Source organism: Watersipora subatra, chromosome 9 (genome assembly GCF_963576615.1).
Source record: "Watersipora subatra chromosome 9, tzWatSuba1.1, whole genome shotgun sequence".
Classification (NCBI taxonomy): Eukaryota; Metazoa; Bryozoa; class Gymnolaemata; order Cheilostomatida; family Watersiporidae; genus Watersipora; species Watersipora subatra.
In genome coordinates this window covers 55966532-56027479 of record NC_088716.1, presented here as the reverse complement: position 1 = coordinate 56027479, position 60948 = coordinate 55966532, and the positions used below count along the sequence as shown (strand labels likewise).

Genomic DNA, 60948 nt, shown 5'->3' with positions numbered 1-60948 from the left:
TTATGTATCACTCTGTGCCACTATGCACAGCTATGTATCACTATGTATCACTACTTATGGTTATGAGCTAGTATGTATTATTATATATCAGTTATGTACAGTTATGTACAGTTATGTACGGTTATGTACAGTTATGTACAGTTATGTACAGCTATGTACGGTTATGTACAGTTATGTACGGTTATGTACAGTTATGTGCAGTTATGTACGGTTATGTACAGTTATGTGCAGTTATGTACAGTTATGTACAGTTATGTGCAGTTATGTACGGTTATGTACGGTTATGTACAGTTATGTGCAGCTATGGTTATGTACAGTTTTGTAAAGTTATCTAACTCTCACAATCGTTATAGTTCTCAACTGGTCAATTTTTTACATCATTGATATTCCATCTTTGAAATTATCATACATGCTTATTGAGGTCTTCCGCTACTTAGGATTTGCTTCAAATAATTATGTAGATAGATTGTGAGAGAAGACAACCTTACCTTTCACAGAGTAAGTCAAAGCATTTTTAAATTTGTCTTACAAGTTATATTGAGTGTAGTAGACTTAATTAGACAGAATTGTTAAGAAACTCAGTTTGTTTGCGAATTCTAGTTTATGTTAGAACTCTTCTGAGGATATAAAATGTTTTACATATGCAAAATAACAAGTGAAGAATTTACACTTCTTGTTGTCAGAGCTTAACTGATTTTAATGAGATAATTTCAACAATATTTGAACATAACAATATGACAGAAATGTAGTTTTTATTTGTGCTAAATTTCATAGCCATCGCAACATACTTTTAACAAAGCAGTTTTAACAAATACTATTATATAGAATTAGAAGCCCTGAATGGCACTCAGTTATACAGCTTTAGAAAAGCATAGAAACCCAGCAACAGTTGAGTAATTACCAAGGTATGCAGACTTTGTAAAATTGGTATTTTCTTGTTAATTGCACTGATGCAATTATATAACCAAGCAAACTTGCAACGTGTCTTCATTTAAACTGATTGCTAAAGTTAAAAGGCAGCCATTTTGATCAGCTAGGTTAATATCTTTGGCGGGCCATCAAACCCCCCCCCCCGTTACTGTATGTACAGATCTGCCAGGCTGTGTTTCCGCATTTGCAAATTTTTTGCTGACCAAGAGGTCTGCATTCTTTTTAAAGCAAGTTGATGTGCTTTAAAATGAGTGCAGACGTTGTTAACGCCAGTAGATAAATAGCGTGTAGTTGCCTTCTCATGTAATGTCGCATTAAATCTATGTTAATCATCTAAGGTTTTGTAACAACTACTCAAGATATGAAAGAAATGCCTATAACTGTCTATATATGATTGCACTCTATCATTAGCAAAACTAAACTTTGTAGAGGAGTTTTAAAAGAGATTTGACCTCGTATGTTTACATCTGTTGCCAGGCTACTAGGAAGGAGGGAGTCGGTGGCTCAACTCAGTACAGGCCTCAACCAGCTAAAAGGAAATTAGATCCATCTAGAACAAAGCTTCGTAAATCAGAGCATGTCAATAGACACAAAGAAAACAGTATCATAGGAAACCAAGGCGAAAAAACTCCACGCAAATTCAGAGCTAAGCGACCCACGGATCTGCCAGTGATACCACATGTCATCACTAAGGAATGTAAGTGTTCATCAATCCGCCAAAGGATCTGCTTAAATAGTGAAAAGATGAGCATTAGCTTTGGATGAGTTTCCTTGTAGGAGAAGATAGGCATTATTTTACTAGCCTACATATGACGATGGTTGCTGCAGTCCTATTACGCAATACTATTTCCTTGCCAAAATTATTTAAAGAATAATAACTTTATGATTATTGTTGGAAGTTATAGCACACCAAAAAGGTATACTTGATATATACAGCTGGGACCTGGACAAAAAAGACACACATGGAAGATTGGATGTGACTCTGGGCAGCTTTGATGCAGTAGTACTAATGTGTACTAGTACTAGTACACATTAGTACTAGTACTAGTACATATTAGTACTAGTACACATTAGTACTAGTACTAGTACTAGTGTGTACTAGTACTAGTAGGGACCTACATACATTATTTACTACCAGAAATGCTAAAAAGCAATGCAGGATTATACTGTGAATTAAATATAGAATATACCTATATATCATAGGTTTAGTTTTAGATTAATACCTATTTTAGTTATAGAACCAGAGTGTTTGTAGCGACTGAAAAATTTATTACACTTCATAAGGCTATGAGCAAAAGTAACCAACATCTCAACCATATTACAGAAAGAGGTAAAAAAGAACCGCATGGGTTTATAGAAGATCTGAACTAGGTCTACCGGTGAATCACAGTTTCTGAAAACATGTTTATCTTATTGCATGTTCAATATATTAACATGCAAACAGATTAACTTGTACAACTTTGTGTACAGATCAGAGAGTTGTTATAAAGCTACAAAACCTTTTCATGAGTTGTAGTAGGTTTATGGATAACTGTATCAATTAGGTTTGACCAGCACAGACATTGCACACATGGACGTTGTATGCACGGACATCGTACACGCGAACATTGTACACATAGATGTTGCATGCACAGACATTGTACACACGCACAATTTGTATGCTCGGATGTTGTACACAGTCACTGAACACTCTGTTACTATAAGGACATAATTAGCTTTTAAAACCAAACAATATTGCTATAAATTGTGTTTGTTTAAAATGAATTACAGTTCTAGGTGACAAGACAACTTAGGAGTTTATTAAAATCAAACCTAAAAAAGTGTAATGTACAAGAATCAGTAAAAAACTCAAAGAGTGAAGTAAAAAAGTTCAAGAACCAAAAAAGGTTTTCTTGTCATTCCAACTGTGTAAGTCTTTAGAACACTTACTCTTTAATAGATGACCAGAAGTGCAGGATAGCTTAGTGGTCTAACCAAAAAAGATTTGACCAATCTAAAAATATATTCATATGATTATGCACTCGGATTGGTCACATTCCCTTACCTATTTGTAATTACAATGCGTACCATAAATTTCTGTTTCTGTATTATGACAGAAGCGCTGCTGGCTTACTGACAACTGACTGCCTCTTTTATAGCTGATATCTTTGTATTTGATTTTTCAAATTAGTTAAACAGACATTGATAGAGGATAATGCATATTAAAGGTTATATCCTATTATTCCTTGGCATTCTTTTAAAATCATAGCAAATCTCTAGTACTACAAGGAGGCAACTATGGAGTGGAGATAAACACTTCAACTGAGACACCGTGTGACAACGTAGATGAATGAGTTGAAATCGATGATTGCACTCCCTCGACGATTTCCTTTATTGATTAGTAAACACTCTACTTACGTCTACTCCTTAGTTAACTAGATTATACACGACACATATTTTATTAGAAACTGTCTGACGCCATGTTGGCTACACTTGACGCGCAACTGAGTACACAAACCACACTTGTTCGACCCGAAAACAACTTCTCTGGCGCTTGCTAATTAACAGTAAAGAGTTTTAAACAAGATTATGTGGGAAGCAGAGAGAGGAAAGGTCTAGCTGTGGGTCAGTTGAGATTTTATAGGGCTCAAATGAGGGTAAGTTAGAGGATAGTAAGTTAGGTTTTCATTCATTCACTCAAAAAGAAACTGTAGTATTTCATCTGAAATTAAAATGACTTTATGTTAAAATAATAATATATGAAATCATATAATATACTGACACTTGTCTATATCTAAAATGAAGACAGTACTGCTTGACTTCTTCTTTTCAACTGTGCACTTGCACTAGTTTATTTATTGATGATAAAATAGCTTTAAATCCTTGGAGAACAATCGTATAGTTGTATACATATCAAATCTCAACCTCTGACTGACTCTACTACCAAAATTGTAGTCCTCTATAAAATTGAGGCTTCTATACATGATTACAAATATATGATAACAATGGCAGATATCAGCAGATGTAGGCTGACTCAACCGATGCAGTTGATTTGGCAGATATTACGATTCTAAAATAGGAGTCATAGCACTTACTGAACATTAATTAACAAATAGGAAGCTCAATTAAAGTACTAAATATGACTGACTAAAATCCTTGACAAGATGTATAAAAATTTGCCAAACAAAAATAAGTGTTAAATACATAAATATATGAAAAAAATAGTTGGGCACTATAATAATACAGAATTAGAACTAGTTAGCTATGGCCAATAATCCTTATTACTAGCTACTAGCTATACTTCCTGTCATATATCTTACAGTATTTCACACTGCAGGTTTTACTATTGCTATCATTGTATTACTGTAATTGTGTTGTCAAGTAGTAAAGGTCATAACCTTATGCGTGTTTAATACTCCGCTGTTACCAACTTTGTTACAATCATAGAAATCACTTATGATCTTGTAAGGTCTGTGTGATTAGGAAGGTTTGTTCAGAGCACCTGCATGCTCTGCCAAAGAGCACTCAGACTTAGTTGTCGGAAAGTTTTTGTTAGAGCATAACTGTCTTTGTTAACAGAATTCTGGTTCCATAAAGTTTAGTTGAAGTATCTCGAATGATTAATTTTCCCGCACCTCTATAACTCTTCGTGGTACATCTGCTTTTGCCTCATTTTCAGGTGTTATACCACAATGTTAACACATGACCATTCTTATTAATTTTACACATAAAATATTTTCTCAAAAAGCAATAAATTTACCTGTTTCATTCATTTTATTGGTTTTCTACCCCCACTTTCACGGTTTCATGAATTTTTGGTGTAAATTTAATTTAACTGTATAATTTTAATCAACACTTTATGATAAGAAGTAAAAAAGTACATAATCATACACACAAGTGCGTTTTATATTTGATGAAGCTCAAAGATTGCATGAGGCAAAGTGCTACACATAGTTAGAGTCAGTTGATCTAATGCCACGGTATCTGATGACAAGCTGTTCCTGTCATAATTTGTAATTGTCTTCTTCTCCTTAAGTCATGTTGCTCGTGTGTCATCACACTTCACCAGCCGTATCATTGCTTGACTGCCCATATTTTTGAAAAAATCTAGTTAATGTTTATGGTCAATCTTCAACATTCATTTTACTAGACTGCTGAATATTTGTTGTTTGATGCTTCTAAGAGACAAAATAATAATCTTTCGTTAAATTTATATGAGCGCCTGTATCTCACCGCTGCTTGCAATATGGAAATAAATTTAGCTCCCAAAATTAGAAAAACTTTCAATGTTTTGGGCTAAATTTGATTATAAAAAGCGTGGCTAGAGTATTTTATAGCTTAAAAAATCTCGGACATATTTTTAGATTAATAAATTTTTAGAGATATTTCATTTCCATTGCATTCTATTTAAGCATTATATTAAAAAACTCATGGCAATAGCTATTCCAGTGAAGTATATTATATACATGTATGTTGATTTTACAATATTGTGAATAACGAAGTAAATTGCTTGATTTTTAAGAGATTTTTAATTGTACAGTGATGGCCTACACATGTTTTACAATTAATATGTTGTGGTACTACAGAGCTTGAAAAAATGAGAGATTTGGCTGTTTTGCAAAAGTTTGTCATTATTATGAGATTATCAACAATTTCATCATATGTGGAAAGTGTAGAGGAAGCCAGTCCATGTATGCTCAACTTGGCTAGTTTCCTTATGCTACCTACTAGTAAGATCTCTTTGACCTGATCAGACATGGTATAGTAGGAATTGGTCTAAAAGGTTGAATCTCTGTCAGCACCAGAAACTAATGACAGTATAATAGGTCTTTGTCAGCCATCATAACTTACAGCAATGTCATTTATTAGTAAGAACATGTGGTCAAATATATTGACTCAAAGGTTGATACCTGTTATCTGGTCATATAAGCGGGGAGAAGCAGCCTTAGGTTGGTATTAGATCGGTGGATTGAATCATACAAGGTGGTGTGGAAAGAGGATTCAACCACAATTACTTCTGTACCAAATCTCATAAGCATATGGTCACAATAAGTCCTATACCAGGAAAAAGACCATTTGCGGTGGTGACTACCAACCTATAAGTACTAACTACTAACTAAACCATAACACCGAAAGTTGGTAGGTGAGTACCTAAATAAACTGTAACATCTTAGTGAGCACCCAGCCCTCAACATGATATATGACTGTAGCGGTTGCCTATTACCCAGCTATAGTTATTTGGTGGGCGCCTATCAACCAGTTGTACTTATTTGGTGGGTGTTCATCAACCAGTTGTACTATTTGGTTCCTTAACAAATTGTAAATCACTTTTGCATTAAATATTAGGTATGGAGTTGGCTGCTTCTATGAAGAGCCACATTGATAAAGTAACTCGAATGTTACCCTTCCTTTCACTAAAGAAAATATTTAACTAGAGTTCATTGTTGTACAGACCTAGAAGCTATGAAGACAAAAGGATACAGCAGCGCAGGGCCAGTGGTAAGGTCAAAGGATGAAATACAAGTGCATCCCAGGCTGACACAGTCATACCTGGAAGAATATCACAACAACTATGACGTTAAGCTCAGCCAAGCAGCAACCATACATGATTGGCAGTTCAACAAGTGTGAAAGGGAAGTTGAGGACTATGTCTGTCGCCCTAAAGGCAATCAGCCAGATGTTAGGTTTAGTGTCAACTACCTCCAGTCTCCATTAGATCAACAGCTAACAAACTGCAGAGCATCAAATGGCTTACTTGGAGCCTATTTGAGTCCTAGCCACACCTTCTTTAAGGAGCAATCACAGAAAGGCCCTTCTACCCCCTACCCACACAAGGACAGACTTGGTGAGTTCAAACCTTCTGCCACTTGTTTATCACTGCGTTTCCATGCTTTGAATGGGTACGGAGTTGCTTTCCCTTCGAATCACAAAACCGGTAAAACCAAACGCATTCGACGCCATTTTGCTTGCTACCATAGAAATGCTCACTGTTGATGGATCTGAATTGACACTGTTCTCGGCTAAGCTTTTCCCTGCGAAGGTAACAAAAAACCTCAGCACACAACCACGCGGGTCTCTGCTACGAAAACGTTCTACTGCTACTCGCTACTATTTCTACTTGACTTTTTGTCTTTACAATAACTTTAATATACCAGGGATGGGCTGCTCGTATGAGGATAGCGATATAATGTTGGCCAATAAAGTAATATATATACTGTATATACAATGACTTTTAGTGCAACTAGTTGCCTACACATGAATTGAAAAATGGTCTTGATCCAAAACAAGTCTATTTTAACAAGTTTTGTTTTGAGAGAAGCATCGCGAATCTTGAAAAGGTCTATAGTGCAACTATGAATCATTGAAACGGTGTGTACAAATTCGTCGGCAGCGGGCAACTCCAAACCCATTCAAAGCATAGGAACACAGTAATTAGCTATGAAACACATTACACAGTGTTTGAACTTCAACACAGGTACATTATTTGTAAAAATTATTTAAAAATGTTATTTAAAGCTGCATTTTGACTGTCTAAATCAAATTATACTTTATGTAATGTTTTTGTTTATAAAGGCTCCACATTGAGTAAAACGTTACAAGTCTCAAACAGCTTAAAAGTTAATGTATAACATTTTTACATAAAATTACTTATTTTTCAGGCAAAAGCCACTAAAATAGCTACAGCCTATTTTTACTGCTCATGTTCAAAATGTCTTCATTTGATAAATGATAACCAACAGCAGCATAATTGTTTTCAGTCTAACATTGCTATTATTATTATTATTATTATTATTATTATTATTATTATTATTATTATTATTGCAATCAGATAACTAAGAAGAAGTGGGGACTGAGGAATATTTTCATCAGAAAAAAAACATTACCAGCTCTCTGCAGAGCTTGTTTAGCAAAACTTGCTAAAACTGTTTTACAAAACAAATGCTTTTTTGCTCTCAAAGCCAAATTACTATCAAGCCTCTGATTATATAAGTGGAATATATTTTCATCATTTCAGTGTGCACTCAGTTCAGCATACTAATAAATACAATTATCTGAGAGAATACTGCCATTTTAGTATGTAAATCATTAGGATTATTGTGTTAACTGCTGTCAAAGAGTGCTTTTTGGTAAAATGGATTTCTCAGCTGCAATAAACAGAAATTTTGTGTCTCAAGAATTCACTGTTATTAATTTTTATAGTTAGGAATTCTGTCTCAGTTGATAAAGAATTTAATATTGTCATTATAAGGATATATTAATTTCCATAAAGCTCATTGCATTAAAGTGAACACAAAAAGAGATGAGACGCAGATAAAAGTAACGAACATTTTAGAAACCAAACATATCCATGGCAGCCCGGATGGAACAATAACAATATTTAATCAGAAGAGTTAATACAGATAGCATAAAGTCACCATAAAACAGGAAATTATAAATTATATTATGAAAATGTATGCAGTATTACTGGTATATACTAGCTATATAATAGATATATAATAGAGAATGATATAGATATATGTAGGCATGAAGATAGAGATCTAGATACAGCTGTAGAATGTGATGTAGGTAAATGCATGTATATAGATGTAGTGAGGTAGACAGAGGTATATATGCAGATATAAAAATGGAGGTCTAGATACAGGTGTAGAAGGTGATGTAGGTAAATGCATGTATATAGATGTAATGAGGTAGACAGAGGTATATATGCAGATATAAAAATGGAGGTCTAGATACAGGTGTAGAAGGTGATGTTTTTATCTGTAGATAGAGATATACAGTGCTGTGCAAAATTTTGACACCCACCTCAATGTTTTCTAAAATTATAAAATGTCGCTATTTTGGTCACTATTACAGCTTCAATTTTTAACTCAGTCCCTACAATATGCATATCAACAGACTCAGAATTTTGTGCCAAAGATAATGGTATAAGATCCAACTTTGTGCATTGCATATAAATGCAAATATTTTTAGCTACATAACTTATCATACTTTGTATTTTCAAATTGCCTGTTATTACCCATATTAACACTAACTTAAATGGTTGGTAAATTAATATTTTATTGTTATATTGTAATACCATAAACATTTGAGCACGTATATGTAGATATAAATAGGGATGTAAACCAAGATCTAGTCGCAATGATGTAGATAGAGATATAAATATAATGATTTAGATATATTGATAGATATATTACAGTCTTCTAGACCAGCTGTCTAACTCTTTTAGGTGCAACCCATAGAGGCACACACAGGTTTGTTCCAAGACACTCAGATGAGATGGTAGTTGAGATTGGTGACTCAATTCATGTACTAGATGAAGCAGAGGATGGCTGGTGCATGGGTAATTTAAAACTCTTAATCTCTGTAAAATTTAAAAATACTGACCAATTTCTATAAATCTTATTCATGTACAAGGTTTAGCATTTACCGTTTGATGGTAAGACAACTCTCATAGTTTTGATATTATCCCAATTGACTGAACTTCTGCTGCAAAAACTGCTGCATCAAACACAATAATTTTTTTGGGTGATTAATAAGTACCTAGCTTTCAAACAGTGTGCAAAATTTTAGCTCTCTATCTCCATTTTGAGCGAAAATAGGTTTTAAGATACAAAATGACCTTTCAATATCTCTTGCGTGTAAAGGAGAAAACTTGTCAGTAATGAAAATGTGTAAAGGCTTGTATTTTCTCTAGATTTTCAATGCATATAAAAAACTTTCACTGCAGACTTTCTATTTTTTATAAATCCTAGACGTTTATGCAATCACTGTTGAGATGTTATATAAAACAGTTGTTACTGAATACGACCAAAGAGTTCGTTGAATTGGCTACTTCATTCTTTAGGTTCATTTAATTCGCTTCATTGATTATATTACTGATAGCAGTAATACAAACAGGAAGTTGTTTAAATATTAAAAATTTTTAGCAAAATTTGAAACTATGTCAACTGAATAAAGCCTATAATGGTATTAACTGAACTAACTAGTTTGTAAGGAGTTGTCTTATCAGTTTCATTTTGTAAAGTTTCAATGTTTAAACTAGCCCATGAAAACTATTTACAACTATCAGCATGCATTCAATGTTTAACAGCCTGTAATAAAAAAATGGAATAATCTTCAGCAATTCTTTTCAAGAAATAAATATTTAAATATAGCTCTACGATTTACAGGAATAAACCTAACCTCACAAGTTCAAGGTCTGTTCCCATCAGTCTATGCTACAGATTTAAAGTTCTATGAAGTCAATGGTTCTGCTGAGAAACAACCATCTGCTAAATTATATAAGTTACATTTTCTTGGCTCAATGGAAGTGAACCACCACAAGGGCAGTGATGTTCTCGTAGACGCCATTGAGAAGGTTTGTCAATAAGATCGATTAACGTGTCATTATTTTATCTGGCTGTTTCTACTCTTTCATTGCGAATGATAGATAATCGTAACTGACTAACACCCCATTTTAAAGATGATAAATTGCCATCGTACAATGCTTGAAGTAAAAAATATGGCTACAGGCTATGCTGCTATGAATGGCTTGATATGATATATATCCATGGAAATGTACTAGCTACATCAGCGAATCACTGAAAACAGTTGTATAGCTTGTATATGCAACAAGAATTACTAACTACTAGTATAACTAGCTGTTAGTATAAAGTTTAGTACAAACTATTATGCATACCCTGAAGTTTTCTATTAGTGAGTATCATGAACAGCAGATGAGAAATGGTAATACTTTTATTAGTTTACCAGTTACCTAAACAGCAATTAAATAAACATGACGCTTGCTGTTAACTCAGCAACAGATATTAGCTTGTAAAACATTTTGCTTCTAAGTCTATTCTCATCCATGTTATAAATTATTTCATGGTGGCGTATGAAGTGCAAATTTCTTGCAAGAGAGCATCTATGGTATAATCATAACGCATGAGTTGTCTCCCCCATCGACTAGATGCTGAGCAGAGACAGATAAAATGCTGACCTTGGATCATGTGAACTTATTATAAGCTACTAGCTTGAGTCATGAGACATGAGTCATCCACTCGCCGTAGTGCCCCGTTTAATGCTTTGTCTGACAGTTTGGTAACGTTTACACATCTTTGCATTATTATACCAACTACATAAACTTAAAATATAACACAGTGCTTTATGTTTAAAAACAAATAAATACCTATTATAGTCATACAATATAATACATTTAAGAAAATTTGGAACAACTTACTAGTACTTCATTAAGGAAAAAATAAATATGTTCATTAACTTTTTTCAAATATTTTTATCACAATCCTCTATAGTCAGTGCCACGATGACAAACTGTAGGTAACTTTTAAATGAGTTTATCAAGTAATAATAAAGTTGGACATGAGAATGAGTATATTTCGAGATAATGACAATAGCTCTCAATGTATAATCACTTCACAGATATTGTAGCAGTTAAAAACTAGGCAGTCAGATGTTAATTGACCTATCTGTGCACAATAAACTAGTGTGCTACTATAAAGTGTGGTAAATATGATTTGCTGTGCTGGTCTAACTATCTGAAGTAAAGCATTTAATAGTGACAGGATAGTTGGAGAATAGTTGGAACTGTTGCTAGTTGTACTAGTGCCATAGAAAGCCAACAGTTTTTGTGCCATACATCGTCTACATACAGTCTAATAAGACATGCATCATTCCTCCAATACTTACGTATAGCATAAACATTGACCAAACTAGCAATGTTATGTTGTATGATGTTCAAATAAACATATGTGAATCCAGCTTAGATGGGAGCTAATCTGAAAATCCTTCTCAATGACTAACATACCAGTCATCATGCATTACAAACCAGACGAGGTACTCTAATGGCTGAGTGGTGCAGGTCTGAGGTCTGTTATAGATAATAATCAACAGGAGACTGAGCAAAGATACGACAACTCCACCCCTGTGCCAACTTGAGGTTTCTGATGCCGGAATCAAAATGATAGACTTGACACATAAGAAGGTATGTAGGCATCAATAAGTCTGTCTTTTTTTGTGATGCCATTCTTCTTATCTGGGTTCCTTAATTTTTTACAGCCTAGCAATAACCATTTTTACAAATGGACATACCATTGCGGGTGGAGGCCTGCTGAGCAGTCTAAATACTCCTCAATGCTTGTAAAAGCACGCACTAAGATACAGTGTTGTTATGCTATACACACTAAAGATAAAGTCAAAGAAGTTAGATGCTGAGATATGAAGGGGCTATAAAACAGCTGCGTATATATTACATGACCTCATAAGTACTTATTTGAAAAGGACAGTCAATCATTGTCTGTAGCAACATCGATACTTGTTGCTAAAAATAGATATTATTGCAAACTATAATCCTTTGTATTATTCTTTTACTTTTAATGCGTTTTCTTCACACATTAAATGTAACGAATAAATATGACAAGCTGTATCATTTGATTGTCACAGCGAACCAGGAAGCTTATTACAGACATCAATGTAGAGAGTGCAAGTGAGAGACTAAGTAAGCTCCTTGCATTCAGTAAGGTGAGTAACTCTATGCTTCTACTTTAAAGCTCTTGCTTATCACTTTTTTATTAGCTCAATATTTTTACTACAAACAACGACATCTACTAGTTAATTTCTGCGAGTGTTTACTGCACCTGATAAATCTGTATTTGTACTTGGCTAAAACCCTTATAATGAACAGTTTGTGGTTTTTGCTTTAGGAAACCAAAGCAATCTCTAATCATTTCTTCTCACTGAAGAATGTGTCTTTCTGTGGCTACCATCCAGACAGCCCTAGGTAGGTTCTCATAAAGAAACCGTGTGTTTATTTAAGCATATGTACTCAAATGAGGCTTGAATTCTGACATACAGTATATTTGCGTTTACATTATTCTTCCTTTTAAATTCAGCTCTGAAGAGTCTTCCTATGTCATTGAACTCATCATGCATAGAATTTTAAAAGCATCAAATCTCAGCATGTCACTTGTACTTAACATGCCAGTAACCTGACCCACCTATCCTTCCACTCAACTCTTATTTCAGGTATTTTGGGTTTATAACAAAGCATCCAACAGAAAGACGATTTGCCTGTCACTGCTATTCTAGTGTTGATGATAGCACACAAGAGATAGTGGATGCCGTTGGGTACGTGCACGGTCTAAGATATACCTGTAATTGCTATTTTAGTTTTGATGATAGCACACAAGAGATAGGGGATACCGTTGGGTAGGTACACAGTCTAAGATACACCTTTAACTGATATTTTAGTGTTGATGGTGGAACAGAAAAGATAGTGGATGTCGTTGGGTTGGTAAACAGTCTAAGAGAAGCAATATATTGCAAACTAACACTCTTTTGTAAACGTTTTAGTAGCATTCTCTAGACCGCATGAATGAATATTGACTATAGCTGCCGAGTACATGCTCATAAAACTCTAGAAAACCATTAAAAATTCCATTAAGGAGTAGTTACGGGTCAACATTTTGCATGTTGAAATAAAAGTCTTCAAGATGAAAACCTTAAGCTATGGTTTTTAAAGCTCGAACTATTGATTAGTAAAACTATACTGTAGTCTGTCTGTAGAACATTGAAAGTGATTTTAAAAGAGAAATAGTAATGTTCATAGCTACAAGCTTCCAGACTGGTAGGGTGATGCACCAGCCTAAGCAAGCCTTTCATTATACCAGCCAGTTATATTACTCAACTATATTCTATGGTTATTGGCTATGTAGATAGGTTCTAGTGTAGATTCTCCCCAATTGTCAGTCTGTGAGTAGTTGTAAAGATGGTGAGATGATTCTCTATGTGAAGAATATGCATGCGTAATATATTTTTGCAGAGATGCCTTCCAGAAATACTACTGTGGACACATCCCTCCTCTTAGCAATTCCAGCGAAGACTTTTATTTCGAGTAGTGGATTTGAGGCACTGCTGAAGACATGCATATCAACATACACAGCACAACATTTTCAAACAAAAACATGTCGCTGATACCCGTGCATTCAAGCGTGTTTGAGCCGCATATGTGATTCCAGTTATTTATTGTACAATCTTCCATTTTAAATTGTATTATAGGTTGTATATGTCTAGCTATCAACTCTAAGTTTGGCAAGACATGCAAGTGCTTGTCAAGACCGATGCATACTTGTCAAGAAAAGCAGATGCTTGTTAAGCCATACGTGAACCTGCCAATCCAAACATATGCTTGTCGAGGTAGTAATATGCTTTTTAAATCAAGCATTTTGTTGATGTTCAAGTGTTTTGTTATTTGCCTGTTTATTCAATACTCAACATACCAGTTGGTCAAGACCAAATCTACACAAGTTCTGCTGAAATGTCTGAGGTATGGAAATATTACTTAGCTAAAGAAATAGTTGCTGTTACAGTTTCTACATGTTTTCATGTTTTATTGGTAAGTCGAGAAGACGAGACTCAAAATAAAGAGCAGAATAGAGAATCAGAGACTATCAGAGAATATTTATAAAATTTGTGTCCCTTAGTTGCGCAGACCAAAAGACTAGCGCTAGACAAAAATACTACATAAAGCATGAGGCTGATTGAAAGTTTGGCAATAATACTATTCTAGAATATTTTATTTATAAAACCACATAACTATAGTAGCGTGTAGCTCTCACGAAGTTAATAAAATTACATAACAAAAATAAATATGACCGATACAAAGTTAGAACTCCAAGTTAGAATATATATCCTAACTAAATCACAACAATAAGAAAGTAGGTTGTAGGATGCATGATTCAGCATTGTAACATCCATAATATCACAAAATATTTTCTCAATAAAAAGAGCATAATGTCATATAAGAACTTCTCTATCACAGAAGAACAAGGTTATCACTATAAACATATTTGTTATGAAAACATACAATTCAGCTATCACCAAAGAGTGAACTCTCTCTATCAGTTATATGTTATATCGCTTGAGTTTATGCAAGTCTGATCAGTTATAAAGATGTCATAGCCTAAGGCCCAGACACTCAGTCAAATCTTCAGTTTATTGTCTGTAGAATTTATCTGCGCAATGAGATTATGTATACGACTCTTGAACAAATGGCATTCAAATAGTTGGCAGACAACAAGCAGCCAAAACCATTTCAAATCTAAAGTCTTGCATTCCATTATTTTAGCAGTTTATATATTATTATTGAAATGATTAAAATAATGCCTAAGCTGAACGCAGCTCTATTTATAAAAGCTGAAGAAAAAGAGAGAGAAAGCTATTAGTCATAGCCAAATTTCAATTTTTGAAAGGTGATAGAAAGCCAAAAAACCTGATTATAAAATAAATTTAGAATACCTTTAGCGAGGGTGCCTAAAATTATCACAACTCACCAATAGGAGGCAATTATAAACATCCATAGGAGACCGTGGGTGGACTTTAGCTATGTGGTTTTTTCAAAGTGTGTTATATGAATATGAACAGTTTATACCACTTTCAACACAGTGGAAGGGTACAGAGAATACATTTTACTAGTAGGAAAGCATTGGCCCATACGATCAGCATACTTTATGATAAAGTTCCATGCTGTACGCAGCAGATTTTAACTGAGTACACGTGTCGAAACATGACTAGCATGACATTTATGACTAGTATCTTTATCACAAATAGGTCTGTCTATTTTAGTGTGCAACTGAATAATTTTGTTGACATAAAACTTTCTGAACATACCATTGAGTTAGTGTTTAACTAGCCCCTTTTTGTTCAGCTAAATCAGGCGAGACTACAAAGGAAATTTGCACCTTAAGCAAATGTTTTCAGGCCACTTTTGCCTAATCATCTTGTCTGAAAACCTGTTTGCAAGTGCAAACTAGTTGGACGTTGACTGCTTGATACCTAACTGATGCGAGATTATATATCTACTCACATCACTGAGAAGTTTCCATAGATTATGTTTTAGTTTTGAGTGTCAAGGAGCTGTAACATACTCAGGTTTATGAAGCGACGCGTCTTAAACATTATTATAAGTGATATAACTCTGAAACAGCGCCAGAGGTAGAGTGCTGATGACCAGTCCAAAAGAACTAGAGAGAGCGTACGCTCTGTTACAGCCATTCACCTTGCAGGTGAGTATGCAGCCATTCATGAGATCCCCATCAAAATAAAGACTCTTCATAAGACCGCAGTGTGTCATGCCGCCGATCTCTGTGTCATAAGTCATACCTCCGCTGTCCGCCGCGCAGTCTCGTATTGTGTGCTCTTCTCCAGTCACCTCTACAAGAAGGACTTTACGACTTGAATGTTTGCACATCATTGGTAGGATTCTGACAAGTTTTAGCTTTTATATTTTCATCGCTGCCAGTCTCTAAGAGCTTTCATAAAACTCCTGCCGCTGCCTTGACTATGTGTTGGTACACACCAATTGATAAAAGCAGCATCAGCACTAATACCGGTATATGGTTTTGATCACATTGCCACACTTCTTTAACTGCAGCTTAAAGATCTATATAGACAGGTTTATGGTTGCATAACTCCTGACATTAGACAAACTAACATCTTCAATATTCAATTGTTTTTCTTACAAATGAAATGTAGTTTTATATAATATATAATTACATATAATATATATAAATAATATTATATAACATAAAAAAATTATATGGAAATTTTGACAATTGTATCCTGACAAGCTTAGAAAAGTTAGTCAATGCTTCAGATCACAACGTAATCTAGGAAAGATGGGAAAAAATGAACGACTAACACGCCACTTGTTTTAGTTTTTCAATATAACACAGGTAAATTCAGGTGACAAAAACACCTAGTAATCAGTAGCTATAGAAAATACACAAAAGACAAGTAAAGTAACAAGATTGATACTTTACTTGTAATCATGAACCTTGCAGAACTATCTTGTGATAATAGAAACTGGGAAACTGCGATATCAAATGTATCAAATAAAACAGGGATAATTGTTGTATCTACTCTCTTTGCTTTATCGCTACCCTGGCACTAAATACCGGTGCTTGAAGAGTGTGAGCGGTGCTAGTGAATGTCATGTAAAGCTATTACAACATTTAAACTTACTGTTTTTGGCTACGAACTTGATGCACCAGGTGGCTGGGTACAGACCGACTCGTAGCTTTGTAGAGTGTGCACCTCCATTGCTATAACTCTTTTTAGCCGCCATGCAGTTTGGAGTGTAGTATTCTTCCTTGGCTACAAACTCATCTTCACAGTCTGGGTCGGACCCATTGACTGAGGAGCACTTGTAACATCCAAGCGATTTCACTAAAATTGCTTCAGAGATTTATCCAACTGACATTAACCGAGCAGCGCTGTGATTGATGTTTGTAAAACACCATTCAAGATACGGTGGTGCAGCAAAATATTAACAACAGAAGTTATCTCCACACATTGTGTAAGCTCCACACACTAACATTATACATTTCTCATCTATAGAGTCATAATTCCTTTAAAAAAAACTAGAAGCGTTCTAAAAAAGTTTCTAAATACTTGGGAATGGTTAAAACTATTCAGTTCGACATAGTTTGTAAAGTTATGTTTTTCTCAAGAAAACACTTTGGTATAAGTGGCATCGTAAAATGTGTAGTCGAAACCAATAATGAAAGAACTCATGTCAAATATCACATAAATTAATTTTAAGCGGAGATAATCTGTCGACCACACTCGTAATAGTAGCTAATCTCTGATCAATTTTCTACTGACATCATCTCAGATAAGATCAAACCAGATGTTGACTAACTAATGACTAACTAGCAACTAATTATCTAGGAATGCTGGAATAGGTAGTCAATGAACGTGTAATCAGATATCTAAAATGACTGCTCACCCCTGCCACCTGTCATGTAGCTGTGAACCAATTGGTTACCAGGTCATGTAATAATCATTAACAAAGTGAAGCATTTATTGTAAAAAGGAAAAAGGACATAGTGTGAAAATGCTTCCAACACAATATGTGATGAATAACTGCTCTTGTAAAGACATTTTCTATCTTTAGCAAACAAAAGGAAAAAATCTTTAACATGGATAATAGCACTGGGCTGTTGAATAGGAGGAGAGGCCCTGATGGTCTAATATGGAGACCATAAGATTTAAGGAGCTGAAGTAATGGCAGTTTTTGTGAGTCAAAACTAGAAAATAAAAACTAAATCACTATAAAGGTCAATATGGTGCCAGCTAGCTATGAAATAAAAGTTAAAAAATGGCAACCAATATGTGCAAATGAACGAATTGATGAGAGGAGACCTCATAGAAATTATCTAAGTATGTCAACAGCTGGAAGGCAGCCCTGAGTGGTATGTAAGAAGCGAAAGGTGTTAGAACTAAAACTTTCAACATTTTAAAACTAGAAGTAAACAAAATTTGAAAACAATATTCAATTATTAAAACAGTATAATTTCCCTAGACGCTGAATTATTGTGTTGGACATGTATAACGCATTCGGGTCTTTCCTTTCACATATCTGGTTATTATTGACGAGTGCCAAACTTGATGAGTTTGAATAATTCAGAATTGTAATGATTCTAAACAGTTAAGGCTAGCCATTTGCATTTACAAAAAAGAGTGCAAGCTGATTGTAATTAGTCTAGTCTGAGCTCCTTCAAAGGCTCCAGCCAGTTGCTAAATGAAACTGAGTAATCTGTGCAGTCCTGGTTATTACTAATGATCACTATTACCAATATCACTCAGGTATATGACCGGTTTGCATCATTAAATTATTTCATCAAACATTTGAGGTCGGTGATGAGCAAAAGACTAGTTTTCTAGTTAACGACGGCCTTGGCATTACTGTAAGATTAGAAGTGGTGGTTGACATATTCACAGAGACAAACAGAACTGCATGTTAAACAAGAGTTTCACCAACTAATGAAACCAACAAAGACAATATTTCTTCTCAGTTCTGTGTATGAGTACAATTCAAACATTACTTATCATTACGTCTACATAGCAGTAAACCTCCTTATGATCATCTCATAGAAATTTTTTAACAATTTATGTAAAGTCTGAGCATATAATTGACGTGGTATCTAAGATGATTTTCAGCGCATGACTTTAAAAGTTTCAGAAATCACTGCAGTTTCTTAATTGAGCGCAAAAAGCTAAAATATTGATTATACAACATGAAAATTTAAAAATAATAAACAATGTAAGCTTGGTTAGTTTAAACTTTACCTAGCCTAAGCTGGTGTAAGTTAGTGTAAGTTGGTGTAAGTTGTTGTAAGTTAGTGTAAGTTGAAGTAAGTTAGTGTAAATTGGTGTAAGTTAAAGTAAGTTAGTGTAAGTTGGTGTAAGTTAGAGTAAGTTAGTGTAAGTTGGTGTAAGTTAGTGTAAGTTAGAGTAAGTTAGTGTAAGTTGGTGTAAGTTGTTGTAAGTTAGTGTAAGTTGAAGTAAGTTAGTGTAAATTGGTGTAAGTTAAAGTAAGTTAGTGTAAGTTGGTGTAAGTTAGAGTAAGTTAGTGTAAGTTGGTGTAAGTTAGTGTAAGTTAGAGTAAGTTAGTGTAAGTTGGTGTAAGATGGTGTAAGTTAGAGTAAGTTAGTGTAAGTTAGAGTAAGTTAGTGTAAGTTGGTGTAAGTTAGTGTAAGTTGAAGTAAGTTAGTGTAAATTGGTGTAAGTTAAACTAAGTTAGTGTAAGTTGGTGTAAGTTAGAGTAAGTTAGTGTAAGTTGGTGTAAGTTAGTGTAAGTTAGAGTAAGTTAGTGTAAGTTGGTGTAAGTTAGTGTAAGTTAGAGTAAGTTAGTGTAAGTTGGTGTAAGATGGTGTAAGTTAGAGTAAGTTGGTGTGAGTTATGTTACAAGTGTTTATGATTACCTTTATAATTAATCGTTGCCAAAACAACAGCTCAATTTGCATATCACTAAAACAAAATAACAATAAAATCTTTTTATTGTTGATCATTACTTCATTAGTTTATTTTTTGTTACATTTGGTCTTCTACATAGCGCTATATAATATATTATTTTATATAGCGCTATATAATATATTATTTTACATAGTGCTATATAACATATTCTTTTACATAGTGCTATATAATATATTCTTTTACATAGTGCTATATAATATATTATTTTACATAGTGCTATATAATATATTCTTTTACATAGTGCTATATAATATATTCTTTTACATAGCGCTATATAATATATTCTTTTACATAGGGCTATATAATAAATTCTTTTACATAGTGCTATATAATATATTCTTTTACATAGTGCTATATAATATATTATTTTACATAGTGCTATATAATATATTCTTTTACATAGCGCTATATAATATATTCTTTTGCATAGCGCTATATAATATATTCTTTTACATAGTGCTATATAATAAATTCTTCTACATAGTGCTATATAACATATTCTTTTACATAGTGCTATATAACATATTCTTTTACATAGTGCTATATAATATATTCTTTTACATAGTGCTATATAATATATTATTTTACATAGTGCTATATAATATATTCTTTTACATAGTGCTATATAATATATTCTTTTACATAGCGCTATATAATATATTCTTTTACATAGGGCTATATAATAAATTCTTTTACATAGTGCTATATAATATATTCTTTTACATAGTGCTATATAATATATTCTTTTACATAGCGCTATATAATATATTCTTTTACATAGCGCTATATAATATATTCTTTTACATAGGGCTATATAATAAATTCTTTTACATAGTGCTATATAACATATTCTTTTACATAGTGCTATATAATATATTCTTTTACATAGTGCTATATAATATATTCTTTTACATAGTGCTATATAATATATTATTTTACATAGTGCTATATAATATATTCTTTTACATAGTGCTATATAATATATTCTTTTACATAGCGCTATATAATATATTATTTTACATAGGGCTATATAATAAATTCTTTTACATAGTGCTATATAACATATTCTTTTACATAGTGCTATATAACATATTCTTTTACATAGTGCTATATAATATATTCTTTTACATAGTGCTATATAATATATTATTTTACATAGTGCTATATAATATATTCTTTTACATAGTGCTATATAATATATTCTTTTACATAGCGCTATATAATATATTCTTTTACATAGGGCTATATAATAAATTCTTTTACATAGTGCTATATAATATATTCTTTTACATAGTGCTATATAATATATTATTTTACATAGTGCTATATAATATATTCTTTTACATAGCGCTATATAATATATTCTTTTGCATAGCGCTATATAATATATTCTTTTACATAGTGCTATATAATAAATTCTTCTACATAGTGCTATATAACATATTCTTTTACATAGTGCTATATAATATATTCTTTTACATAGTGCTATATAATATATTATTTTACATAGTGCTATATAATATATTCTTTTACATAGCGCTATATAATATATTCTTTTACATAGTGCTATATAATATATTCTTTTACATAGGGCTATATAATAAATTCTTTTACATAGTGCTATATAACATATTCTTTTACATAGTGCTATATAATATATTCTTTTACATAGTGCTATATAATATATTCTTTTACATAGTGCTATATAATATATTATTTTACATAGTGCTATATAATATATTCTTTTACATAGTGCTATATAATATATTCTTTTACATAGCGCTATATAATATATTATTTTACATAGGGCTATATAATAAATTCTTTTACATAGTGCTATATAACATATTCTTTTACATAGTGCTATATAATATATTCTTTTACATAGTGCTATATAATATATTATTTTACATAGTGCTATATAATATATTTTTTTACATAGTGCTATATAATATATTCTTTTACATAGCATTATATAATATATTATTTTACATGATGCTATATAATATATTTGTTTCAGTACTTACAGTATGTTTTAAAAAGTGATCATATGATTTTTGGTGCTGTGGTACAAATTAAACCAATTATAGCGTATTCCTAAGGGAATATTAGGTTCAATAGACAGCTGCTTCTCGAGATCTCGAAGCTAATTAATTTTGTATTTCAAGGCTTGACTGCAATTATGCTAGCTGTTCTAAAATTCCAAATGATTAGGTTTGGTTTAAAAAATTGATAGAATATATTCAAGCCACCCATTTCCTCATAGGCTCTCAGAATTGAACTAGTCAAGGCAAGACTTACATCTCATGGTGCTTCCACATCATCCTTAGTGTGACAATATTGATAATACTTGGTAATCAACACATACAGGTGTGCTTTGTCACTTGTGTTGTCATTATGTCACTTGTAGTGACAGTGTGACAATATTGATAATACTTGGTAATCAACACATACAGGTGTGCTTTGTCACTTGTGTTGTCATTATGTCACTTGTAGTGACAGTGTGACAATATTGATAATACTTGGTAATCAACACATACAGGTGTGCTTTGTCACTTGTGTTGTCATTATGTCACTTGTAGTGATAGTGTGACAATATTGATAATACTTGGTAATCAACACATACAGGTGTGCTTTGTCACTTGTGTTGTCATTATGTCACTTGTAGTGATAGTGTGACAATATTGATAATACTTGGTAATCAACACATACAGGTGTGCTTTGTCACTTGTGTTGTCATTATGTCACTTGTAGTGATAGTGTGACAATATTGATAATACTTGGTAATCAACACATACAGGTGTGCTTTGTCACTTGTGTTGTCATTATGTCACTTGTAGTGACAGTGTGACAATATTGATAATACTTGGTAATCAACACATACAGGTGTGCTTTGTCACTTGTGTTGTCATTATGTCACTTGTAGTGATAGTGTGACAATATTGATAATACTTGGTAATCAACACATACAGGTGTGCTTTGTCACTTGTGTTGTCATTATGTCACTTGTAGTGATAGTGTGACAATATTGATAATACTTGGTAATCAACACATACAGGTGTGCTTTGTCACTTGTGTTGTCATTATGTCACTTGTAGTGATAGTGTGACAATATTGATAATACTTGGTAATCAACACATACAGGTGTGCTTTGTCACTTGTGTTGTCATTATGTCACTTGTAGTGATAGTGTGACAATATTGATAATACTTGGTAATCAACACATACAGGTGTGCTTTGTCACTTGTGTTGTCATTATGTCACTTGTAGTGATAGTGTGACAATATTGATAATACTTGGTAATCAACACATACAGGTGTGCTTTGTCACTTGTGTTGTCATTATGTCACTTGTAGTGACATAATGAGTCATAGCAACACATACATACATACATGAGGCTATATGCAAGCAAGCTGTAGGCATTAAAATTGATCTATTGATTGCACCCACAACATCTGAAGCATTTCAGACATTTGAAACATTTAAAGTCACTGCTGACCATTTTGTAATTCTTTACACGGTGCTGCCGTTGAGTATGAAGTCACTATTGAGGGCATTTCAGGAGAACATGTCATCATCAATGTTCACAAATAGTGGTGTACGCGTAAGCTGGTGTAATTACAGAGTCTTATAAGTGCAAACTAGGTACTGTAACTCAGAGACTTAAATAGGCACTTAGCTGAAATTGTCCATAAAAGATAGAAAACAGCATATATGTGTTATTGCTGGGCGCAATAACACCGGCGCATAAAATGTGGCTTGCCCAAATACCAACAGCAATCAACTCAGGTGAGTTGCAGAAAAGTGCGCTATTAGGAACAGCTAAGATCTTGAGGCGAGTGCTCAAACTCCCAGGTCTCTGGTAGGAGACCCGAGTTAGAGCAGAAATTACCACCTATATGGGTTAACCGGGGTGAGGAAACAATTTATATATATGTATATATATGTAAATATATATATATATACATATACATGTATATTATTTTACTAAAATTGAAGAAGGTGACTGATTTACCGCCCTTACCTCGGGCGGGAAATCGGTCACCACCTTGAATTTTAGTAGCGGCCTGAAGATTGACAGCAGTCATGAAACTGGCAGTAGCTGCAAGTTAAGTACAGCTATTTTACATAACTATTGCTATTTGCTCCAAGTTCTTGTAGAGCTCTTTTATTTTAGTATTATTTGACTATATTATTTAATAATATAGTAATATCACCTTAGTTGCAATTATATATATAAATGCATTAAATGTTGCTAAGTACAATTCCAGTAGGAATTCCTTACTTACGCGCATATTCATCTTTGTCACTCAAGATCCGTGCAGAGCCTGCAAGGACGTACTCTATCAAAAAAGGTAAAAAAAAGCAAAATAGTATCCAAGGTTTCATATCGTACAGCTATAATAATCAGAGAGACAGAGGTGAGAGCACGACTACGTGTTTGCTAGTTCACTCTCAGATCAGTCAATAATCTCCGGCAAATGAAATGAATGCATATTAACTAGCGCCATGTGTTGGAAGAAAACACTGTCGCATTTTAGGTTGGAACAGGTAAAAAATTTTGATTTGTGTTATAGCACAAAACGGAGGCCTCAGGTTTTTACAGGAGTCCTGAATAGCGAAGGAATGATAACCAACGCTTAAAAGTTTGAAATGGATTTTATTAGCCAAAAAATACTTCATTTTTTTAACCAATTACTGTTACTGGACTAGCCAGTCACGTGTATCCGCTAGCCAATCACAAGCATCCTACAAGTTCATAACAATTGTATTATAGTTGAGCCTGCTTGGCATGGTCAGCTATGCTACAGAATTACAACAATTTTGGATGTTTACCTATTTTGTGGAAACATGAGTCTTTAGAGACTTGAGGTGCAGTCAGTGTGGTCCAAAGGCTATCATATTTGTATGGTATATTGCCCTAATTTCAAATGTCTTTTACAAACGTTTGGTAACTAAGTTCATTGTCATACTTGTTATTGCCTTTATGTTAAAAAAATTCACTTTTGTTTAAAAAATTACCATTTTCTATTTTTAAAGTAAAAATAAGCCATTTACATATTTTATTTAAAAAAACAAAGCAACGAAAAATATAGATACTAGATTAGAAACATTAAAAGAAGTCATTCGATGTTCTAGCTAATTTCCTGGTGCTAATTATTAGTTTTCTACAGTAGACTATTTCAAGTCCCCAGTGATTAGATCTGCAAATCAATATTTTACTATTCAATGGCTTGCAGCATATGTAACTTCATTGCTCTGAGTATAAACAATTATTTTATAACTCCCCGCAGTACAAGTTCTTTCAATACATTTAAATTTGCTTCTAGGCACGAAAGAGTTAAAAGTGAAAATTATTTGATCTTGCGACTCAGAATTGTAAGTTTGACTAAGACACCTGAGCTTTGTTATCCCGACATTCATACAATTCTGGTTCAGCCTTACAATCTTTGTACAGCTTTACTATCTTTGTACAGCTTTACTATCTTTGTACAATTGTAAACTCCTAGGTACAGCTGTACACTCCAAAGTACAATTGTAAACTCCAAAGTGCAATTGTACACTCCAAGGTATGGCGCATAAACTTTTGTCTTGGTTATCAAGGTTCATAAAATTATAACGTAGTCTATCTGAATTTTAAATCTTCTGTTTAATCAAACGCGTTACAACTTGCTCTGGCGTGTCACTCTACTTCCACACCAAGCCATGGCGTGGTGTCATATGCTATTGGTCATATTCTTTAAAGTTGGCGGTGATTGAGTCTGAAGAGTAGAAATATAAAGAACACCATAAGTTAACTCATGAACGCCTATTTGGTGAGCATGCCAAGTAAGCATATAACTCACATCCTTTAATTGCAACAACCAATCAACACCAGGGTAATAAACACCTATGACCTAATTCTGTTTTTAGGTACAGTATACGAATAATCTGCGACTAGCGCACTGTAGTTTAACAAACACAAAATTGATGGCCATGTATGGAGTTGTCTTTCCTATAAATAGTTTTAGACTCAAATGTCAATCATGAAATAGCTTTTACAAAAGCTCATAAAACAATGTTAAATACATGTTTACCAAATGCATGAGTCCTTCTGGTAAAATCTGACTAGCCAACAAAAAACAAGAGCCTCTTTTGGTCAGATGTTGTCACTAGTCATATGTTTTAATACTACTCAAAATACTATCATCATTGAATACCTTGAACTCTGAATCACATTTGTACTTTTTTACATTGCAAACAACCAGTTCTTGATAGCATAGTAGACTTTGCTTTTGCCTAGAAGGATTGAACATGGAAGTAGAAATAAACCCTGGCATCCACCGTCCTCTCCATTATGAATTCCATGACACTTCTAACAACTAATCCCAAAAGAGAATTCTTGATGGCCGCCCTGACAGCAAATCTGATATAGGTATAGGAAAAATAAAGGCTGCAGGTAAGGAAAAACAAACAGTGTAGTCAGGACCGGTCACAGGTGTAGATATGTGAGAGTAATGTGATGAACAAGAAGGATATAATAAAAAAAGAAAGAGGTATGGTGCGTATTAGTGTTATTAAAATTAATAGGCCTACTATGAAAAAGTAATCATTTAGCATGAAAAGAAATGAGGCTGAAGAGTGGAAAGAGTTGAAGAGAGTGAAAAAGATAAGTTTATGTAGATGGAGAGATTAGTGAATAAGGCAATCATCTGTCATAGTACTGAGGAAGATTTGAACTCACAATTTGTATTGTGACAATTTTGATTACTCATTGTTTAAGCCGGTTACAGACACTACTTACGGACAGCAATTCATGTCAGACCCGTGTCTCATAGCTCCAACAATAATATATAATAACATAAATTTATAAACAATAACACAACATTGTCATTCGTTTATAAAAACAAAAACAAGTTGGTAGTAGACATTGCCAAATGCGTAGAGTTAAAGTTCATTCAAGTCCACTTAATATCGCACTAGAGATTCAACTTGTGACAGCAAAAGATAATATTCACAAAACAGAAAACCAGATAAGTTAAAGTATTTGACATAGAGCTGAACTACTAATAAACATTGAATTACTGAAATGTTTGTATGACCCATAGCACCATAACGTAAGATAAGAGTTGTCTACTCATGTACAAATGACATTCTTCCTCTGACCAGTTATTAAAGAGATGTAGTGTAAGCGTAACGACTATTGAAGAGTCAAGAGGAGGAGCTTTCAACATCAATCACTACCTTTCCTTTGCATTTCCCAGTGCCTACCTTAGTATATGCGGCAGGAACCTCATCAAAAGGGAATACCTCATCAATAAGGGGTTTAATCTATAAAAGAGGAGACTAAATTGAGTGAAATGAAAACTATGAAATAGACAGTTTAATATTCTAAGGAGCACATAAACTTTACATGGATGATATCCTCTAATATATTCTATATATGGATCACATGGCTGAACCAAAAGGTTTTCCTAGTTACTCAAGTCTGCAGAGTATCTAACTTATGATAACCTGCTTAAACCATGGTGTTGAGTGTCAAGTCACCTGCAATGAACTGTCAAAGGTACTAGGTAACCAAGTGAGCATATCATTGAATGCCACGCTCAGCAATGGCAGTTTTGTTAAGTTTCTATTAAGTTTATCAAGTTTTAGACAAACTTAGAGTCTACTTTGGTTATTGTAAAGGAGAAATTGAGACTTTTATAATTTTATCTAGCATTTTGTTTGATTTTATCACCTATTTAATAACTGTAAAGAAGTGTTATAGCCAAGTTCTAGTAATGTAAGATGATACTGCTATTAGGTGTCATCTGATTATGCAGTAAAACTGAATGGTAAGCTTGGCCTATCATTTATAAAAATTAGGAATAGTGGAGAGCAAGTATGACAGCTGTAATATTTTGAGTGAACGGATATTTCTGCAACAATAATGTGCTGTTACAGGAGTTGTTTCACCTTAGTTATAATTTTGAAAAATTTCCGCAGCTTGTAAATTTTATGGAAATTTCCATTCAAGGAAAGTATTACAACCACTACAAAATCTCTTTGAGTGTTTTAGTCAGTACTACATGTCAGCTGCCTTGTTGTATATACATGCAGGAATCTCATTTTATTCTACCGGTATATAAGAGCCCAGATAGTTTTATTTTACCCTCAATCGGCCACCTACATGAAAGCCCAGACTAGAAACAGACTATTTGTTACAAGTAAACTCTTCCATAACAACATAAAATAGGATGGTTGCTCAGTGTCTATGAGTATTTTGGTAACGCAAGCCTTTAATAATCCCACTAAATATTACAATCTAGTTTGTATCAGATTCTAATTCGGTAGTAATAAATAGTTGAACTTAGCTGACCTTGCCCTCTTCTATTAGAGATTTGACCTCCTCCAATGCTGCCTTATTTTCAGAATAAACAACCCAGTTATAGTTGACTCCAAACTCACTCTTCACCTAAAACATTTGACAACATCCGTGCTCAGGCTCTTTGATTAGGTTAAATTAGTCGGTATTGAAGTTGACTAAACAAGGGCGGATGAACCTTGGTCTGATTGATTGCTACGTAATATATAGCTACAACTAGCTATACCTATAGTTGTTCAATTTTAAACTGGTTGCAATATTTAAATGACAAGAGACAGTGACTCAAGATGTTAAGGTCATCATACGGTCAAGATACAATCAATACTGTCTGAGTAGATATTAGCTTTCACAATATTGAAGAAACATTCTGTCTTTGATAAAATTGATTCTATTGAATTTATGACGGCATTAAAGAACGGTTGCACGCCTGATGGCAGCTTGAACTAGATAATAATGCTGAAGTGACTAATATGTACTGCATGCAATTGGGATTACTCTGCTATGGAACACTGCTTTGTGAAAATTATGAGTTATACAAGGCTATAATAATAATACTCCTGTGCAATATTGAGCTGCTGACTTGATATATTTTTAGTTTAACGTAAAACCGCAAACCTACTGCTTCTTTACAAAAAGACCGGTCCTAATATCATCAAATATCTAGGTGATCTCAGCGTACTGACACTTCTATGAGACTCTAGCGCATGATGGCAGACTCGATGAAGAAATTCACCTTGTTTGTCTTCTGTCTAACCGCCCAGAAGACGGAAAGTGCTCCAGCTAAAAGTCCTTTTTGGTCAAAAGTTTGCAAGACTGGATGAGAGATAGTTGCAAAGTGGCCATCTTTTTTCACAGCGCTGAGGGCAGACTCATCCCCAGCAAAGTCAAAAGCAAAGTCGAATCTAAAAATGAAATTACATCAACTCATCAAAAGAAAACCTTTTCAATAAGAATACTTTAGCTAGAGACCGTAAAGTCCTCATATGGTAATCAGATTTGACTCCGAGAAAGAGCTACACCCCCCCCCCCTTAGTACCTTGTACTAAGTTAATAAGGTTACTAAGTATAACATGAACAGCTGTAACAAGTGAAGAAGTGGGTGAGCTGAGTTAGTACAGAATAGTAAACTAGGCTCTTGCTCTCAGATCTTTGATGCTCACAACTGAGAGTAAGGATTATTCAGTTTTAAGCAATGTAAAGCTTTCGCTGGCCGCACCATGTTCTTGTATCTATTTGTAAGGCGTGTACAGCTCTCACTAGCTGTTCCATGTTCTTGTATCTATTTGTAAGCCGTGTACACTCTCACTAGCTGTTCCATGTTCTTGTATCTATTTGTCAGCCGTGTACAGCTCTCACTGGCCGTACCATGTTCTTGTATCTATTTGTCAGCCGTGTACAGCTTTCACTAGCTGTACCATGTTCTTGTATCTATTTGTAAGCCATGTACAGCTTCCACTAGCTGTACCATCTTCCATCGCTATTTCTATATTCCTAAGCATTCACATGTTCTGAAAATGTGTTCTGGCAATATTTAATGACTTTGATATAACATAGTATTTGTATTGCTCACATGTTTATGCCCCTTTTTTAAGAGGCAACAAAATTTACTGAGTTCAATGGCCTCTGTTTCACATGCGAATGCATTGCTAACAACTTAGCATACACCTTTGTAAATGAAGATACGCAAATTTCATTATTTACATGTATGAACAACATGTTTATTACAAGTCATACTAATCAGTTTGTCACTGAAGTCGATTCAGTGAAGCTTGACAAGTGGTCACAAGTGCTTCAGAATACAGTCTTCTTGTGTCTCTTATTTTAGTTGTTAATCTTAGGGGACTACATGCTTTATAGTAATAGTTGACTAAATAACATGTCTGAAAAATTGATGATGATCTGCAACCGACTTAGTAAAATAATAAGTATGGGCAAGTTGTTGATTGGCCATGAAGGTCAAAACTAGAAATGACTTTGCCTAGAAATTCCGTCACGGATATAGAAACGCTATTTTCAACTACCTAATAGAATAACAGATGAAAAATAATTATCAAACACCAATAAAGATTATATCTAGGCATACTGCACAAGAAAGAGTTTTGAGAATTTCAGTAAACATGATGTGGTAGATCCTGAAATATTATGACAGGTCAAAGGATGAAGGCAGCTTGAAATTGTGCAATCGTACACAATACCTTATAAATACACTAGGATAATGCCTGGTGTTGCCCAAGTAATAAAAATTTTTGCACAAAAAATTTACTTTTATTTAACATATAAGAACAGTTACCATTCTAACTTTCAAATTTCATATCATGAGAAACGTGTTTTGCGTAGTTTGAATAAATTAAGAAAAAAAATAAAACGATTGTAAAGGTTTTTTAACATCCAGCATACATACACACATACATACACATGACTGAATAAAAATTAACAGTTTTGACAGAGAAGTGAGTAGCCGCGAAAGTCCCAATATAAATCTACTCACCCTGCGACTTTGGCCAGCTGCTGCTGATAATCATCTGACTTGTAGTCAAGGATGTGATCTGGATTAAACTTACTGATGACCTCTCCAGCTTCTTTAGACACGGAGACTGTGACCTCACATCCGATAGCCTTTAAATACTGAAGGGCAAAAGAACCGACCCCTCCAGCTGCAGCATTTATGTGCACTCTAGAAATATAAAAAACAGTGGAGATAAACTTAGCAGACGATACTTGTAAATTCAACATATTCATTTTTGTTGCTCCAAGTATGTCTCCACGGTCAACTTATTACCTGCTGTCTTTTGGGTTTGTAGCTGCACTACAAGCTCCACGAAGACATGCTAAGAAGGTCAAGGCAGCATATGGAATGCTGGCTGCTTCAACATGAGAGAGATTAGCTGGTTTCTTGCATATCTAAATAATGACAGCACTTATTAATGGTTAAATGGGATGAAAGGGTAATTAAAGCAACTGTGAGTTGTATGCTACGGCAGTGAAGGTACTCGGAGCTATAAAGACAGAGATATATGGTGATCTTCTACTATCAACTAGCCCAAAAGGTATATTATTAATAAGTAGGTAAGAGATAGAAGATCATCTTCTACTATCAACTAACCTAAGAGATATATTATTAATAAGTAGGTCAGAAATAGAAGATCAACTTCTACTATCAGCTAACCTAAGAGATATATTATTAATAAGTTGGCCAGAGATACAAGATGATCTTCTACCACCAACTATCTTTTAACCTTAACTAACTAATGTTTATAAACTCATTTGAAAATTAAGAAATAGTCGTTACAAAGAGTGCTGTCTGATTTTGTTAACTAACACGGACCAGTGACTAGACTATCACATACATGTACATGCATGTCTGTCAATGGATGGTTTGCTGGGGTCCATTTTCATGATATGAAAGAGCTGTTTATACTGCTAGATTACGATGTTGGGAAAGGTGTAAAGGAAGATTTAGAGAATAGCAGCAATGATAGATGCATAAGGTGACACGCAAGAAGAACTACTCGACAGCCATGTTTTATACCATACAAAGCCATGCTTTATACCATACAAAGGTCTAGTCGGCTGACACAGGTTATAAATCAACCAAGTACAGATAGTATGAATAAGCCTTAGCCAGTCATGAGTTGAGACCAGACGAAAAGTTACTACCCGACTACACAATTTTCAATTGTGGAAATCAAAAAGGTTTCTCAGACTAGAATGAACTTTTGTTTAAGAGGATGCTTTCCTTGACAAGTACGGTAAATAGTGCAGTAGAGTGACACAAAATATTTTATCTAACCCGTGATAACAAAAATGTTGACAGTAGAAAGTTTTGTTTGCATTGCTATATTAATGCAGAGCATGGCTGGGAATACAAACAAGTCATAAAACATGAAAAGAGAGATAAGACACTCAAAAAATTGTGGAATAGGTTTGACCTACCTCGGTTTCAGAAGCCAAGACATAAAGAGCGTGTGAGCCCTCAGCCATAGGTCCAACTGCCCCAAATACCTGCAGTAGATTACAACTGCTTGTAACTCCAAAATTCAATCATTTGAAGAGATAATAGTGAAAAAAGTCACCTACATGTAGCTCTGATTTCAATACCTCATCACCAGCTTTGAACTCTGTAACTTTTTCACCAACTGCCTCAACAGTTCCTGAGAAGTCTCTCCCTAGTACCTTTACTCGATCTTCTGGTTTGTTAACTGCAGTTTGACAAAAGGAATACAGCTAGTAAGAGTAACCTCACGGTGTGAACATAAAACCATTGAACAAGAGTGAGAGTGGGAGATTATTAGACAAAGGAGCGCGCAAAGAAGTTTTATTTAGCTAAATGAGTCTCTCCCATTCAGTCTTCGGAAGAGATGAATTTGAGACCCACACAACCGAGTGTAACGGAAATGCTTCGATAGCTCCGTCAATATACACCACTTTAGCCTCTCTTAGTGTTTGTTCAGACGTGCTGTGAACTTAGTGTTTGTTCAGGCGTGCTGTGAACTTAGTGTTTGTTCAGGCGTGCTGTGAACTTAGTGTTTGTTCAGACGTGTTGTGAACTTAGTGTTTGTTCAGGCGTTCTGTGAACTTAGTGTTTGTTCAGACGTGCTGTGAACTTAGTGTTTGTTCAGACGTGCTGTGAACTTAGTGTTTGTTCAGGCGTGCTGTGAACTTAGTGTTTGTTCAGACGTGCTGTGAACTTAGTGTTTGTTCAGGCGTGCTGTGAACTTAGTGTTTGTTCAGACGTGCTGTGAACTTAGTGTTTGTTCAGGCGTGCTGTGAACTTAGTGTTTGTTCAGACGTGCTGTGAACTTAGTGTTTGTTCAGGCGTGCTGTGAACTTAGTGTTTGTTCAGGCGTGCTGTGAACTTAGTGTTTGTTCAGGCGTGCTGTGAACTTAGTGTTTGTTTAGGCGTGCTGTGAACTTAGTGTTTGTTCAGACGTGCTGTGAACTTAGTGTTTGTTCAGGCGTGCTGTGAACTTAGTGTTTGTTCAGGCGTGCTGTGAACTTAGTGTTTGTTCAGGCGTGCTGTGAACTTAGTGTTTGTTCAGGCGTGCTGTGAACTTAGTGTTTGTTCAGGCGTGCTGTGAACTTAGTGTTTGTTCAGACGTGCTGTGAACTTAGTGTTTGTTCAGGCGTGCTGTGAACTTAGTGTTTGTTCAGACGTGTTGTGAACTTAGTGTTTGTTCAGGCGTGCTGTGAACTTAGTGTTTGTTCAGGCGTGCTGTGAACTTAGTGTTTGTTCAGGCGTGCTGTGAACTTAGTGTTTGTTCAGGCGTGCTGTGAATATGCCCACTCTTTAAATGGGATTATTCGTCAAGATAGTTTGACATTTTGTCAAAAGACACTTTTAAATTCGCCATGTGTATGCAAATAACATTCAGATTCTGCTTGGGTACCCTCCCATATGTAAAAAGTTTCTTGTAGCTTTTGTGATGATTGAGGTACGCAACAACATGGAAGTAGCTATTTGTAAAGCCGTTTTTACCGTATAGACTTCATACCAAAAAATAGAAAAATATGGCTGTAGTTCTTTTTGATATTTAATGTTCACAGGCTACAGCAGCCGCTTATCTTGTAACGCAAATGTTTAATAAAAGCTAAAAATTTTGTTCTTAACTTCACTCACGACATCTTGCAGTATTTTATAGAGTAATCACCATGTCAATCAATAATTAATAAAAGTGGCATTTTTCTCGTCCACGAAGGGTAAGCTGGAGTTATCTTCTTCATGGAAGAGGACAGCTCCAAGTTAAAGAGTGTGAATATGCCTCGGATCATCGCTAAGCCGGTACCCCACCAAATCAATGTTAAATATTTAGTATGCATGAACCAGAGAAGTATGCGGAGGTAATAAAAAAATAGGCTTACACTATTATTATTCTTTAATAGCTTTACGCTTGGCAGAGTGTTCTGACCCAGAATCCCCAAATAGGTATTGAAGCTCTCTCATGGAAATCCTCAAATTGTGGACTATCTAGGACTTCTAGGTTATACTACTAGCTAGAAATCCTCTATATCAGCAGGAGACTAGCTTTAACTTCAGTGTCAAAAGTAGCAAAAACTTCAGTGTCAAAATTATCTCCACTTGCTGTAGCTGGAGTGCTCGCACAGTTATGATTAATGATACATTATTTGATTGCACAACCTTGTAGGTCTCTCCCTACTTCAACCAGCCATTGCTTCATGAGTCACGCAAGTTTAAAAGCGGAATATTCAAAAATCTGTTAATCATTGGATTAGTTAAAGCTTAACTCGCCGAATCTGACACTTATCTAACACAGAGGTAGTATTGTTGCAGGACAAACTAACAAGACACCTGTTTTCCCTAGACAATCGGCTGAAGTCTTGCTACTGTAGTTTTTATCTATGATGAGCACTGCTATGGAAGACATTAGCTTTCTACGAGTTAATCTTATGGCAAACAGTTTTAAAACAATTTGAGCAAGATGGCTGTAGAACTCAGCTTATCAGAGCACATATAATTATAAAAATACCGTTGCTAAGGAAACCGAACAGCTAGAAAATATCTGAATATTAACACAACTCTTGAACAGTGAGGTTAGAACTTGCTAAGTCTTCAATTCACCCTTGTCTTGCTTTGTTTAGTTTAATTGATCCCTGCAAGTTCTGAGTAGACCTAGTAACATGACAATCCCTTCTAAGAATGTAACATATCAAAATCTAAAATCAAAGTCTGAAGCCCTTTCGGAATCAAAAACCCTCATCATAACCGAGCATCAGCAGTCTGTCCAAATATCAAAACTTGTAACTTACAACTAAAGATGGCTGACAGCTTGCTTGTTTTCAGTTTCTTGCCAAAAGTTAGCAGTCTGTCTCCATATCCTCCTGTAAGAGGCAGACACAAAAATTGAGATAATCTACATACTTCTTAGAAATGCATCAGGAAATGTAAGACAATCAAAGAGGCAGTGAAAAATATGAACAAGAGAGAAATAGGCTGGTAGAGTCTTGTTAAAAAGACTGATTAGTACCATTACTTGCACATTTAGTAGAAAAACATTTTAATATCAAATATTTACAAAGCTAGATGGTATTAACAGCTCTGGGAAAATATTGTTAGCAGATATTAACTGGTGTTAACAAATGGCATTAACAGATCTAATAACAGCTCCGGAGGAGGCCTTATAGATACATAACTGGTCAAAGTGACCAACGAACAGTAGCTTGTCGGTAGGTCTAGAGTTCTCAGCACCACAACTAGTGTAATACTGGTGTAGCCTGAGAGACTTCCTTACAAAATTAAAGGTAACTGCGGGTTGGTTAAACAGCACCCTCGAAGAATAAGATTCTTGCTGTTTATTTCACCCTATCACAAGATGGAGAAACTCAACTCGCTATTTACATGTGAAAACTATTAATTGGTATTATAAAAAAAATCATAATTTCATAAGTTGTAAATTTTCTTGCTTATAAAATGAAGGCTTCACCGTAAAGTGGTGAAGAGACAATATCCAACCATTCATTTTGACGTCCAGGGGGTTGACACTTGCAGCAGCCACCTTTATTAAAACTTCATTAGAAGCTTTTAAAACAGGTTTTGGTCTGTTCTCTTTATGTAGTCTACAAAACATCACTCAAAATTATTATATACTCTATTTTTACCATCTAGTTATGCTCTTTTGTTACCATTTTAGCCACAGGCCTCTTCTATAGTTGTCATTCAGTCATACGTACTCTATAGTTATTATATAACATAGCTCTTTTCTTACCAATGCTGAGACTCACTAGTTTGAGCAAAAGGCAGAAAATTATCTTACAGTGTGTCCCCTTGCTGTCTCATCCAGCAAACATCATCATTGTCAGAGGTTGCCTGATCCATTTCCTGTTTAGATGCACAACTACAATTGATTAATTTGTACAGATACGCACATTCCTTAATAGCACATGATTGCATAGTAATGTAACTTCAATATGCTACTGTATATTATAGACTTACATGCACAGCTCTGATAACCTGGCAAAGTGACAAAAGGAGAATATTATTCTAGCCGACAGCTATCAGTAGGAAATTGATATTGCATTTAGCTGGAGTCGGTACAACCTGGAGGCGTGTTCATGGGTAGTCAAGCGTACAAGTGTGTCACGGCTTGTGGAACTAACTAATAAGACTAAATGAATGACTCTAATTATAGATAATAGATTGCGTAACGTCCGAGAGAAAAACAACGAAGTTAGGAGTTATCCTACACTTCGTTGAATTACTGGACTGGAATTACTTCTTTGAATTACTCAAATTCTATTAATTTACAATTATATAAAATGTATTTGCATGCTAATTTGAAAGTTTTTTTTTTTGAAAAAAAGTTTTTAACAAATATTTATATCAAAACTATAATTGTTCAAAATAAATATTTTAGTATATCAAATATTTGGGTGTATCAAGCAGTATGTAGTAGCTTACAGAGCTGTATAGCTTCACAGTATGTGAAGTTATGTGATGCTTCATAGTAAGTGAAGCTATACGGCTCTGGTCGCTTATACGGGATGTATTTAATGTATATGATTAAAATCACTTAGGAGTTAACTGACCATGCTGCATATTTTATCAGTAAGTACACTTGTATTTGCATACTAGTAGCTATTTGTTGTTCTTCGTCCTAACAACACATTGATATTGAAAAGAGCTTGCAAGAGTGGGGTGGGGACAACCCTTATTTCTAGTCACTGTGCTGGAACCAACGGTGCCGACGATACAACCCGCTGAACTCAACAGGAGGGAGCTGAAACCAACTCACTTGCGTTCTGCTAAACCAAATAGAGTGCACTGAACCCAACACTACTGATGGTACAACCTGCTGAAACCAACAGGAGGGAGCTGAACCCAACTCAGTTGTGCTCTGCTGAAACCAATAGAGTGCGCTGAAACCAACGCTGCCAACGCTACAACCTAAACAGCTAACACTTAGTTGGAACAGAAACTTAGATAATTCCAACACGCAATCATGAACATAAAAAAATTCTTCAAACGAGTGAACAGTTAGTAATAAATTCTAAAAGATTGTTCATTATGTAAAATCTTGATACATGGCGTCTTTTATCTTTTCTAGGTCAACCACTGTCCCAGAAGTCCCTTCTCTATATATATCGGCTACGTCACCTTTTCCATTGATCAGTTCACCATGCTTTTATGCGTAGTGTCCAAAGCCTTTTGCCTCACTCAGAGAGCTCCGACGTCATGAACGATGATGCCACATCAGGAAACTCAAGTGTCCCTCCTGCAAGAGCCTCTTTGCCACTAGAGGGATGTTAGTCCAGCACACGAAAGAAGTGCACCGGTGATCTGTGGCCACACAGACATCGTCCACAAAGCCACTGTGTACCAGTAGACCGAGGGAGACAAGAGCATTTTCTCTGAGGCACCTGCCAAGTGGACACAGGAGACTGGTGTGGCGCCCATCCAACTCGTCTAGGACATTGGCTACTTCAACACGAGAAGTTTCCTCTGGAATAGTCGCCAAGAACCCATGAGATCATCTCGGGCTAGATGAGCTTGACATCCTTGGGACCGATAGTGTCCAAATAGGATAATTCTCTGAAGTTGTTCTTTCCACGGCCTTTTTCAGGGCCACCACTCTTTTCATAGAGTTTGTTCTTTAGAATATCTCACTTGATTTTTAAGTTTACTACAGTGGTTAGCATGAATAATGTGCATGTACATGTACAGTTGCTTATGCGTGTATGTACTGTATAGATAGCTGTCTATACATCCAGTTATCTTAGTTCGGAATATGGATTAGAATGTTATATCAATACACACAGTATACCGCCAGTGTAGGGAAATTTTTATATAAAAACACTCATAGTGAATCCTTTTTCAACATTTTTGGATTCTGTTTAATGTTTACAGATAACTCGAGACTGTAGCCGGATCCTGGTACCAAATTACTGTTTGTATGAAGATAAAGGGACCTCTTGTCTCAAGCTCTTAATCAAACAGTGGCCTGATGTGGTCACTCAAGATTTCCGCCTTATTCAGCTGCCAGAAAGGTTTGGATCCTGTTGCGCAGTATGACACAGAGAGATATGCTCAAGTTCTTAACACGCCTGAGAAACATTATCTGGTGTCAGCTACGAATATTGGACCTTCGAAAAGTAACAGTAAAGTACTTTGACAGTTTGAATCTCACTAATCCTCACAGCACTAAATGGCCCATAGCCAGTAAGTTAAATAAATGAATGCTAACTTAATATACAAAATAACTGCATCAAGTGAGAAGTATTTGTCATTGTTATTATGCTTTAAATAAATTTCAGGCACAGCCCAGTATAATTTCTTGGTTTAGATAACAGGTATCAATCTCTCGGGTTAGGTAACAGGTATCAATCTCTCGGGTTAGGTAACAGGTATCAGTCTCTCGGGTTAGGTAACAGGTATAAATCTCTCGGGTTAGGTAACAGGTATCAATCTCTCGGGTTAGGTAACAGGTATAAATCTCTCGGGTTAGGTAACAGGTATCAATTTCTCGGGTTAGGTAACAAGTATCAATTTCTCGGGTTAGGTAACAGGTATCAATTTCTCGGGTTAGGTAACAGGTGTCAATCTCTCGGGTTAGGCAACAGGTATCAATCTCTCAGGTTAGGTAACAGGTATCAATCTCTCAGGTTAGGTAACAGGTATCAATTTCTCGGGTTAGGTAACAGGTATCCATCTCTCGGGTTAGGTAACAGGTATAAATCTATATAAATCTCGATGTTTGTTGTTGGTCTGTCCAGTTATAGCGATTTCCAGTTTTAGCAATAAAAATCACTTTCTTAGTGGATTTGAATTCGCAACATTCAAATCACAAGTCTACAAACAAGTGCGGGTAACCACATAGCTAAGCCGCTCTTATCATATACTGTGTATACTTTTCGTGATTGCCCATGCCAAATGTGCCCTTTTTTTTATCAACTAATACCTATTATACCTTTGTATTTGTTATTTTTTCGAATTTTTTAAAAATCTGACTTTTTCGTCATTACCTATGTTTTTAATTTGTAATTTTCAAATGTGTCGTTACACTCATATTTCTGGTTTTGGTAAACCTGTAAACGCTGAACAACTTTCACGTGGTCATTTGTATTATCTGGGGTAGGAATTACCTCTCCATTTTTTCTTCGCTTGGTCAAACAAAGTATCAAACATAGACAGTTTGATACCTCAGTTTTGCATTTGTACCAGTATTGAGAGGTACAAGTTTTGTCCATCAAAACTTTGAATACAGCGAGCTTCTTTTGCTTCAGTAATTTTTTATACACACACTTTCCTGTACTCATCGTTTTTTTTCTTAGTTTATTTGAATTGCACACAAACACTTATCATAATGTAAAGTTTAAAAGTTAAAATAGTAAATATTGTATATGGCAAACAAAAGCAAATTTTTTGTGCCAAAATCTTTTAATTACCTGGGCAACGCTGGGCATTTATCTAGTTTGTTTATGTTTTTCATATTTCTCATATTTTTCCCTTTGAAATTTTTACTCTCAGTAAATTGAATGTCACATGAAAGCACAGTTACAGTCAACCGCTACAGTTTGCGTGGAGAAAATGTTTCACACAAAATGATGATCTCCTTGAAGGCTTAGAGAAACATCTAGGCAAGGAGTGGCCCATGGCAGTTGAATCAGTTCAACCACAAAACGGCTTCACCGATCGTGGCCTATTTGCAGTTATGTCCTTGGTTGAAACCTCATTTGGAACTAACTTCCGCAAAACAGCATTCGATCATCAGGAACTTCGAGCACATGTTGTGATCGCCTCCAGCAGGGTATATGGACACAGTTCTCTCTATTAAAACTGCCATCGAAGGTCAGACAGACCAGGGCCCACACCGTCCGTGACAAGACAAGAATTCATTGATACAACCACACGATTAATCACAACGATTTGTTGCCTACATCAACAAACCTTTTGGTATAAATAGCAAAATTCAAAAAACGCACCTGGGGTTGTTCACAAAATACACCGCAAAACCTCCGCTAAGCGGTTTTCTGCTTGCTGGGGGCTGTTTCAATTGGACTTTCCGCTCTTTAAAAATTTTGCATACACAATGCATTGGTTTGCAGAAAAGTTAATGACTGGTCTTGAGGTGCCGCTATCGGTTTTAGTGTTGTGGGAAATGAGAAAATAGCGGGATATTTTCAATTATTGAAACACTCCTTTTTCCAGGCAACATTTTATTATTCACAGTAAATGGTCATATCAGAAAATATTTTGATGATAATCAAGGAATATTTATACTTGGATTTCCATACTTTCTGTTAACAAGCTATGTTCATTTTAGCTATCCTGCGCATGCCAAAGGTCTCATGACAACATCAATTTGGATGCTCCTGGTGGAAAGATGGTCTTGTGTGACAGTTGTGACGAGTGGTTTCGTTGCCGGTGCACCATTATGAAACCCACAGATGTTGATCCTTTTACTGGTGCTGTGGATTAGTAATGGCAATGTAGAAGGTGTGACCTTCTAGGTTAGGCTTCTCTTTATTTACACACATGATGAGAGATTTACATTATGGCATATGTGTAAAGATGTATAAGCTTGTTCTATATAGTCATGGTGAAGTTATAAACTGTTTGTATCAACAGATATTGTTTGTTTATATTTCGTAACATCTCAGTTGTATGATGAAGAAAGTGCTTTTTCTGTGACTGCAAGCCATCAGTGTAGTATTTTTAATGTTTTTTAGTATTATTATATATGTACATGTTGAGAGATGTTCGAATACAGTACATTTCCACCATACGGCTTTAATTTGTTCCAGCGTTGGCAGCGTAAGGCGGACATGGCATTAGAGTGGTATAAAAACCTATAATAATTATCTAATGCAAACGCACTTTTTATAGATGCTTTTTTTAGCATATGAGAAGGTGTTTAGGCGCTCAGGTTCTGTTCTTTCTGTTGCAGAGGGTTAGCAATTGAGTGGACTTGATCTAATTACGTCATGGGAGTGCACTGATTAGAAATGATAACAAACTCCAGTTGTTTTGGTTGTGTCTGGTAAGTCTAATTTTTTAATCGCTTTCTGGCACGTCAATTGATGTCTCTTCTCATGGATTACTTCCACTGAAGGTTTCTGATCCACTTGTGGATGGGTAAATGAAGACTGTCTTTCCTGTTGGTCCTCTGATGTAGTAGGTGTTTTTTGCTCATTGTAAATTTGCGTATCTCTCCGGTGGTTTAGGCGTTTCTCCATTATGCTATTTGCTTTTGCTAATACTTCTATGGAACATGGTAATCCATCTCAGCATAACTTTAAAATGCTGTGCCATATAAAAATTACCTAGTGAAAATACAGTTTGGAAATATTATGTTCAATAGTGCATGCAACAGTGGAGAATGGACAACGAAAAACTGTTTTATATATTTGAATTAAAAAAATGTCCCGTTGGTGAAAATCAGGAATGTATCAAGAATATAGCCATGCTATTTTAGTGCGTTCAACTAAGTTTGAGACTCAAAAATCATAAATCAATTGTTTGGCTCGATGCTTTATCTTGATTTTTCTGGTTAAAGAGTTTCATTCTGGTCAACAGAGACAAAAAACAAAGAATATTCCCAAATTTTCACTTTAATCAAAACCATCATTTGCTACACAAACATAACTAATCACAATGTATTAGACAAAAATGTATAATCGCCAAAAATAACCATCGCTGTAACAGGTACACATAACTGTGCGATTGTAAATGCGAATACATTATGGCCATAATGAAGAAAAGACCAGCTGTCTGCATCTAAAGTCTATCATTCGCAAACCATGAAACATGTTCAAATCGCAAAAGACATGCAGTAAAGTTGATGACTCTTCATTTTCTTAAGATGACAAGAAAATATATTCAAACCATGCTTTGTATTACTTTTAAAGTATAACAAATACAAAACAGATGTAATGCGATGTTTTATAGTGTCGTTAAACTGAGCATAAATTTCAACTAGAAAAGTGAACTGTTGAGGCTGTGTTCGTTATGTTATTGTGCAGCACCATTTTACTTGACATGCAGTAAAACCAAATCACCAATTGCTGTAAACTATTGCAACACAGGGCTGTGTATGTAAGTCAAATACAAGATGTCACAGTGTTACTATATAGCTCAGTTAATAATTACAGTTTACATGGGAAAGGCACAACAATAAATTTAAGCTATTGTAGTAATATTAATAAATGACTTCTAGGATCAAGAGGGCATACAGCTGGTAGTTAAGTTTACATTGTGTTTACATAATGTAATGTATAGCAGTACAAAACTAACCAAGCTTGGTGAACTTGGGTGGGCAGTCTTGTCTCATCATTATTATCATCACAGCTCATATTTAGACACTTTTGATTTCCATCTCATTGTGTCACAATTAACTCTTACTGCCTAAGAATATTTACACTACTGCAACTGATGTTCACATACTTAATCAACAAACCTACTACCTAAAAGGAGGTAGCTATACGCTCATTCAACGGAATGCTTGTTGCGAGTTGACAATACATTTTCTGTCACTATGTCTTGTTGAACACCCGATATGAAACATGCAGTTTGTAGTGATGACCATCTCATGAGTGACGGCAAAGACAAAGATTTTAGGCATTGATTTAAGTATGTATTAAGAAAATTTAACATTTTGCAAAATTCCTCCAAATCTTCACATAAAAGTATTGCCTAGCTAAAAAAATCTTTGTTAGTACTTTCTGATGTGTTAATCAGCTCACGCTTGCCGAGACCAATAACCAGGCAATAAACCCGATCCAACTAGTAGATCGAGATTCAGACATGGTTAGGATTATTTTAGCTAATTATCGAAACCATTTATATCTGAACATGCTTTCTAAGCCCTCTCTTGAGCCGGTAGTTTTTAAATGAAATAAAGGGTTGTGGCCACCCACCCAAGTCTACTAATGTCTACTAAGTCTATTCTTAATGTTTCAGACCAACTGCAATGGTCCTAGCCGGCGGCTGGCCAGCTGGCCATTGATGAGACTTGATACAATTGATTTCAATATGTGGAATTACCACACAATAGTTTGCGTAAAAGTAGGACTTGTTCAAATTTATATCAGAAATATTAAAATCTGAAACTAAGATTAAGGACATAGTTGTGAGTCGATTTGAATCAAAATGTTATATTCTTTAGACCTTTTTACTCTTTTCATTAGTGGCAAGTAACAGTTTGTTCCGCTTTGCTATAATGAAGGTGAGCTAAAACTACACGCAAGGCGACTAGCATGCCTTTTATAAATAGCTAGCGTTAATTGGTAAATTTTTCATTTTGTGGAGCTTGGAAAGTTTTGAATGCACCTATGTGAATTATATGAAGTACTCTAAAGTGTTTAAATTGAAACTATACAAGCTTGAGAAAAGACAATCATTTATTGATTCAATTAAAATTTTAGGTGAAATCTAATATGGAATAAATGTGTAGCAACCAGTTTCAATGTACGGAAAACAATTTTGGCCATTTTATGATGGTAGAAGAGACTAAGGAAAATTGACATCAACATTGTATCTGATCTGGTTACTTATAAAACTATTATCATCGTGCAATCTTTGGTACCCTAGCACTGAAGAAACAGCAAAGGCGCTATTTTAAGTGCTCCATAAAAAATTGCTGTGCAAGGGACTCGAACTCATGACATTCAGCTTTAGATACCGATACCCTACCAACTGCCATCAATATTTGTAGAATAATCATTACTATAATAAAAATGGTGTTCCATGACATTAAGAAGGTTGACCGCCATCCGGACATGCTGAAAGAAATTCCAGGCAACATCAGGCTTACTACCAGTACATGTATTATTATATAATTTGTTATTATATAATTGTGTACAATAATAGTATATAATTGCTTAAACAAGTGTCAGTATGAAAACATGGACAGGTCAACTCATGAAATTCTGCGTTTTTCTATGAGGATATTGTACAACTTTACCTGAAACCAAACTTGTTTACGATAACAGTTTTAAAAGTTCAATTGAACATCACAGTTTTCTTCAATGTCAATTTGTCTTAATTAGTCTATATTTGGTAAAGTTTGCAAAATTTTCTTTTGTGATATGAGTTTGAGTTCTTTTTGTAAAATTTTGCAATGAAAAGCTTGACATACTGATGTGTGTAAAAGTCCATTGAAAATAATTAATAAGAATTTTCAACTGCACGCTATATCAAACAGAAATATAGCAAATAAATTTTAATTCCTCATGATACACTATTTTGTAGACAGTGCCATGATGAACTGACAGCAGATGAAATTCTGGTAGGCTAGAGTCTCAAGGCAATTCATCTCCGAGCATCCGACTGGTTATCCATCACTATACAGTGGAGCCATGACATACAGAGTTAGTTCTTTTTAAGATTTTTGTATGTTAAAATCACGGCAAGGCGGATAAAATATTCTCATACCAATACACCACCGTTCGCGGCACTTGTTTCATAACCGAAAACTTATGATAGCCTATGATAAATATTACAGATAATTACACCTAGCAGTAAAACAAATATATTATTTAAGAGAGATGTAAAGAAAATAAATAAACAAGGAAGTGGTCAATAGAAAAAATAGTTTTGTTGTTACTGCACCTTTAGGGCCAACGAGTAGATGTGTATCTACGCCTATAGGTATATGCAAAAGTAGTGATAAATATAAGCAGTTTAACCTACCCAAATTAAATTAATTCAGTCAATCTACATGTATTTAATTGTTAGATTTTATGTTTTCTCTTAAACTTGCACCATCTTCACATCTACCTACTGAACTTGGTTGCTGGTACAAACATCAGATGAGCTAAGCTGAAAATCAGGTCAGGTGCAGTCAAATTTTTGTTTAAATTATGTGAGTTGTAAAACAAACTATCCATATGTAGAATTTCCAGTGTACTGACATCTGGTGGCATGGATCAACTCACACAATTCCTGACACATATCAGCAGTTGCATGCATGAGAAGTTATGTCCACAATACGAGACCCAGAACTGACATTGTTAGGTTTTATTATTTGAAGTCATCCCGACTTAATGGGAACATGCGGTGTGCTGTGATCTTTGCGATCAGCCAAGTTACATCACAATCATCTATGTTACATTAAATGTCTCTTTGCAGTACGCCACGTCTTTTGCGGTATGCAATGGCTTTGTAATAATTCTTCCTTTGCTTCCTTATATTGACACACTAGAATTAAACCCCGTGGCAGCTATATTCAAGGTTTAGTTCTGAAGACTCACTCCAGATTACAAGATTTTAGATGGTTGTCTAGAGAGCTTGATTCCTTTGGTAACTCCTTAGATGATGTTACAGCACTGAATGTTTTCTATTGTACGACTAGCATCTTGATATGTTAAACACTTTGGTTTTTATTACTGGAAGCTTGCTGCAGCGTAACTCGCTTTACATTTTCTAGAATAAGTTGGACCTGGAAGTGTGATCACCATCGTTGTCCATACAGTGCTGCTACTACTAAGGTACAAAAATGTCAACACAAAAATCTAAAGGAACACATACTTGTATGACGATGATTTTATACATTTACATTACTTTTAATTTTTCTCTTACTTTACTAGTGATGCAAAAAGAAAACTTCATGAAACCGATATTTTCTTGCTAATACCAAAAACAAAACAGTTAAAAATTTATTTAGGTGTTAACAGTTTTTGTTATTAGCTGGTCATGCAGATTCTTTATAGTGTTACCTTGGTTTATGCTATACCAAATCATAATGGTTGCATTGATAGGATGGACAAACGTCATATCATCATTATTATGCTTACAAAACCACTTAGATTTTGGCATAAAATTGCCTAGACAGCGTTTTTATTTCAAAAAGGCAGAATGAAATTGCCTGATAGTAGATCAAAAGCATTATGTACACCCACTAGCCGATGCCTGGCATTGCACGGGTAATAAAAATGTCTTTGCATAGAAAATCCATTTTTAATTGGCTAAGTTTATTTACCCAATGAATTTGAGTAACTTGAACTAGTCTAAATCTTTACTATAATAAGAGCCGTGTCCATCTCTCTGAAGTCAGCGTTGGGAAAAAGGTTGCATCAAAATCTCTCACACAATCATGATCTTCATGCATACTAACTAAAGCGTGTTATTTTAGCGAATCGGCATTAAAGATTGGCAGGTGAAATAATATGATGTGCACAATTATTCCATAGTATGGTCTATAATGGATAGTACGCCTGTCTGTAAGAAGTTCCGTGTTCGATTCCAGTATGAAGTGACTTTTGTACCTATAACTTACGTACCTTTCGTACCTATAACTTTATTGCTATAACTGGACATTTGATGGACAGATGACAAACAAACACTGAGAGTTATATATAAATATAAATTAAATCAATTTGAAATGTTCGCCAAACAAAGATGCACTTTACATTAAGTCAAAGAACAGGGAGGGACTGCTTACAACAATCTGACAAAAAAACACGCGAGAAGCAAATATAGCTCTCAGCAACGTAAATAAGAGATTTTCACTGCCCAAAAATATCTTGAACTTTATGAAATATAAAGTAAAGAAACAAGGATCTGATAAATGATCGAGTGATGACGGTGGTAGAGGCAAAATCTGATGATGCAGCTACCTGTCCATATCAATGACGACCTTTCCACGACCTCTACCTTGCTCAACTTTATCATAAGCAGCAGGCACATCAGCAAAAGAGAACACTTCGTCAACAAGGGGCTTAATCTGTCAAAAACCAACATTATGAAAAAATCTTATGATTTGGGTACTCACCTAACGCATCTCTAAGGCACTACAAGACAGTCAGCAGTATTGACATGCGTATAAACCTACCTTACCCTCCTCTATCAGAGCAGATATGTCTTCCAGGGCAGCGGTGCTGGGCATAAAGAAAATCCAGCTGTAGTAGACGCCATGGTTGAACAATGCCTACAGTAAAAGCTCAATATAAATGGCAGTGCAGAGCAAACACATGCATGATCCTATAAGAGCCTATGGAACATGTTCAGTATACTGGAGCATTATCTCACAAACTACTCTGCTGCAAAGAATTGATTGAAATTGTACACCCACTGATTCCAGTTTACTCAGCGCAAGTCTATCAGTTTCAGAAGCAAAGTAGTGGCCGGTAGAAGCTGTTAGCTTGTGACATATCCACATTAACAGATAATATACCGTATGCTTGCATGAGCTGCTAACATGGCAGCATGCCCTATCAGCAGTTAACATGTCTATATGAGCATGCAACATACTCATGTCAGCAGTCACTGTCCACATAGTAGTGAAATTCCCATATAAGAAGTTAGCAAGTCCATATCAGTAGATAACATGTTCTTATCACCGGATAACATGTTCACATACATGGATAACATACCCATATCAGCTGATAACACATCTAAATCAATAGACAACATTACTATCTCCATCACCATTATTTTACACGAGCTGGTAACTTAACCAAAAAACAAAAGCTTGTAAATTTATCATATTTTCTTATTAAAAGCGCTGACTCGTGACTAAAGATGTAGCTCATTTATCAGCCGTTATGAAAACATTTGGAGTTGATAAATTTTTCTCCATTTAGCGAATATGATTTTGAAGAATACTCGTCCCCATTTATTAACACTATTAATTTTTGAATTAACAAAAAACTTGTTTGCACATAATTGTTTCACTAATACTCGTACCATCGCAGTGACTTAGTGTGTTCATAAGAAAACAAAACCTCTTTAAGCTGAAACTGTCAATTAAGCATGTCCTTGCACATACGCCCATAGACAGTTGACAACTTTTGCACAAGTACCTGGACTGCCTTCTCAGTGTACTGGGCAGCAGCAGACGCCCCGCCTAGTAAGAGACCATGGTTATCCGTAGACTGTAACACCGGTGAGACAGCGGTCAAGAACCAACCCTGTGGCTTCACAAAACTAAGTGCTGTCTCGTCTCCAGCAAAATCAAAAGCTGCATCAAACCTGCTTCAAGCAATACATGTGGATTGGCAAGTAATAGTGACAAAAGCATAGTTGTGCTCATTGTAGCCTCTGCACCTGTATCTGTACTAACATAGAGCAGTGTATGTTCTATAAACAAGTCATACACTAGCATGAATATAAATACACTTCTTCTGTGTCCTGAATAGAGCAAATTTAAAAAGTGGTGATATACTAATACAGTGTACCCTCGAGATACGATTACCCTGATATACGATTTTTTCACCTTACAAAGTCAAACATTGTGAGATCTTCACCTCGCTATACAAATTTTATTTCACCATACGATTGTGAGAAAAGTTTCGCCCGAGTTAAAATTTGGCGGTCGGTGTGCTCATAACGCACGTCGAAATAAAAAAAGACACCGAAACATAGTGTGCCGAAAACATTTTCAGAACGTTTAGAAGAGACACGATGATCGACTTCTCTCATGTCAGAATTCCGCGTGGAAAATTTCGTGTACAATACTCAAGGCAGAGGAAATATTCATTTGTAGCGTTATAATATCTTTTACTAAAAACTTTTAGTCAGCATACGTATATATAACTATGAGTATCTACATTTAATTCGTTAGCTATGGAATCTGAGACTGATACAAAATGAAGGAAAAATGATTTCTATGTCAACAAAGTTGGATGCTGTAAATAAGAAGAAGGCACCCGTATTATTAACATTGTCAAGGAATATGATCGCAACCAATCAGCATTTGCAATTATTATTAAAACAAGAACTCCATTAAAGCAAGCACAAGAAGAAGCTTACGACTGAAGATTTGAAGGAGTTAGAAGGCCATGCGCGTGATCAGCATTCAAAAGGAGCAACCAATTAGTAAGGGCGAGGAGGTAGAAGATACAGAAAACCCCCACATTGGCAGAAATATTTCAAGAGTTTAATTTACTGATGTGGAATGGTACATTAAAACAATACATGTATAATATATATTATTTATCTCATATTTTATTCATTTTATTTGTTTCCTTTTGATTTTATGTTTTATTTTCTTGTTTAACCATGTCTTTGCAGATGGGCTTGTTATCTCCTATGTGAATACAATTCATCGTATGTATGTAACTCATATAACTAGCTACTCAAGATAGTTAATGCATTCACATTACTTTCTGAAACTTGTTAAAGCCTTGTCCTCTAGTGTATAAATACGTACAAACTTTGAACGTATAGTTACATTGATTCTTGTGCACGTTTCATACAAGAAAAACTACTGTAGCACCTTCTCTGGATCCTTCTACAAGCGTTAGCTAGTTAGCAGTTTTCTGCATTGCACTAGAATTTTTTCTTTTGAATCAGAAGAAAAATTGGACAGGACTAGACAACTTTCTTTCGCCTGCTAAAAATTCCATTTCATTACGTATTAAATCAACCTTCAAGTGTACAGCAACATAATTAACATTGATACGTTTTTACCTCCTCTCTGCTTTATTCGCTACATGTACCAGCTAAATTCACGTTACTCCAAAGGTATGTACGTCCTGTGCAATAGTAAATAAAATTTCATTTTTCTTTTTGGTAGCCATTAAATGGTCAGGTGTGTGAGAGGCCGCTTTTGATAACTGCATCGCTCGGCCTTTCTTATTGAATTCTGGTTGAAAAAGGTTTCAACCAGACACGCTAAATTTTATAATGAAAGTGAAGACAGAAACTTATGAAGAATAAAATTTCGTAATAATAAGTTGAAATTCAGTAAACTAATTCAAAATACATACTAAAACATAAATTAATATACTATTTCGTTACTAATTTTCAATATGTACCGCATTTTTATAAAATTTTGGACGATTTTTACCTTGCATTTTTCCATTGTATAATTACAATGGTTTCTATACCCCGACATACGATTTTTTCGCCATACGTTGCCAGCCTTGGAACGGATTAACATCGTATCTCGAGGGTGCACTGTATTGCTATACTGTACTAGGACCAGATGTCAGAATAGTGATGCTACAGGTAAATGATAGACCATGAGGCCTGAGAGTAGGAGAAACTTGTTTTATTGAGCTGCTAGTGCCCCTAACCTGCTGAATCCACATTCCTACAGTATACATGCATCTTTATGCTATCTCTACGAAACTAAAAATGGGAGACTAGATTTCTATGGCAAAAATGTGATGGTTAAATATAAAGCTTTTTCTCCCATAGTATGGTCTTGACTTGTAACAAATTTACATGAACAATATAAAGGCAAGAAAATTTTAACTGGTATTCATGTAACTGTAGTTTTTACAGATAATAGCTTTCGACTCACCCTGCAACCTTCGACAGCTGCTGTTGGTAGTCATCTGACTTGTAGTTTAGGATGTGATCCGGGTTGAACTTGTCGATGACCTTTCCAGCTTCTTTGGATACAGAAACTGTGACCTCACATCCAATAGCTTTTAGGTACTGAAGGGCAAAGGAACCGACCCCTCCGGCTGCAGCATTCAGATGCACTCTAGAAAAGCTGAGAGTTGTCAAATGTAAAAAACATGTTAAAAACTTTGCATTATATATAAACTAAGCGAAGGCCCCACGTTGCATGGGTATTAAAACAGCTTATAAATAGTGACAGGTAATGTAGTTGCCTGTCACTTGCCATTAGTCTGGCACATTGCCAATGGCTAATCTAAGTAAGCTAGTATCCCTATTGATAAAATTAGCAATAAGAGCTGTGAGAGCACGCTTTAGTGATGTTGGGGCATAACACATAGTGCCATGTGTTTTTTAACCTAGATAACGACTCATATCGCCCAATGAATCAAATCAACCAATGCATCTCGCATAGCTCAATGGGTTAGTTTATTGCCTGGTGAACAGGAGGTTCCGAATCTTCTGCGATACGGATTTGTCATTGCTAGACACTAATCAGCTATAGCTGGAAAGACCGAACGACAAGCTTTGAGATTCATATATATACATAACCAGATTGACTTACACTTATATTGAGTTGCGAATTTATCACTGCGGCCACGACAGGTTGATTTCCTGCTAGCAGTGACTAAATACATTATCCAAGTAACTGTATATTTAAATCACCTCATTTTCGCTCTGCTTCTGGCGCAAGCCGAAATGCAGTTGTATCCAGAAAGAAAGGTCAAGGCAGCATATGGAACACTCGCTGCTTCTACATGAGAAAGATTGGATGGCTTCTTGCAAACCTAAAAGACAGCAATTACTGGTATGTTATTTATGTATCCTTCTTTCACAGAATCCATGTGGCACTGAATTTTCAAAGCCAAGTGCCATTGCTGGCATGCCAAGCAGTAAATGCCTCATGAAAGCTAACATACAGTCTTTAAGTATTGCAGCAGCTATGCTAAAGCAATAAACGAGTTCTGAAATAAAAATACTTACATCATCCGGGGTAGCAATAGTATACTGGGCATGAGAACCATTCACAGTAGGGCTAGTAGCTCCGTACACCTGCAGTGTATGACATCAAGTATTGCCAATGTCTATTCTCTTTGACCTTGATATTTCAATTTTATTATTATCCACCTACTGCGAGTAATAACTGGTCACTGTTGTAATCTGATGGAAATATAATTGAGTTAACGTATTACTATGAAGTTAGCAGTTTAAGAAAGATAGCCCCATGGCAAACCTATGACCCGTCAAACTTGTAATTATACAAACTGCGAGTGTTGAATATAAACAGAGGAAGTCTGTGATCCCACCAGTGATTCTAACAAATAAGCACCAGCCAAGAGCCTAGCGAATTCCAGGATTTTTTCCATTTTTTATCAGACAGCACACGGGCGAGTGTTTTAGACGCTGGTTCTCAGGTAGCAGATGGAGTTTTGAGACCAAATATTCTTAGTGACCTAGCGCATGGCACGGAGCATGTCTGCGAAGTTTATGTAAAACAAGGCAAAAATGAAGAAGTATAGTGTTTACACGAACATAAAACATACAATAACGAAATGGGATTTATTAACATAGAATTAAATGGCAAACATTTTAAGAATTATAGTGAAACATTTGTCAAATTCTTACCTCGTCGCCAGGTTTAAATCTGTGTACATTTTTTCCAACTGCCTCGACGATACCAGAAAAGTCCCTTCCCAGAATACTCACTTCATTGTCTCCACTTGAGCCTGGCAAGCAGCAGTACAATCCAATGCAAGTAGTACCCAGAGATTCATACAAGTATCGGGAGAGCCGAAAAATAGGAGCACTCACCTGAACAGAAGGCAGATAGACTGAGTGTCTGAGCTGCCTTGGTCTGTTGATACAGCGTAAGAACTTTATCTCCATACCAATCTACAGAAGTACCAATATTTAAAAAGATTGATAGGTAATTAAACAAAAAACCTAAAAATTGTGTGTTAAAAGCTTGTGAGTAGTAGGCCATATATAATATATAAAACAACCATCAGCCATAAATATTTATTTGCATATACCGAAGGGTAGCGGATAGACTGACAAAAACAGCATGTGAAATAACAGTAAGTAAAATGGTCAATTGATAATTCTAGCTAAAATGCATAATAAGACTGCAGCAGACACTGGCAATAGTAACACAATGAGACTGAAAAGTCAGCTGTATTTGGTTCAGTCCTGTTGCTGAAATTAAGTACGATTGCATCATTCATATTATATTTAGTATTTTTTGTCAGCAAGGTGAACAACGTAACCTCCATGAATTAACGTAACCTCAGTGAAATGATGCCATTTCCTGTCTAATTCACAACCAAAAACTATAAAGTTCTCACATGATAAAAAACTTTGACAACTAGATTTTATTGCTAAATTGTAATGTGTTAGAGTGAAACAGGTTTTTAGGGAAACTGGACTGTTATTAATTATTTCGGCAGGTGTTGCTAGATGTAAAATCTGGTGTCCAAAGTATCCATTTTTTGTAGCAAAAATGACTATTTATAGTGTTCAACATGAAAAAGAATTGGCTGCTATATCTTCACTTAAAGCAGCTATACATAGTGCATTGCTTAACCTTCTAGTATGTGTATACAATAGGGTATGTTTCACTTTCCCACCCCTTTTGGAATGGCTACTGAAACTCAGTATGGAGAACTGGGAGTTTGATTACTCGCCACCCAATCTTCGTCTTTCCTAGCTGTTCTTCTCCAACTGTATATTATCCAGTGTTACAAAAAGTTAGTTACGCCACATCTAATGGGCTGGTGTTACTGCATCCATTGCTACGATGGTTACTGGTAAAACTTATGTTCTCATATTCCAGCATATTTTTATCTCTTCTTACAGAGGCCGGTATTTTTCCGTTGTCTCCTTTTTCGTGCTGGCAATATTAGTCATTTGAAACCATTGTCCATTATTTGTACTGGACCATAACGATCCATCCATCTGCTTTATCAATTCCTACAATTGATATCACCAGCACAGGTCTATTTATTGTGACGCAGAAACAATAGTGAACCTTCTTAGTGTGGTAGTTTTCAATCATTTTGTCAGAAATTTCCTACTAATTCTGCGAATGATTCAGGTCATGGTGAATTATGCACACCAGTACGCCATAACTGCTAGTGTTGTGTCATACGGTGTACGCAGAACCTGCTGTTCACTGACGATATGCTGGATGATTAAAGTGGCATCCCTGCGCAGTCTGCATTGAGGGTCATCCCTAGCGTGATAGACCTGCGCTTGGAGCTGCCCGATAGGCAGCACCTGGTTTGAGCAACCAAGAGTATTGATTCAGTATTGGCTTTCAAAATAAAATTGCTCAGCCACTGGTATGTTTGCTGAAGATCCCTAATCTTTGACAGCTGCTGATAATACTAGACATGCATAAACTTAAATTAAACTAATTAATTAAACTAATTAAATAATCTAAATTAATAAGCATAAACTAATTAATAATATCTCTTTTTGTGAATGGTATCTTCGTATTAACAACATAGTGGCATTCAGTTAGCATCTTATCCCAGCTTGCCATCGAGGCCTTGCAAGATCTCAGACTTTGTTTTTCACTTCTAACAATTCTCTTCCACACTTATGAAGCCACTTCTCGACATTTTCTACTCTTATATAATCAATTAACACTTGACTCAAAATCCCCATGATTGATTACTAGCTTTTTACATGGTTGCTAGATTTGCTTCCTTGATTGCATCCTTTGTTCATGTTTGGATGCCAGCTGGATACCTCACTACAGGTGATAATGGATGAGTTAATGACTTTGACCTGGTGGTTTGCACTAGAGAGATGTTAGAGACGCCAGTGATAGATCGGTGTTTTCTAGTAGCTGGGAGCTTAAAGACTTATAGTGGCTCTGAAACTTCTGCTGAAAAGCTTGTGTATTAAGTGAAGGCTTTTTGATAGGCCTCAGAGTCATAGTTCGTATGACACCAAGTAACACCCAAATGCCTGTACATGTATCTTTCTTTTATATCCGTGATGGTACATGTAAGCAAATCGAGACCATCTGTCTTGACCATATAACCTTATTTCTGGAATTAATCTACCATACTTTTCAATGTCATAGATCATACCAATGTCATTGCTGAAGATGTTTGTAAGATGTATTAATGAATCTATATTATTGGGATTGACAGTAGACAACCTGAAGAACTGAGTCATATGCCTTCTTGCAAACAGCCCACACCATTGCCAGATTTGTATGTCTTCCTTACGGTAGACTGTACGATGAAAGATCATCCAGTCTACCATAAAATGGCGCTATGAATAAATAATAAAGGGGTTGATTGTAACACCTAAGCACATTGCGTGTACATGACCTTTACATAGTGTACTTTCAGTTAGCCAACAATGACTCCCAATATTAGCCTCGAGGTAATATAGGGAGCCTTTCATCACAAGCAAAGGTCACCCTTTCGTTAACCATTCTGAATGATCACTTTGCTCAACATGACATCTCATCTGACTTGTCATTCTGATATGCAGTGAACTTAGCTGCTTTAGCTGAAACACTTGAATCATGTAGCAGTCCACAAGCCAGAAGCATTGAAACCCAGAAGCAGTCCAGATATTTATTTTTTGCACCCTGTTCTTGATGTTTATATCACTGATATGTGCTGCTTGTTATTGAGCCCTTTCCATCAACCAGCGCTGAGTTTATGAGTAGTTTTTTTTCCAAAACATAGCAGCACTCTTTTGGAGTAACTATGGTGTAGGATTTTTCTTGAGCAACGAGTAAAGTCTGGATGAATTGCGAAGAAGTATTTTGTTATTCGTTTTTTTGCATATTTTAGATTAGCGGACAGTGTTACTGTTCGACATGCTCCAGAAAGTATTTCGTCGCTTTATCTTTTGAACGCCAATAATTGTGGGGTAGGTCCTGATTGGGTTCTGCTGGTACCTCATTGTAAGATTAATGATGCTTGATGCCTCACATGGTGACAGTTTAACACTCATCTCCTCTAAGTGTGTAGCAGCTGTATTGTATATCATTGCGTTGGTCTCAGCCAGATAGGAGGCTCTGAAGGACTTGAGTGATAGATTGGTGTTTTTTAGCAATAGATTAGTGACAACCTTGCTCAGTCTTTCTCATGTAACCTGTTATTGTAATCTGTAGCAGCTAGGAGCTTAAAGACTACCTTACATTTTTCACTATTTTGGAGAGCATGTGAGGCTAAACGAACACTTTCTACACAGGTGTGGATACACTTGATGACACAGTGCCATTTTCAGAACCACCTTTGACATGTTTAAATGGAAGTAGTTCTACTTGTCACCTGATCTCTTTTATCTATGTCTTTGAAAGTAGCTACCACTTCACAACATTATTTATTTAAACAGCAAACTGTTTTGTAGTTGGAGGTAGTGCAGGGAGTAACCCGACCCACAATTATATATAAGCATTAGAAATAAGATTTCATGAGACAAATGACCCCACATACAAATGTCAGTAGAATCCAACAGCTAAAAAAAGCTATTTCTTAATTGACGTGCAAAATATCAAGAAAAAAAATGTAACGCTCCAAATAGGAGTTTAGAGTGGCAGTTTAAGTAATTAAAAAAATTCGAAAACAACTAGCAAAAGTAGCCGTCGCTGAAACTATTTACCATGCAAAGTGACCTACTTGTCATGGCAACGTCCATAGGGTTAACGCTTGCAGCCTTGACTTTGACAAGAATGTCATAAGGGCCAGTGATATAAGGTTTGCGCGTCTCTTCCATCAATAACCTAACATAACACAGAGACTTGCTGGTAATAGAGATGAGTTGTACATCATAAGTAATATTAAACCATACTGTCCCTTCTCTCAAATAATGAACTAGACAAGTTCAAGGAGAATATCTGTGACAGTAAATTCTCATCATCAGCAGATCGACATGCCGTGTTTAAAAAACTCTAAAATACCTTGGCGATGAGCGCTGACGCACCCAACAAGAATGTTCCCACAAGGGAGCTTCTCCTAGCGCTGTTTTAGCCATGCGATGCACAGAATGGTGAATAAAACATTTTGCTGGTCGACGTTGCAGCTCCTGACAACCAGAACAGCTCAGGAGGCGTGAGCTAAGCATCTTACAAAATTTGCCTGAATTAGCACCTTTCTCCTGTAAAAGGAATTATTATACAGCAGTTTAAAATTTTGGGGTTATCACAGAAATCTTTGAATACAACCTGGTGACAAGTGCCAAGGAATGGTGGACAACAGTAATTTTAATGTGATCAACACTGTCGTTTGACAAGGAATGGTACTGGTAAAATTAGATACTACATAACCAGCCAGTTGTATTTCGCATTACATGCGAAAGATCTTCAAATGGAGTGCAGCTTTTGTTTGATATCGGCTACGAATTATTAAAATCTAGGACAAGTGAGCAAAGTTCAGTTGTGAACACAGAAGAGGACAACTTGAGACACGCTGTTAAAGCTTGAAATAGGCTACAACTGAGTTCTAAAAAGGCTTATTAGATATTAATGATATATATACATGAATATATATATATATACATGTAAGAAAATCAATGCTTTTATTTATATATATATATATACACATATATATACACATATATATATATACAAATTTGTGTACATATGTATATATACACATACATATATTATATATATGTATATAGCACTGATGATGCTCCCTTACTTCGATTTGGTTGAACACTCTGTGAGAGGTGCGACCCTACTAGCCTTAATGCAAAGCTCATCACATTTGTGATTTGAGCACTCTAGTATCAGCACATTAACTTTCTTCAAGTCTGTGAGGCAACTTAGTTGTTTCATGGCAGGAAGTCAACTCTCATTGGCAATGGGATTTGTCTCCCTTGCCTGCTCTGAGCTGTACTGATGAGGCTTCAATAGCCGAAATAGTACTGTCTGTAGCATGAGTAAATATTATATATATATACATATATACATAATATATATACAATATACATGTATATAATATATATCAATTATATATAATATATATTAATAATATATAATATATATATTAATAACCAGTGAATATCTGTGGAAACCCAATTCTTTGGGCACCTTTATTATTTTCAACTATTACATCTTTTTTACCTCTGCAGTAAAATTTTATCAATAAACACATTTATCTTTAGGCGTGCGAGAGAAGAATCATTAAAATTAAAGTAACATGAAATTTACAAAAATATTTTTAAACTTTCAAGCAGTTCATCAATGCTTTTTAATTAAAGTTAGTATACATAATTCTATCCATTTTGAAATAACTATTTGGAAAGAGGTGGCGTGGTAGATATTTTTATGACACTGGTAGCTGAACCTAAACCAAATACTGCATAGGATTTTCTGTGGTCTATGGTTAGGCTCAGAGTTTCAAAATTCAAATTCAGCATTGTATAAAATAACATTTTACATTGCACATTGTACAAAATAACAATGACTAACTGACATTGAGGATGATTCACGGCACAAATTTTCACACAATCTAAGACTAGCAAACTGTCTCGCAACGGTTAAACTGCCAACTTTTAATTGTTTTCTAACCAGATTCTATAATCTGTGAAGCTCAAAACATAGCCGCTATCTAGAAATATCACAGCTATTATGCTACACAACAGTTTTGTGTAGCATAATAAAACATTTATACAAAGATGAGACAAATTTTGCAAAAAACTGGCTGAAATAATATTAATATAAAAAAAATTGAAAATACAAACAAACAAAAAGAAACATAGTAAACAATACAGACTTATAAGATCCACAGAAAAAGGCATAGTATAAACAATGTGTTCAATATTTCAATGCAGTCATTCTAAGCTGGTCTATGATGAGAAGGCAATAGCTTTCCGTCTCCTAGGAATTTCACGTAATCAGTAGGCTGAGCAAAAGTCAGCTCTCCTGACAAAAAGTTGTAATTTGATGCTTACTCCAGCAATTTTGGTGTTTATTCTTAAAATGCTATCAACATTTCTTCTATGTGACCTTAGTACTCATTTTTATCGACATTCCCTTTCAGTAATGTTCATTCCAATACTGATTCCAATACTGATCTGCTGCATATCTTTGGTAGTAGTCATCATCTAAATGCGTCTTATACAATGAAACACACGCAGTTTCATTTCAACATTTTTCTTTCTCAGACAACAACCAGGTACAGACTTCATTACTGTTGTATGAGCAAGCATACCACTTAATACAGACACCTATTTCCCATAACTGTTTTTGATAACAATGGGCAAAATGCATTGCTGCGATTTGATTTAAATATAGTAGCGCTATAATATATAATAACCAATATAATATAGTTAGCAGATTAAGTAACAAGTTAGCAAATTTATTGCATCCAAAAGGGTTAATATCATTCCACCGAAAAAAGAGGGCAAGATATAGGCAACAGTTCTATCCACCACCACCCCCTCCCCCTAACCCCCCTCCCTCCCCCACTCCCGCTAACAATTGTCTCAAATATAATTAATTTATAAGTAGCTGTATTATTTGTTTTTGAATATGCAGGTTTTTGCTAGATTAATTCTAAGATTAATCGAAGGTTAACTGGTTCAGACCAGTTCTTAATCGCGATTTATTTTTGTAATCGTTGTGCAGCTCTAATATATATATATATATATATATATATATATACGTTTGCATGTACATGTGAGAACGTATATATAGGTGTGAACATTATACATATCTGTGAATGTGTCTCTGTGTATATATATCTTTTCTTTTTCTTCTTTATTATTAAAAATAAGCTGTCTGTTGCACAAATAGACAAAAATTTGGAGTTATCATGTTTAATAGAGAGTAGGACAACTCTAGTTTTAGCAGTTCAAGCTATGTGTTTTTTGTAGTTTTGACTTTGAGTTGAATAAATAAAAACTGTTTGTATCTTTTCTACAAACATTTATACAACTAGAAACTCCCCTGTCATACAGCCCACGACCAAAGTGATAATGGAAAAAGAAAGGGTACTGCCGGTTGACAAATGCAATATTAGCAGTCAAATGGCACTGCAGTGCAATAGGAAAACTGCACTGGTAGCTGCAATGGTAGCTGCAATCTACTGGGTGTTATTATGTACAGCAAACAGCAATAATGAAAGTAAAAGATTATATGTATATATCCCTCCCCTGCAACAAGAGAAATGCAATATTAGAAGTAAAATGGCAAGCTGCTGTGTAATATACACAGGCAGGAAGGGGGGCTGTATATCATTGGTCATAGCAACCAATATCAAGAAGTTGTGCTATTTATCTAGATTTCTGTATTTATATCTAAAAATTATGCTGAATTTAAAAATCCAAACAGATTTTAGCTGGTTGTCATAGAAATAGACGTATATCTATAAGAAAATGTAGGACTTTTACATAATTTTGCAGATATTAAAAGCGGCTTGGCAGTACCGCGATATTGGGCACAGCCGCAGTATCATCAACAAAATCTTTAGAAAAGTAATAACAGTAACATATTGCATTGTCGCTATATACTTCGATCTTGTAAATTCGAATGATTATTCTTATAGCTAAATATTATAATAATCTCATAAAATCGAATGATTATTCTTGCAATTAAATATTGTAATAATCTTATAAGAATCGTTAGAAAAATATCATCATCATTTCCTTTACTTTCACTGCTTTGGACATCAGTTGGAATACCAAAGTACTCATAAGTGTCTAAAATGTCAGTTACTTTGAAATTGGCAAAAAAGAAACGATTACTTTTCAGTACTTCAACGTTAATTACAGAAACCTTCGGCTATTAGGCAATGCTATAGACTGGTGAAATGTGCACGTTTTTTTCTTGAAATGCGCACGACCTAATGGTTCTACTCTTTGTCACATGGCCTTATCGGCGTTTCGTTTGCTGGTCCTAATTTTGATTAAAAACCGCTAGTCAAGTTGTAATGGCGATTTTAGGCCAAATTAATCTGTCTAGTTATGTATAATCCGATCATATGGGTAAGTTTTAGGATTTTGCAGTAACTTTTCAAAGACTTGGTAACATATTTAAATAGGTTTATATGTGTTTTGTATCATTATTATACTTAAACGATTCTACACAAAAATTGTTAAATTGTTTGATTGGATTTCGGTACAAGGGTTTGGTAACGGCCGTTAATGAATAATTTTTCGGGAGTTGTGTGCGCACATGAATTTATCATAAAGCTCCCAAACATTCGATTCGCTCGTGTTTGGTCATGGGATGAATAATCAAATAATATAAATACAACATGGTGGCAACGGAGTTTACTTTCAGAATAGTGAAATAGAAAACATTAGTAACAGAGTTGGTCTCTTAAGCTTGAACTGTTTGAAACCACTAGAATCAAACCTCTTTCATTCATCAGTCTCAGTGAAAAGATGAGTGGATCAGAAAGTGAAGACACACCCCAAGCAGCAGAACAGGCAGTGAGATATAGGCCTCCGTCTTTGAAAATGCCCAGTGCATTCGATTTTAATGATCCTGGAAGATAGGATAAATGGTCGGCTAGGTGGAGATGGTACAGGAAGGTCAATAGACTGAAAAGTCAGAAGGAGAGCGATCATATAAACTCTTTTTTCTATATCTTTGATG

At 35.2% G+C, this 60948-nt stretch overlaps 3 protein-coding genes across 3 annotated transcripts; 1 reads left to right on the top strand and 2 right to left on the bottom strand.

Annotated features, from left to right (window-relative positions):
- The first annotated feature begins 3504 nt into the window (after positions 1-3504).
- LOC137404482 (JNK-interacting protein 1-like) lies at positions 3505-14195 on the top strand. The gene is made up of 9 exons (XM_068090705.1): positions 3505-3566; positions 6362-6754; positions 9137-9250; positions 10080-10267; positions 11786-11890; positions 12349-12426; positions 12609-12685; positions 12931-13032; positions 13727-14195. Exons 2-9 carry the CDS (start codon positions 6373-6375, stop codon positions 13800-13802), a joined length of 1122 nt encoding a protein of 373 aa, XP_067946806.1. The 5' UTR covers positions 3505-3566; positions 6362-6372; the 3' UTR covers positions 13803-14195.
- Positions 14196-15853: 1658 nt separating this feature from the next.
- On the bottom strand, positions 15854-23810 carry LOC137405250 (uncharacterized). The gene is made up of 3 exons (XM_068091477.1): positions 23747-23810; positions 16927-17097; positions 15854-16116 (listed from the first exon to the last, which is right to left on the bottom strand). The coding sequence occupies exons 1-3, from the start codon at positions 23808-23810 to the stop codon at positions 15854-15856; spliced, it is 498 nt and encodes a 165-aa protein (XP_067947578.1).
- Positions 23811-26702: 2892 nt separating this feature from the next.
- On the bottom strand, positions 26703-56493 carry LOC137403782 (uncharacterized). The gene is made up of 20 exons (XM_068089820.1): positions 56302-56493; positions 56021-56124; positions 52182-52262; positions 51996-52096; positions 51354-51422; positions 51036-51157; positions 50269-50454; positions 47822-47990; positions 46852-46947; positions 46637-46743; positions 35839-35919; positions 35538-35641; positions 34835-34906; positions 32168-32268; positions 32003-32071; positions 30849-30970; positions 30558-30743; positions 28803-28971; positions 28064-28159; positions 26703-27033 (listed from the first exon to the last, which is right to left on the bottom strand). Exons 1-20 carry the CDS (start codon positions 56463-56465, stop codon positions 26914-26916), a joined length of 2319 nt encoding a protein of 772 aa, XP_067945921.1. The 5' UTR covers positions 56466-56493; the 3' UTR covers positions 26703-26913.
- Between the last annotated feature and the right edge of the window lie 4455 nt (positions 56494-60948).

Excerpts from the sequence above, each read along its gene's own strand:
- LOC137404482 (XM_068090705.1), top strand. The coding sequence starts at position 6,373 with ATGAAGACAAAAGGATACAGCAGCGCAGGGCCAGTGGTAAGGTCAAAG. Across the intron at positions 9,251-10,079 it reads AGAGGATGGCTGGTGCATGG|GAATAAACCTAACCTCACAA; the intron begins GTAATTTAAAAC and ends TACGATTTACAG. Across the intron at positions 11,891-12,348 it reads TAGACTTGACACATAAGAAG|CGAACCAGGAAGCTTATTAC; the intron begins GTATGTAGGCAT and ends TGATTGTCACAG.
- LOC137405250 (XM_068091477.1), bottom strand. The coding sequence starts at position 23,810 with ATGACTGCTGTCAATCTTCAGGCCGCTACTAAAATTCAAGGTGGTGAC. Across the intron at positions 17,098-23,746 it reads TGACCGATTTCCCGCCCGAG|TCAATGGGTCCGACCCAGAC; the intron begins GTAAGGGCGGTA and ends AGTGCTCCTCAG. Across the intron at positions 16,117-16,926 it reads CAAGTTCGTAGCCAAAAACA|AGGTGACTGGAGAAGAGCAC; the intron begins GTAAGTTTAAAT and ends TCCTTCTTGTAG.
- LOC137403782 (XM_068089820.1), bottom strand. The coding sequence starts at position 56,465 with ATGCTTAGCTCACGCCTCCTGAGCTGTTCTGGTTGTCAGGAGCTGCAA. Across the intron at positions 32,072-32,167 it reads AGTTCAAAGCTGGTGATGAG|GTATTTGGGGCAGTTGGACC; the intron begins GTATTGAAATCA and ends AATCTACTGCAG. Across the intron at positions 30,744-30,848 it reads ACAAACCCAAAAGACAGCAG|AGTGCACATAAATGCTGCAG; the intron begins GTAATAAGTTGA and ends TTATATTTCTAG.